General features: G+C 42.6%; 2 protein-coding genes across 2 annotated transcripts; both read left to right on the top strand.

Annotated features, from left to right (window-relative positions):
- Positions 1 to 33,100: 33,100 nt before the first annotated feature.
- Positions 33,101 to 36,311, top strand: LOC115642368 (the record flags this gene model as incomplete). Its single annotated transcript, XM_030545821.1, has 4 exons — positions 33,101 to 33,170; positions 33,319 to 34,574; positions 34,986 to 35,687; positions 35,823 to 36,311. Coding segments are annotated over exons 1-4 (2,517 nt in total), but the record flags the coding sequence as incomplete, so codon positions are not given.
- Positions 36,312 to 53,798: 17,487 nt separating this feature from the next.
- Positions 53,799 to 70,266, top strand: SLC10A2 (solute carrier family 10 member 2). Its single transcript, XM_030551583.1, has 6 exons — positions 53,799 to 54,193; positions 61,657 to 61,775; positions 63,462 to 63,550; positions 65,976 to 66,151; positions 68,447 to 68,604; positions 70,106 to 70,266. The coding sequence occupies exons 1-6, from the start codon at positions 53,799 to 53,801 to the stop codon at positions 70,264 to 70,266; spliced, it is 1,098 nt and encodes a 365-aa protein (XP_030407443.1).
- Positions 70,267 to 72,089: the final 1,823 nt, after the last annotated feature.

The following is a 72,089-nucleotide window of genomic DNA, read 5'->3' as shown; positions in this document are numbered from 1 at the left end:
TTTCCCTTTATTCCCATAGCTAGTTTGAGTTCATTTTGTGCCTTTGCCTTTCTAATCTTGCCTCTGCATTCCTGTGTTATTTGCCTATATTCATCCTTTGTAATCTGACCTAGTTTCCGTTTTTTATATGACGCCTTTTTATTTTGTAGGTCACGCAAGATCTCGTGCTTAAGCCAAGGTGGTCTTTTGCCACATTTTCTATCTTTCCTAACCATCGGAATAGCTTGCTTTTGGGCCCTTAATAGTGTCCCTTTGAAAAACTGCCAACTCTCCTCAGTTGTTTTTCCCCTCAGTCTTGATTCCCATGGGACCTTACCTATCAGCTCTCTGAGCTTACCAAAATCTGCCTTCCTGAAATCCATTGTCTCTATTCTGCTGTACTCCCTTCTACCCTTCCTTAGAATTGCAGACTCTATGATTTCATGATCACTTTCACCCAAGCTTCCTTCTACTTTCAAATTCTCAACAAGTTCCTCCCTATTTGTTAAAATCAAGTCTAGAACAGCTTCCCCCCAGTAGCTTTTTCAACTTTCTGAAATAAAAAGTTGTCTGCAATGCAGTCCAGGAACTTATTGGAGAGTCTGTGCCCCGCAGTGTTATTTTCCCAACATATATCTGGATAGTTGAAGTCCCCCATCACCACCAAATCTTGGGCTTTGGATGATTTTGTTAGTTGTTTGAAAAAAGCCTCATCCACCTCTTCCACCTGATTAGGTGGCCTGTAGTAGACTCCCAGCACGACATCACCCATGTTTTTTACCCCTTTTAGCCTAACCCAGAGACTCTCAACACTTCCGTCTCCTATGTCCATCTCCACCTCAGTCCAAGTGTGTACATTTTTAATATATAAGGCAACACCTCCTCCCTTTTTCCCCTGTCTATCCTTCCTGAGCAAACTATACCCATCCACACCAACATTCCAGTCATGTGTATTATCCCACCAAGTTTCAGTAATGCCAACAATGTCGTAGTTGTATTTATTTATTAGCACTTCCAGTTCTTCCTGCTTATTACCCATACTTCTTGCATTTGTATATAGGCATCTAAGATACTGGTTTGATCTTGCCTCCCAGGTTTGCCCTGACCCTCCTTCCTCACTGCCATTATAGCCCGTGCTCCCTCCTGTTTCCAACCCATCTCCCAGGTCTTGTTCCCCACTTACCTGTGGGGTTTGCTCACCTGTCCCCGTCGGACCTAGTTTAAAGCCCTCCTTACTAGGTTAGCCAGTCTGTGCGCAAATAAGGCCTTTCCCCTCTTCGAAAGGTGAACTCCATCTGTGCCTAGCAGTCCTTCCTCGAATAGCATCCCGTGGTCAAGGAAGCCAAAGCCCTCCTGGCGACAGCATCTTCGCAGCCAGGCATTCACCTCCACAATGCATCTGTCTCTGCCCGGGCCCCTACCTTCAACAGGAAGAATCGAAGAGAATACCACCTGCGCTCCAAACTCCTTAACCCATACTCCCAGAGCCCTGTAGTCACTCTTGATCTGCTCAGTGTCACACCTCGCAGTATCATTTGTGCCCACATGGATGAGTAGCATGGGGTAGTAGTCAGAAGGCCGGATAATCCTCAACAAAGCCTCTGTAACATCTCGGATATTGGCCCCTGGCAGGCAGCATACCTCCCGGGATGAACGGTCAGGGCGACAGATGGGTGTCTCCGTCCCCCTCAGCAGAGAGTCTCCAACCACCACTACCCTACGTTTCTTATCAGTGGTGGCAGCAGACCTCCCAGCCTTAGGGGTACGAGGCTTCCCCTCCTTAACTGTTGGAAGTGATTCCTTCTCTCCTGTATCAAGAAGAGCATAACGGTTATCTATTACCACAGCAGGAGGGTTCGCAGCAGGGGTGGAGCACTGCCTGCTGCCTGAAGTAACCAGCTGGCTGTGTCCACCCTGAGCCTCCTCCTCCACTGGTGTGTCAGATACACCCTGAGGCATCTCCTCCTCCACTGGTGTGTCAGTAGTCCTGTCAACTGGGACAGCTACGTCAGCTGTCTCCACATGGATACTGTCCAAGAATTGCTGATGGATATGGATGTTCCTCAGCCTAGCCACCTCCTCCTGTAGCTCTCCCACCTGCTGCCTGAGGGATTCCACCAATAGGCACCTTTCACATTGGATGCCAACCCTAGCCTGGATATCAGGAAGTGGAAATTGAAAATTACAGTCTTTGCAAGCCCACACCAGAATCTGGGTAAAAGCATCCATGCTTTGGTGCTCTGTCTGGCTACAGGCGCAGGTGGAGGAGACAGAAGCAGTGCTGGCACAGGTGTTGCGGGTCCTCCTCACCATTGTAAGCCTCCCTCTGTCAAACTCTCTCAAATTCCCGTCTGCAGCTCCCTGTCCTCTCTGCTCTGCCCACAGATGCTGTATGTGCTCCTCCTTCACCTGGAGAACTCCCTTGCAAAACTCCCTGTTAGCAGCTCCTGTTCATAAGTAATCCCATTGTAAAACCGAGCTCTGTTTTAAAAAAATGTCTGTAAAACACCATGACAGTTTATGCTCAGCCCTTATGAGTGTGCACAGCACAGAGGGAGATCAAAAGGATCCTTCCCACACCTATGTAACCCAGACAAAATCCAAGAAGAACTGAAGCTCCTGCAAAGGGACTGCTCTGGCTTTATACCATGGGCAACTTGCATGCCAAAAGAGGCAGGAGACAAGGCTGTGACGTACCTCTATGTTGCTTCAGCCACTGGAGCAGAACTGTGTGCAAATAAAAAGCAGGCTGCACATTACAAAAGGGAGGTAGCAGCTGGCATGAGCACCCCTGTGCACTGCAGAGTTAAGGGAAACATTCTCCCTAACATTCTCCCTTAGGCTAAATATGTTTTGTACTCTCTCTCTCTCTCTGTGGAGCATTCCAACTGCACAATGCCTCTTATCCTGGTTTGGGCCTGACTGGCACTGTCTTCCCCTGTCCGGGAAAGTAGGAATTCTACAAAGTGCTATGAAATCTATGTACACGATATAGTAGCATACTCTGAATTCTGTTACAATTGGCTTAATCGACAATCAATATACAACAGAGAGAACAAAAACAGTCATGGTAGTTAATGTGATTAATTACTATTAGTTCAGCAGATAACTACCAGTAATGCTCCCAGTAGTTCGGAAGTTATGGATCAGGTTGTTATCATCAGAAGGCCCTTTATAAATATGATTAATGACATAAGAGGATGACATACTGGGCCTTCACTTTTCTCTAACTTTAATAGCATTGAGCAGTTTTATCCATATCCTCAAAATGATAGATACACTTAATCAGTAAGTACTAGAAGTCTCATTAAGTTCTCATTAAACTCCTATACTCTATGTATAACCTTGAGAGGTAGTAGACACTAATGAGTATATTCTCCTCTCATTGTGCACGCTACTCTTATTGAAGCACTCGGATACCATGGCAGTGAGCATCATATAAACACCTAGATAGATAGAGATTAATGGGGTTTCCATATAAGCACCACTAGAAAATTTTCCTATCAATGATGAAAACAGTGGCAAAGTCAGTTTACATGCAGTACAAAAAATATCTGTCTGCACTTCTAAAGCACCTGTCACTATCATATTATTATTACTTATTATTTCCATTACAATAGTGCCAAGAGTAGTTGCCATGGACCAGGATCGCATTGTGCTAGGCACTGTACAAATACAGAACAAAGAGACAGCCCTTGCCCCCAAAGAACTTGCGGTCCAAGTAATAGTGATGTTATGCGATAACACCAGCTAACAGCCCTATTGTTGACTGGTTAACAAATTAAACATGAAGTTAAACAAATACAATCTACATGTGTGTTTTAAACTTTGCTTCCTAAAGTGGCTGTAATAAATTAACAACATTGTTAAGAGTAGGGTTGCCAACACTTCTGTATTATAAGGGACACCTCTTAAATAAAATATTGCCTGTCCCATACTAAATCAGTACAGGATGCCTTTTATCCTGTATTTCAACTAGAGGTATGCCCAGTCCTTGGGGGTGGCAAGGAGGGTGTTGGTGCCCAATTCCTGGCAGTGGGAGGGTGTCAGTGTCTAGAGAGTTGTCTCAGTGTCTTGCTGACTCAGCCAGTGTCCAGAGAGGGCAGATTTTCCTCAGCTCATGCTGCGCTCTTCCTAGCAGGGGCAACTCTTTTCTTCAGTCCCAAACTGGTCACACTTTGCAGACTGCCACACACTCTCTCCACAGCACTGTGCAGACTCCCTGCACCCAGGAGTGGGAGCTGGGGCTCTGGCTGCAGGAGTGGGAGATATCAGGACCCCCGCCAATGGGGAGGAGCCTGGACAAGACAGTGAGTGCCATCCTAGGAACTGACCCCACACTCTGCCACAGAGAGACCCTGCCTAGCTCACTCAGCCCTGCAGAGGAACCCCACCCCCAACATGAGAGACCAACACACATCCCTGGGTCCTGTCCTTCACCAGGAGAATTCAACATTCCACCTTCCGGTCACCTCCCCCAGCACCGATACCTCCCAGTCACCAATCCCTGTTCCTTGCCGGAAGAGACTGATACTCCCCTCCCAGTCAAACTGGGCATTGGCACCTGCTCCTCAGTGGGGAAGACCAATATCCTCCAATCTCTGGGCATCAACACCTGCCACTCACCAGGCCAACCTCCGACCTCATGCACTATCTGCTGCTCCTCACACATGAGAGACTGACCCCTCCGGACACCAAGACTGAGGATAGCTGAGCTCTGTCCCATATTTTTGAAATACAGTGTTGGCAAACCTAGTTAATGGAATAATTAGCTAAACAAAGAAATTGAACCTTTTATAAAAGTGACACAGCACATTCATTTCTATCCTGCTGTAGTGCCCTCTTCTCGACGAAATGTTAAACCAGCTCACTTGTGAGGTCACATCACTCCCTGGTGGCTAAATTCTCTTACACAAGCTGCAGTGCTGACATCTGTATGGTGTGTTTTGTTGCCCTCCAGTGCCTGTTGTCTTCAGCAGTTAGGTCCTAATAGACTACATAATTGTAATTCTACCTTTTGCAGAATGAACTAGAAGTTGGTGTTATCTAGCATATGGAAATATTTGAGAAAACAAAATGTTTGACTAAGTTATGAGGTGAAGGCTGGTAGTGCAATGATTTTTTTCAGAGCGCAGATGAATTGTATACTCAAAAGCTCAGACAACATTTTGGGGTATGTCTACACTTGCAAGTGTACACAGTTACTTTTTCATGTACTGCTAGAGTATTTACCCTGTACTTGCGCTGAGCATGTACATATGCTGTGCTGGGCATGGATATACACTGTACACAGGCATATATCCTCGTCAACACTGCTCCTTTTCAATATGCAACATTAGCACTACCATGTATGGGGAAGTATCCCAGAGTCCTGTGCAAAACAGGAGACACTCTAGGAACTACTTTACTGAATTTTGCTGGACCTGTACTCTACCTTCACACATTTGATGATGGCAGCTCCCTGTCATCTCTCTTTTCTGCCAAACAGCGTTGGAGACATGGAGCAAATCCATGAAGATGTAGTTCTGCTCCTGCTAATGTTTATGCAGTGCAGTACCTGATGCTGGACAGAACTGCTCCAGAGAGATTTCACTGATGACTGACCCAATGCGGGGGAATGGAAATCCACTTGAGTCCCATGGAATAGAGGCGATGAATGACATGATTGCAAAGGTATGCCCATGGGTGGACCACCACTTCTGATCCTGGACAATCAGCATGGTGTGGTAGGACCACATCACTAGGGAAATATGCTTGCAGAATTTCAGAACGAGGAAGCAGACCTTCACATTTGGCATCTTGTGCCAACCCTCCTCACCAGACCACTTGATTTTGAAAACTCATACCAGTGCACATGCAGGTGGCTATCGCCCTGTGGAAGGTGACAAAACCTGACAGCTACTGTCAGTTGCCAGCCAAGTCAACTCTTCGGGCAATGGTTATACAGGTTTGCCAGGCTATCAAGGCTGTGATCTGTCCATATGTGGTTGCTAAAACCCAAGTCCCTGAAATTATAGAGGATGGGTTTCCAAACTGTGAGGACCATCGACAAAATACACATGCCTATATTTGCCTACCAAAAGGGATCAGTGAATATGTGACCGCAAAGGTTACTATTCACTGGTTCTCCAAGGCTTAGTGGACCACGGGGTCAGCCGGACACAGAGGAAAAGTCCATGATGCCAGGAGATCAGGGATGTACTGCAGGTGGCAAGAAGGGACTTTATTCCCCTGAAATGACATGACTGTGTACGGTGTTTCTGTGATGACGTTTATTCTGGGGAACCTCACATACCCTCTTCTACCGTGGCTCAGGAAGCCTTATCCTGACATTGCTGACCCAGGGAAAAGGGAATTCAACTAGAGACTGAGAATTTGCAGACTGTTGGAGAAGTGCACCTTTGGGCAACTGATAGCCCTTTGGTGATGTCTCTGGACCTGTCCAGATGCCAATATGGCCAACTCAATTTGGATTATCATGGCATGCTGTGCTTTGCCTAAGGTATGGGAGGCAAAAAGGCATACTTCCACAGCAAGTGGGCACAGAATAGGTCTGTTTTTCAGAGCCTATTCAGACAGTTAGATCCCACACACATGCACACAGGTCCTGGTTCCTAGTGGACCAGGTAAATTCTTGATGTTGCGTGCTCATACATCATGGAACAACCGGAAGCCAGAAGCTGAATTGAATTAGGACTGTGCTGAGGGACACTACTGTGATGCTCTGGTGCTGCTTGAAAAGAAGCATTACCACATACTTCTATTGCAAGATACCTTGGTGGGTTTTGATCCCCTGCAGCTGACATTAATGTACTAACTGAAAGGAGACAATTGGCAGGAGGACCCTCAAGATTAACAACCTTGGCCATGGTTTTGTGCTGTGTTGACTGTTAACACACTTTAATGCCATCATTGAGCAGTGTTTTTGTTACATGTTTAACTGTTCTGTTTCACATTGGTTTATGGGGTGCACTTAAGGAATGTTAATGTAATTAAACAGTTCTATATGGTTTTGGGAGGGACTTCACACATATCTTCTTCACACTTATTTCTGACAGCACAGCTCACCGCACTTGTCAGGTGCTATGCATGGTTACTCCCAAGGCATGAGTACTCCCATGATGGTTGTGCCAGTGGTAACCGTTTGGTGGAGACAGGAGTCATTAAAGTACCACTCAGTGGCAGATATCTTCAGTGTTAGTTTAGTTTTGTTTTCTTTGTGTTGTCATTTAATTATTAACACAGACAACAACTTTTCACTAAATTCTGTTTTTCATTGTGGTGATTTGGACAGCAACAGTTAGTGCGCAGCTTACTTTATTGTCATGAACCATGAACCCTTTTTAACAAAAATAAGCAAATTCATGGCCAGGGGAGAGGTTTGGGAAAGGTTTTAGGGATGGATGGAATTGTTCACATTTCCACAGCACCAGATTTTTAAAGAAATCACATTCATAGGCTCTAAGTCCTGCTACCTCATTCCAACTTCTGGGAAGTATCACACTGATCATACTTGGAAAACAAGGTGCATACACAAGTGAAGTGAACAGTACATATATGGAATATAGAAGCAGACTTTTTTGTAAAAGGAATGAATGAACTAAAAATAAATAAATAAATAAATAAAAAGGCCAAATTCTCTCAGAAGTAGGCAAACATTACTTTCTGTGGACAAGTTTCCATGTCCTTCCCCTCCCTTGCGCCCTGATGGAGAGGGAATGGCTGTGGAATACTGTGCAGGGGAAAAACGTTAACTTGTCATGTGTGGGGTTTGGGGACTGAATACAGACCAGGTTATAGGGACTAGATCAGGCTCATCATTGCCCTCCTGAATGCTCTGGGGGGTTCCCTGAGAGGGGTTTCAGGTGACTTTGGAGAACGTGGTGCCCAACATCTTCTCCCCAGTAAGGGGGAATGTGGGATCCACCACTTCAGCAGCAGTCTGGAAAGGCACCTGGAGAAGGAGGAAGTGTTGCCTGTTCCCATAGAGAAATGGCCACAGCAGCAGGCAGACCCTGAAAGTGTTGTATCATGAATTGGACTAGGGATTGCATGAGTGCACGATACTGTTCCCTCTGTGCACGCTCTCATTGCTTCTGCTGTCTCTCCATTTCCAGAAACTCCTTATCCTGCCTAAGAGACTGCTCCTCCCTTGCTGTAAGTCCATCTGCTGCTGATTTCTTCTGTCTTTGCCAACAAACAGGTCCTCCAGAGTCCTCCAGGGTCTTCCTTTGCTATCTCTTTGGTGCTGCTCTTGCTCTCCCAGTGGAAAAGATTCCCTCTTGGTATCAGAATGTTCTGGCAAGTCAAACACAAGGGTAGCATTATATTTCATTTCCCTTGGAAAGTACCTAAATCCCCTCACATAATGCAATTGTGCTGCCAAAGGCCACAATAGTGGCACTTTTTCAAATCCTAGGAATGTAGCTGTTACAGTTTCCTTCCATCAAACTATTTTTGCAGCCCATGAGCAAGGAGCTGAGGCTCAAAATGGTAAGATACCTGCATTACTTATAATATCGCAATGTTTATAGTGCATGGATGGTTCACGGGGTGGGGTTCGGTTCCTTCAGGGGTAATGTTCTCTTGGAGAACATAGCAGTTTTGAAGGTACCAGAATGGAAAAAAGAAGTTACTTTCTAGTACTCTGCAGGAGACCCGGCCACCTATGCCACAGAGATGTTTCTGATAATGTTTCTGATGTTTCTACATATTGCTGAGTGGAGGGATTTGGTGAGCTATGAAGGTGGACCGAGCACATTTGCCCTGCCATTAAATCTGAAGAACCAACTTGAATTTCTGCTACACCAGAAATGTACTGAATTATATTTATAGGGCTAGACGGCAATTTGAGAAGAAATTTACTGTATTCTACACTAGCAGATGGAATTCCCAAAGAAGAGGAACAAAGAACCACAGAAAAATCCACTCACATCCTAACACCCTACTCTGCATTGCCAGAAAGTCCAGCCCCCGTGTCCAGCAAACAGCATTGAAAGGGTGAGGGAAACAGAGTAGCATTGAAAGTGTATTTTCTTCCCTGAATTTCTGGATTAACACTGCATCCCAGTCACCTCTACACTGCCAAGGGACACAGTGCTGTGTTTCTTGAACCATAAGAGTGGATCCTTTACCATCCTACCTGCCATGGGCAGTGGAGGACCCCCACAGCTCTGAGCACTGTGAGCAGACCCCAGAGCTCCCAGCCATGGGTCCTGCAGCTCCGAACCACTGCAGGCATTGGGGGTGGAAGGACTCCAGTTCTCTCAGCCACTGTGGGCAGCTGGGCAGGGGACCAGTCCCAGCAGCAGTGAGTGCTCGACCCTCCTCCCTCCCCATTTTATCACAGTTATTTTTCGTAAAAGTCAGGGATAGGTCATGGGCTTCCATTAATTTTTATTTATTGTCCGTGACCTGCCCGTGACTTTTACTAAAAATAACCATGACAAAGTCTTAGCCTTAATACCATCACACTGTCTTTGAGACTCAGTATGTATCAGGCTGTTAAGTGTCTAAAAACTACAGATTTTCTCATTACCTGACCCAAACGCATAACAACTTTATCATCTGGCCATCCATTAGTTGCAACAACCAGCTGTGGTTGGTTTGGAATCCTTGAGTCGTTATCTTCTTATTCTGCATCTGCCATGAACAGAGTTTGTTCTGTTGATTGTTCTTTCTGAGGAACAAACTGTAGAGGTCAACAGTTTCTGGTGAACTCTCCCCTGTTGGTCTCAGTTACATATGATTGGGGCACTGCATTCTTTTTCTTTATGATAGCTGGAGTTGTCCATCCTTTTTCTCCATCCAGTTTGACACAAATACAGTCACCAGGTTTTAGACCCGGCAGTTCTCTGAATAACATCTGTTGCAAAAGTATTTATAGGCTTTTTTTTGCCTGATGATCTGATTTGGCCACTCTATTCATGTCTGGCCACTTTAGAGATAGATTCTTTTCCATAGTGGGAACAGTAGTTCTGAGTTGTCTTTCCATCAGGAGTTGTGCTAGCCAGGGGTCGGCAACCTTTCAGAAGTGGTGTGCTGAGTCTTCATTTATTCACCCTAATTTAAGGTTTTGCATGCCAGTCATACATTTGAACGTTTTTAGAAGGTCTTTTTCTATAAGTCTATAATATATAACTAAACTATTGTTAAGTATCAGAGGGGTAGCCGTGTTAGTCTGGATCTGTAAAAAGCGAGAAAGAGTCCTGCGGCTCTATTGTTGTATGTAAAGTAAATAAGGTTTTTAAAATGTTTAAGAAGCTTCATTTAAAATTAAATTACAATTCAGAATCCCCTGGACTGGTGGCCAGGACCCGGGAAGTGTGAGTGCCACTGAAAATCAGCTCACATGCTGCCTTTGGCATGTGTGCCATAGGTTGCCTACCCCTGTTCTAGACTATATCCAGTAACTGCTATTGGTGTTAGTCCTAAACTCAGAAGAGCAAGGAATGGATCTTCTTGCTGTGGGATCTTCTTGGCTGTGTATACAGCTCTCTCAGCCTCTCCATTCACTTGTGGGTAATGTGGGCTGTTAGTAATATGATCAAAATCATATTTCACTTCAGCAGAATTTAAGTCATTCCAAACAAATTTTGGTCCATTGTCTGTCACTAATTGTTCTGGAATGCCAAAGTGAAGAAAAATACACTTCAGTTTCTTCAGTGCTGATCAATACTGTTCATGGGAGAACTGAAAGTGCTCAGCTCAGGTCTCAGCAACATGTTATGTCTTTCAAGTACATTATTTCTATATACCTGGAAAAATAGTCCCTAATGACTAGGTAATGATGTCCTTTGAATTCACTTAAATTGCAGCTAGCCTGTTCCAAGGTCTCTCTGGTAGGGATGTTTGCACACTGCATGATCTAGCATTCTCTTAAATTGATTTGTACTGGATCTCCTTTCAAAAGTCCAATATCATCAAATCGTCAATCCAGTTCATCCTCCTTTCTCACTAGGCTCATCATGGCTGCCATGCTGTAACTGAGAAGATTATTGGTCTTTGATCACACACACGCTGAATGCATAGCTTTAATTTTGGTAAGTTGTTTCTGTGATGAACTGGCCCTTGCAATTCAGAATACCTTCAGGGCTAGTCAAAGCTGTGTAAAGTGACTCAGCCCTAGGAGGGGTCAAAGGGGATTGTAAATCCATTCTAAGATGACTGTGATGTCAGCTCTTGAGTCAATTTTAAAATCAATAGTCTTGCCATGAATATTCCAGGCAAGCTCTATACATCACAAGTGATAGATCCCAGAAACAATGGTTCTTGATTGTTTGTAATAAGTCAATTCTCTGACTGATTTAGTGCAGCAAACAGCTGCAAAAATCTATTTCATGCATGTTTTACACCCTGGACATGCATCATCATATGATTCTTTCCACATCCTGTATGTAGGCTGGAATTTGTCCCTCATAGCCTGGGAGGTGTCTCTCCTTGCCTCGGGGGTTTATGGTAATGACTTTTATAAGATCGTTTATAAGATAGTTTCAGGTTTTTCAAGTTGCTTTTGCCTCTTGTTCTGTTGTTTGACTAATGTTGACTGTTTTGCTGTCTATATAGCCGTGACTAGGGTTAAATTTCTCCTCAGTTGTAGCTGCTGTGAAATGTTTTTATCTGTTAACACAATAATCAACTTGTCTGATATTTTCATGTTTTGCATTCTCAGATCACAGTTTTCAGCCAACATACGCAGAGTTCTTATAAAACATTCAACATTTCCCCCTGGTTTTTGAACTGCCTGGTGGAAACATGTTCTTTCATAAACGACATTTCCCTGAGATGTAAAGTATTCATCAAACACAGCCAGACCACTTTCATAGTCATCTTTGTCTTCAGTAAAGTCAAGGGATTTAAAGATATGGTCTGCTTGCTTCCCCATAGCATAAATTAAAAATGACACCTGTATATCTCCAGTTTCTTTGTGCAGCTTGGTAGCAATGCAAAATGTTGTTTTCAGCCTATCTATTCCGAAGGTTTGGAAAAGCTGAAGTTCTCTGGAGCACTGAAGAGTGGCATGTTGAAAAGATTCTGCAACCTTTTTTTGCTATGTTCCTTCTGTCATCAATCTTTGTTGTTGTTCCCTCTCTTTCTGTTCTTAGTTTACTCCTGACGCTATTTCATGCTCCTGTACCAGACATGGATTGGTCACAGATTTGCTTATATACACCAGATGTGTTCATCATAAGTAGGGCCCTACCAAATTCAAGAACATGAAAAACATTTTCACAGACTGTGAAATAAGCCCTCCCCCATGAAATCTAGCTATTGAAGGGGTGGGAAGAGGCAGGGCTGAGGGTGCCCCAGTCAGGAACTCCTAACATTCCCTGGGCTCCAGCTGCTAGTACCTGAGCTGGGGAGGGACAGGACTTGCTCTTCCCCTGCACTACATGGCTGGTCTTGGGGGAAGATCAGATCCACCTCCAGGTACCTCCCCCTACTGCAGGAAGCTCCAAGGCTGCTGCCGACCTGCAGAGCTTTCTGCAGCAGGGGGGGTATTCGGTGGTGGGTCTGATCTCCCACCTGAGATCAGGTGCTGCTTATAGGAAGAGCAAGTCCTTTCCCTCCCCAGCCTAGCCGGGACTAGCAGCTGGAGCCCCCAGCTGGGGTGCTCTTGGCAGCACAGGAGGGGACCAGATGCAGGAACCTCCTGCAGCTGCAGGAAGCTTCGTGGCTGCTGCCTTTAAAGCCCAGCTATGAAAGCAGCACAGAAGTTAGGGTGGCAATCCCATGACCCCTCTACAACAGCTTTGTGAAGCCCTCACCAACCTCTTTTTGGGTTGGGACCCCACAGTTACAGCACCCAGAAATTTCAGATGTAAACATCTGAAAATGTGAAATTGACTAATTTTCAAATCCTATGGCTGTAACATTGAACAGAAAGGACCGTGAATTTGGTAGGGCGCTAACCATAAGTTCCTTTACTGCTCTGCCAGATATGGCTGAGGTTTGTTTAAATAAGGTATTTTACACACAGTACCACCTAGTGGCTGGACAGTACAATGCAGTTTAACATTCCATTGCAAGAGGAGAAGCCACACACCAGGGACTGGGAATGGTAATAAATATTTCCAATTGTCACAGGGAGAACAGACAGCCCTGACTTTCCTCAGACAAACAAACAGTTCCCTTTCCCTTCCCAGACCCACATCCAAGCCCCCAACCATTCCCGCCGCTTTCCCACTCTGCTCCCATTTGCAAAGGGAAGAAAAGTGGGGGAAGAGAGTGATATGGGGTCTTTGTACAACTATACGTCATAAAACTATTCTTTCCCCACCTAGGCCCTTTCACAGCCTACCTCTCCCTTTCTTCCTTTCCACCTGGTTGGCCTGACTCAGGGACTATCTCTGTTCAGAGTGCTGACCAACAAATGAACAGACCCAGGGGCACAGGGGCTGCTCATTAATACTGGCTGGCTTCAGGCATGTAATTCCAGAGTCAGAGGGGATATTTCTGGGGAGTATGGGGATAAATTGTAACTTACCAGCCTCAGATTCTGGTTCTCGCTGCAGCTCGGGCTTCTCCTCAGGGTCCTCAGAGAGGGCAACCTCAATTTGGTTCTTTCAGGTCTCCAGGTGCTTCCTCCGGGACTTCCTCCCAGGATCCTCCTGCTTCCTTGCCCTGCCCCTCATCAGGATCCTGCTGTGCAATGAGGCCAGCAGGGTCAAGGAGGGGGTTATGAACTCAGTTTCAGTAGTGACAGCCTGCAGTGCACCCAATCCAGTTCATCATAGCAGGGGCAATTGCTAGGTCTCCTCCCAGATAAACTGTTAAGAGTCCTTCACACTCCAGTACAGGTGTCTGAGGTGCTTCGTAACCTCTCAGCACTGGGACAGAGTCCAGTGAATTCCCACCTCCTCTAGTCTCTGTGAAATCTTCTGGTACAGGTGTATGTTCCTGCCAGTACAGGCGAAGTCAGGGAGGATGGTGTACTCTGACCATACATTGGTGTGCTCCAGAGATCAGATGTACCTTTGGATACTAGAGTTAGTTTTATTGATTCATGGAGATGGAACACCCAAGTTGTTTCCCTACTTTATTCAGAAAGAGATGTAGAGTCTTTAACTTCCATGTAGATAGCCTGGACAGTACTATTCTTGCCTTTTTCTTAGAGATGTTTTTCCTAAAAGGAAACGGCATTGAATTATTAGCAACATTTGTTAACACTTCTTCATGAACTCTGCTCAACAAGATGTTAGTTATGTCACATAAAAGACTAATAGAAGGTACTCAGATTCTACAGTGATAAAGGCAGCACAAGAACCTGTATAAACTATAACAAAACAAGAAGACGGATATGTTGGAGAAGCTCCGGTTACCCCAAGTCCAGAGTTTGAACATAGGGACACAGAACAGCATCATATGGCTGCATATCCTCCTGTCACTGGAACATTTGTATATGTGAAATCCTAGATTTATCTCTTTCTAGACAAGAAAACTTTTGAGATAATTCATCTCCATTTACGTGCACTGAAGACAACTGTGTTACATCAAGGGATAAAAATGGCCTATTATCTTTTTGGAAATCATTGTGACCTTAATTATCTGATTATCGTAGACAATAAATATGTTTTGAAACTCAAGATTTCTGATAATAATTTTCCATGTAATTTATAGCTGCCAGATAAGATGACTCTGATTTGGCTAATCAGAAATTTTAGGCAATTGAAGTTTGGATATTTAAGGTTCCATTAAAATGCAAAATTGGTAGTTTTCATGTGTTGTTCTTTCCTTTTTGAAATGTTATGTTTCTAGAAGTTTGATGTAAGACTGAAAAGGTTTCGTACAATACCAGGTTGCATGTGATTTATTCTCATGTGACTCAGTTAAGCAGTTTTTTTACTTCCATTTGATATTTTCAGTATTGCTATAAGTTCCTGTTGATGGCTTCTCCTCTTTCTTTAGCATTATTAAACTAATATGTCTGCTAGGAATAATTAGCTATAGTTTATCACAGCACTGGTCTAATAATGTGCCTATGAAAGAAATAATTACTATAACCTGTTTTAAATAAGTCTCAACTTCATTTTGCACCAGTATTCTTGGCATCCCTAGCCAATCAGAATGAAGAACTGAGATCTATACATTTTATAGGAGCTAATTCAATCTGGAGCTAAAACCTTGACAAGCCATATCACGAATAATAAGAAGTTATGCAAGTAAATTATGTAAGTCCATTTACATAATTAAAAAAGCCCTAACACACACTCTGGATATGGGATATGATATTTATTAACCTTCTGAATTAGGTAGTGTTTTGTGGAGAAAAATGAGGATTCTTCTTTCCAAATAATACAAGGCATATGCCAATGGGCTACAGTGATTTACAAGTTTACCACATAATCATAAAAGACGTACTAAATTCCAAGAAGTAAGCCAAGTACAGGTAATAAGAGAACTTTCCAGAACCTTTTCAAGGACTTTTATAGCCAAAGACTTTTACCCAAATATACCCAATAAATAGAGAATGTGTACATAAGAACATAAGAATGGCCATACCGGGTCAGACCAAAGGTTCATCCAGCCCAGTATCCTGTCTACCAACAGTGGCCAATGCTAGGTGTCCCAGAGGGAGTGAACCTAACAGGCAATGATCAAGTGATCTCTCTCCTGCCATCCAGCTCCACCCTCTGACAAACAGAGGCTAGGGACACCATTCCTTACCCATCTTGGCTAATAGTCATTAATGGACCTAACCTCCATGAATTTATCTAGCTCTCTTTTAAACCTTCTTATAGTCCTAGCCTTCACAACCTCCTCAGGTAAGGAGTTCCACAAGTTGACTGTGTGCTGCGTGAAGAAGAACTTCCTTGTATTTGTTTTAAACTTGTGGCCTATTATGTCTCTCATAAAAAAATGTATTGTATGCTAATACCATACCCAAACCCCAGTCATAGATCAGGGCCCCATTATAAGTCACTGTACAAACATAAGACGACGACATCCCTGCCCCAAAGCTCTTACAATCTGAAGCCACAATTTTCTGCTGCTGTGTATGATCAGCATCCCAATTTGACACTTCTGCATTCATTTACCAATTTCACACACACACACACACACACACACACACACACACACACACACACACACACACACACACAATTTCTCACATAAGCATGCCTCCAAATGCAACATATTTTGCTTTCAATTATTTATCAAATGAACTGCTACTCTGTTCTGCTGGAAAATTATTACCCACAGCCCCAGATGAATGAAACATGAACAATATTAGTCTATATCAGTGTTTTAGCTCATCTATGCAAAACATCAGGCTTAGTTTAATAAAATTTAACCAAAGAAATAAAAGGATGTGAACAATATTGATTAATTGTGATTTGAGGTAGAAAATTAAAGTAAAATGGAATTCATTCAGGTAGGATGATTTCTTTGGTATTCATGTGCAGACTGAGCCATAGAAAAATGGAAATTGTTTAGGTCAGAAAAATAATTTTTGTAATAAAATTACAAAACCCCAAAACATTATTGTGTCAGTGGGATATTTGGATGCCTGAGGAATGTAGGGCCAGGCCTTTGGTTTGCTTCAATATAATCTTCTTTGCTATGATTGCCAGTCACATACTAATGTTTCAGCATTTTGTTTCCTCACAACACGAGGGGACTCTCTCTGGTGTTCTTTGTCATGAGATTCAAGCATAAGAACCATAATGGCCACCATTAGTTAAAAACTACTTGAATAGCTATCCACATAGGCTGCAGGTGCCATGGGTTAGAAGGTTCTCAGCCCCCTCAAATCTATCTTTGCCAGGCAGAGCCCCTTTCCTGCTGGCATGACAGCAGGGTGGCCAGGTCAAACAGAGTGTGTTGTGACCCAGTGCCTAGGTTCCTGCTACCATTCCTTGGTTCCTGCACATGGGCTCTGCTCCATTCCCCAGCGTCACAGGCTCCAGCTCCATCTCACACCACCCAGCTCTGGTTATTTCCTGCCCACAACCATTGCAGAGGTGGTGCACCCTGCACCAGCCCACTGCAGGTGGGTGCCTAGTCAGAACCTGATTGGCTCACAGCTCCCAAACAATCAGCCAATGGGGATGCAGTAACTGGAGCAGCGTGGTGCTGTGTGGAGTCAAAGCCTGTGTTAATGTGCAGCACAGGAGTATGAGGCAGGAGCAGCTTTACTAAGACTGCCCCCTTCAAAGGCTCAGCTCAATCTTTAAATATTTTTTTCTGGGACTGCAACTCCTCACCACCTGCCTCACTTAAAGCAGAATTTATAGCAGAGGTTGGCAACCTCTGGCATGTGGCTCACCAGGGTAAGCACCCTGGCGGGCTGGGCCAGTTTGTTTACCTGCCATGTCCACAGATTCAGCCAATCGTGGCTCCCACTGGCCCCAATTCACCACTCGAGGCCAATAGGGGCTGCGGGAAGCAGCGCAGAAGGAGGGATGTGCTGGCCACAGCTTCCCGCAGCCCCATTGGCCTGGAGCAACAAACCACAGCCAGTGGGAGCCGCAGTCCGCCAAACCTGCGGACACGGCAGGTATACAAACTGGCCCGACCCTCCAGGGTGTTTACTCTGGCGAACCGCATGCCAGAGGTTGCTGACTCCTGGTTTATCGTAATAAGGTCTTGATTTAGCAAAACAGTTAAGCACGTTCTTAAGCCCATACCTATATACTTTAGTTAAGTACTTTAGTACATGCTTAACTTCCTGGTAGAATGGTCTTCATGTGAGCCCCTCAGATCAGGATTTCACTCCCCTCCATGATACAAGAAAGCTGGAATTTCTTGACTTTGAGGGAAACCTATAAGGTTTGTATATTTTTTTAGGCATCAGGGAAGTGGGAAATGACTGAAGACTGGGGAGACCAAGGTATTCATAGATTATTTTTTGTTATTGTTGGATATGTCATGATATGGTGTGGGAATACACTGCTAAATTTCAGTATATGGTATTTCATGTACAATTTCCTAAAAGACACCTGGAGTGTGGGATAGGCACTTATTCATTATAGTTATTTATAAACTGAACTAAATAATAAATAGACAAAATGATTTCTGGAGAATCTGCAGTGCATGTTTGTACAAAAGGAAGGATTAGGTGTTGGCTGGGGACAAATTCTCAAACAGCATTTCAAAAGCATATTGTGTTCAGCACCAATCATTTGGCTGCTGTTCTTTCCTCCTTTTCTGATATTGTCTGATAGCCATCAAGTGAACATCCTGTGAAGTACCCTCATGTCACCGAGAATGGCCTGGGGCCATCATAAAGAAACCAGCAGTACAGCCAGGAACAAATCATGTGAAATAGTGCAAGATAGATGTTGGTTTTTAAATAATGCAATACAATTTAGGTTTTATTCTTCATAAATGAACTTCTGAAAACAGATGCAGGCCCTACAAACTGCACTGAGCACCCTTGATTATCATTAAAGCAGGGCTTGGGATGCTCAGCACTCTTGAAAATCAGGACACTTAACCAAGTAACTAATTTTAAGCACCCACATTCAAACATTTTAGGCATGGCTTTTAAAAGTGTATACCAGTGGTTTTCAAAGCCGGTCTGCCGCTTGTGCAGGGAAAGCCTCTGGCGGGCCAGGCCAGTTTGTTTACCTGCCGTATTCACAAGTTCGGGCAACTGTGGCTTCCACTAGCTGCAGTTCGCTGCTCCAGGCCAATTGGGGCTGTGGGAAGCGTCGCGGGCTGAGGGATATGCTGGCCGCTACTTCCCATAGCTCCCACTGGCCTGAAGCGGCAAACCATGGCCAGTGGGAGCCATGATCAGCTGAACTTGCTGTTGCAGCAGGTAAACAAATCGGCCCAGCCCACCAGGGGCTTTCTCTGAACAAGTGGCAGACCGGCTTTGAGAACCACTGGTGTAAACCTTCAGAGACAGCCAAGTTATTAGCTGTACTTCCACATACTGCTTGAAGGCGCACAGGTCCTCCACTTTCTCATCACTCAGCCTGGATTACTTAAACTTAACTCTGTGATGAGAAACCCAAAGATGAGTTTTCCTGGAAGGAGGATGGTCACTAACTGTACTCCCTGAATCTTCTACAACTTCACCATAATCACTGGCCACTTCACTCCAAACAGCTGCCAGTGCCACCAAACTGGCTGTCTTCTCCTTGATTTATGATGTCAAAGAAGTATAAAGAAATTCTTCCCACTAAAATAAAAAACTGTTCTTCCACAAATAAGGACTTTCAATAAGGAAATGTTTGAGCCAGCCTGTGTGTGCCCCCATTGCATAAATAGAATTGCAACAAAATCCAACCCTTTCCTTTATGTAATTTAACATTTTAAAGCTCATCTTCATGTTTCTTTTCTGCAGGCAGGTCATACAAGGCATTCATGTTGTCAAAGCCATCTCCTAAGATTTCGTGTGACGTGAACTGGACATCCAAAAGGTCTTGTCATAGAAATAGGATAGCATATATATTTCTTTTGTGGTGCTGGGAAAATGATCAGATTAAAACATTATCAGGTAATTCCATATCCAGTACAAATTCAAAACCATTCTGCCTTCCAGCATCTTGGTTTGTAAATGCAGGATGGAGAGATTACTGCAGCACACTTGCACTTAGCAAATGAGAAATGTCAAAACAAATAAACCATTAAATCCATATTGGAGCATGACAAATTGATTTTGAAATCATGTTTTCTGCAATCAGTTGCTGCTACAGTGACTGATTGTTTCAAAATTTCATATGGAGTTGAGGTCTTGGACTTATATTATTGAGACTGGAAAGGTGATTTAGCAATTCCAGGGAGCATTTGCCATAAACTCAGAATTTGTTTTTATTTTTGTCATCTTTTGGTATTTTAGGAAACCCCTATAGAATTGCTTATATGCCAAAAACTTTGGATACCAGATAAGCTTATTTTACATTTAATTTGCAAAACATTGCATTCTATTTCTCTATTGTATATATATTCTATTATAAACACCTATACACAAATGCAAGCTTCCTAATCTTTAATGAGAAATTATTTGTTTAGTATTCTTAATTATTTAATGTATCATTTTATATAGATTAATAGGCATATTAAAGAAAAATAGAAACAGCAGGGGAAAACAGTATTTCCTTTTAGGTTCCATAATATCAAGTAGCTCCTTTCCTCTATTTTCAATAATAGTCTCCAAAAAGAAAAAAAAATTACCATAAGAAGGGACTATTAAATGAGGTGTGTTGCACTATGAAATAAGTAATTAGAAAAATATATCAAGGGAAGAAAATGTAACTATAGCAGAATCTTAAGATCTGATCCTATAAACCTGTTAATGGGTCTATTGTAAGAGCCAGGTATCCAGTTTCATCCATATAGAAAACTAAATAACTGCTAAGAATCCTATAGTGCAATTTACAGTGTAACAAAAATTAAGATAGCTGTGTCTAATTACTTTACAGATCTCGCTACAATTATAAAACAATTAGCATATTCAAAATTCAAGATTAATAAAATCCATCAGTTAGTTAGCAAACTCAGACATGTTTTACTAATACATTTCCAGTAAGATATTTAATACAGGAGCCAGGGCCAGCTCTAGCAATTTCACCGTCCCAAGCACAGCAGCATGCCGCAGGGGGCGCTCTGCCCCCCCGCAGCATCCCGCCCCAAGCACGCGCTTGGCGCGCTGTGGCCTGGAGCCGGCCCTGACAGGAGCTATGAGGAATAAAAAAGTGTCAGGCGTCATCAAAACTGAAAAAGCTTATTTTCTGTCTGCTTTAAAATGTGTGTGCGTGTTTGCTGGAAATTAAACCGTGACTTTTATTCCTTAAGGGTCAAAATTTTGTCTTGATATCCAATGCTCTAAAGCTGTCACAGGAAGCTACGAAGAAAGATGAGGTAATACGTAGATGCAATACAAAGAAGCAGAGAGTGTGGTAGAGTAGCTTTAGGGGTAATATTTTTATTGCTTGGATTACAGTAGTGTTGTTTTTCTTTGTCTAATAAAGTTCCTTGTTCAGGATTAGAGGAAAGTAACCTTCTGTAATTCCTCACTATTTTAAATTACATTACATGAACTACGACCACAGGCCATGAACATGTGTGGCATGTGCCAAGTTTGAGAAAATCTGTTTACTCCTCCTGGAGTGGAAGGACCAGGGAGGTTTGGATGCTGCCCCGGAGGTGGGGGGGATAGAAAGATTGGAGCGGCGGGGGAATTGCAGAGCAAGCTTGCACCACATTAACTCGGGAGGGGGATGACCCATACCTGAAAGGCGCTGCAACTTCATGTGCCAAGTTGCAATGCCTCAAGTGGGAAGCCATGCCCAGCCAGCCCCACAGGAAGGGAGCCGCTTCCACCAGAACAGGGGGATTGTAGGTTGAAGCAGGGTAGTCACATGAAACCCAGGACTGTTGAGAGGTTTGCAATATGCTGGAAGTGTTGAGGGGGGTGGGGCAAGAAATTCCAAAATATTGATCTCACTGACTTTCCAGGAAATTGTCCTCTCTGGTAAGAGAGATTCTCCCAGTTCAGAGTGGGCAAGGGCTGCAGCCTCCAAGTCCCAGAAATCCTAGGGTTCTGCAAGCAAGGCCTTGGCAGGAGGCAGTCACATGGATGGCTGTTCTGCAGGCCCACAAGTCTGATAGCACAGCTCCACTACAAATCCTACTGCTATTGGCAAAGAATTCACAGCCTACATCCCCCCTCGCATGGGAGGTGAAATAGCAGCCACAGAGGAGACTGTGCAGGAGTTAATTTATTCAGCACCATCTCCTCCAAAAGAAACTGCGATGACAGTTTAATACACTGTACAGACGGGATATTTGCAGTGCGCAATTGACCAGGTGCTTTTATTTCATTATAGGAAAGTCATTTATGTTTGCCAAAGGTCCCTGCTGACCCTGGAAAGCACCACTTTACTGCTGCTACAGTGCAGCCCTGTAAAGACTCTTTAAAATTGTCTAATTGTGGCAGTTATCGTCAACATTCACTTTCCTATTCCACTTCCTGTGGAAAGATTTAGGTACGATAGACCTGAACATCCTCAGAGTCTAGGCTGCTGACACGCCCTGAACCTCCCAGGATGGCAAAGTACCTAAACCTGATGTGTGTTTAACTTTCCCATCTAGTAGGCTCCACGTGGGTTCACCAGTCTGCCCATGTGGATCATCGTATTATTATTATATAATTATTCTAACAGAAAAGCAAAAAAATCTAAATTCCTTGTGATCACAGAACACGCCTGTATAGATCTCAGCAAGGCAATGCTACTGACTCAGTTCTGTCAACAGGCAACGTGAGATGTAGCAGCATGCCTGAGATACAGTCCCCTTAATCCTTTCCTCCGCTATCTGTATAACTCACCGAGGCCTATAACATAATCTCTGAATTCTACCTGGCATGTACAAAGCCATTTAAAAAGTCCAGCCAATTTTTAATTTCATTTACTACCCCTACAAACTTAGTCTCTGCAACAAATAATAATCTTAAAGTACAGGAGTCATTTTTTCCCCAAGCATTTCTCATTGCTGTTTCTTAGTAGTTTTGTCATGTAATGGGTTCTTAGATTAAATCCAAATTAGTGATGGCAGGCAGCCTCTCATCCACAGGTGGAGGAAACTGTTGGCTCAGTGGGGATAAAAGCCCTATTTATATCTGGGCTTATTTCTCAAACAAGCTAATAGAAGTTATATAATCAATAACTCCTACGCACGCTCACTCCACCGCACTCCCATTATTTCTTGAGTTCATCCTTCCAATCAGTCTACAATAAGAGCCTCAGAAAGGCCAGAGCTGTTTTTTTGTTTTGGAGCTTGCGGGGGGGAGGGCAGTGTTGGCATCTACCAAGCTTACATGATACCGCCTGAATCAAAAGGCCCATCAGAGAAGGTCTCTCTGTCCTCACCAGCAGATGAGCCTTCTGCACAGGCCAACTGCATTTTAAGGACCTCGGACCACCGCATAGGGGAATCAGACCAGAACTGACCTCAGGGTCAAATTACACCACCTGCACAAGTGGGAGATGAATCAAGTCTCAATATACATGAAGCAGTTTGAGGTCCTTGAATGAAATTACTAAGTAGCAATATTACTTTACGACGAGCGTGTTAGGATTTTGTCAGTCATAACGAGTCCCCTTTCAAAGAGTGAAGTAAATTATGTCTATGGATTTACCCTCCCACTCTTTTACTGAAGCTACCCTGACTAGCTTCTGGAAGTAGAAAAACTTACTGTACGCACTTTCAGAGAGATAACTATCTAGGGATTCAGGGTATGATCCAATGCCCACTGATGTCAAAGAATCTTTACATTGACTTCAATGGGCATTGGATTGGGCCCTTATAGGGCTCTCATCATTATAATACCTGAGCACCAGCAGCTCATCACAATTTGCTTTTCATTCACCCTTTTTTTCCCAGTCTAGCCCAACTTGAAAACCAAAAGCTAAACAGTGGTAGGAGCCAACTACCCTTTTAGTTTTGACAGTACGGCATGCTGTCGCTACAGTTTATATCAAATCATGGAATCACAGACGTGTAGGACTGGAAGGGACTTCAATAGATCATCCAGTCCAGTCCTGCACTCCCATGCATGTGAAAGTCAACACTGGAGACAGAAACTGCATTGTCTATCTTTGCTGTTTTTTTCTCTTCCCTTTTGTGTGTGTTTGGCTGGGTTTGTGTTAAATGTTGCTTAGTGAACTGTATGTAGCTGAAGGACTACACTCGATGCCTGACTGTGTCCTCCATTCATGTCCTGGCATTGAGACTGTCTTACTGATATTATATTTTTAGGCTTACCATATGGTAAAAACAACAGGTTAGAACTTTTAAAAAACTGAGTTTACACCAGAAACGAACACCTGTAATTCACAGATCAGAGCAAAGACTACAGTTGAGCATTGAATGTCAAAAAGATACGGATGATTTGAGTTTAATGGGCAGATTTGCAGTCTGTCAAATTCCTTTAATAGACGTATAAATGACTCCCAGTGGTGACCTATTACTGAATAATGACATCATGAAGAGAGAGGCCTACCGCAATAATTGTGCCTACAAATTTACCCTAATTGTAAACTCAACTTGGGGAAAGTCGATAAAAGTGCATAAAGTGTCACAATAGCCTATAACAACAAATGTTGATGAGAAAAGGTTCAAAAGGGAGACAGAATGGCTGAAATAGTACAAACAAGAAAGCCTACTGCTTTAATTCAAGGACTTTATTAAGATCATGCCTGGTAAACAAAAGAAGTGGGCTGGAAATTAATAGACCCAAATTGTCAGAAATTAGGCCTAATTGTTAGACAAAATAATGAGGGGATTGGCTATTCCACCCATCACTCCTCTTTTTGGAGTCCTTCAAAGAAAAGGCTTTGCAGATAAAAATTAGAGGACAGATGCAGATGCTAGCTAGCTGAAAGATGGGAAAACAGGAAGGAATTAGCTTCACCAACGTGGTAGTCAGCTGCACAGTCTCCTGGTACTCAAGTATCGACTCGGACAGTGCTGGGCTTGAGAGATGTTGTGACCAGTCTGGACAGAGGAATCTAAATGGCATTGCCACCTCCACTGACTCCGGCTAAATCCTGACCACCAACTGGGATGTGAGACTTTGTCAATTCCTTCCCCACTCCCTTCCTCCACGTGTGTCCTCTCTCTTCCCCACCTTATTTTCTCTTTTTCCTGTCCTTGTCCTTTTGCCTTTTGTCTAATAAGAGTCTGACTTAGCTGGCCAGGATTACATTTTGCAACACTGCTTTAAGCCTGTGAGCAAAGTGCCTTATATAGATAGATAGATATAGATCAATGCTGGTACTAGTTTGCCAAGTCTCAAGATGGCTGATTAGACCACGAGCTGTGTCTGTGTTTTTCCAGCAGTGAGACTGCACAATACTAAAGTCAATACTAAAGACAGAAGTTGCATTTTCTATCTTTGCTCTTTTGTGTATTTGTCTTGTTTTGTGTTCTAGGACAGGGGTCGGTAACCTTCGGCAGGCAGCCCATCAGGGTAATCCACTGGCAGGCCACGAGGCATTTTGTTTACGTTAACCATCCACAGGCATGGCCCCCTGCAGCTCCTAGTGGCCACAGTTCACCATTCCCAGCCAATGGGAGCTGTGGGAAGTGGCAGCCAGCACGTCAGACTTTAACAACAGCAACAGCTCCAACCTATCTCAACTAGCTTTCTTCTCTTTTTGCCCCCCCAAAACAGTTACCATCTATGAGACTGTCAAATAGAGGCATTTTCCTTTTAAAAAACTCTCTCCAGCAAGAAGGAAAGAGAACAGGGAATGTTGCTAAAACGAAAGCCTTACTAAATACTTTATATTTCAAATGCTTTAACCTTTCTCCCTTCTTTTCTGTATCTTTAATCAGAAATTAAAAGGATTTTTATGGTGTGTTTGCCAGGGTACCAAGCAGGCTGAGGTCTCCCAACCTTTTTTAACACTGTTTAATGTTGGTCATGTTAACACCTTTGACTTTCTGGACCCCCATATTCCATCTCATTTAATATAATATGCCCAATTCAAATCAGTTCTAAAGCAGCAGCACACACTGTACAAACTAGCTCTTCAGACTGACAAGACTCTTGGTCTTTTTCTTTTCTTTTTTAAAACCACAAAAGCATGAGCTTGTAAATGCAGGCACCCAAAAAAGTTGGGATAACTGAGGCAACTTCTGTTTGTCAGGAAAAACATCTGAGTCACCGTGTTTGTATCTATATTTACATCAACAGTAATGACAAAAGATGATCCAGGTCATTGTGACTTATGTTAGCTTCAGAATGTATTTTGCAAGAAGAGTTCTATGGATTATTCCTTTTACCTCAGCGGGGAGGTTTCCTAGTCTTTCAAAACTCCCCTCTCCTGGATATTCTTACCTGAAACATTTTTCCAGTATTTTCTGAATCACAGCTCTCAGCAATCTGGGATCTGTTTTGGGTAAAGATCTTCCACTACAAACTGCAACATGTTACTGGTCTGCTGCCACCATCTTCTGCCTTAACCAGTAAGGATAGAATAGAAAAGAGCAGAACAGTTTTGTCTTTTCTGTGAGAGAAAGCCAGCAGAAAAGGGAAGATTTAAATTCCTCCTTTTCATAGTTTTTGATAAGCTCTATGGCCAGAAGGTCCAGCTCTCTACTCCCTCTATTAGTGCAAAGGGAGAAGTGTGGCCATAGGGTATGGCTACCCTTGAGAGTGGACACAGGTACATGTGCACACACTGCTAGTGTGGACACTCCATACTCATACAGTGGGTCCACACTTGCCATTCTGGGCATGGGTATATGCTGTGCACAAGTGTATACCCACATCCACATTGGCCCTTCATGCACACAACAGTAGTATTATGAATTCAGGGCCAAACTCCCAGAGTCCTTTGTGTCACAGAAGGCACTCTGGGAACCATCTTGTTGTGTATTGCTGGTGCTGTGAACCACCTGCACACATGTTGGCAATGACAGCTCCTACTCATCTTCCAAACTACTTTGGAGACATGGAGCACCTTCAAAAGGATTTGTTTCTGCTTCTACTCATTGGACAAGTGTTCATGAGGTCCAGTACCCGACACTGGAAGCTCTAGAGAATTTTCAGATGCTTAAGGCAGTTGACCGGGGGGAGGGAGAATGAAAGTCCACTGATAACCCACAAAATTGAGGTTAAGTGCCAGGAAACAGTATGCTCATGGTTGGACCACTGCTTCTGGTCCTGGGGAATCAGTGTAGTGTGATGGGACCACGTCACCTTGGAAAAACAGAATGATGACCAGTAGCTGCAGATTTCAGGATGAAAGAGCAGACCTTCCTCAAGTTGTGCAAGGAGCTTGCACCAACCCTCCAGTGCCAGATCACTCGATTTTGGAAATTCATACTAGTAGAGAAGCAAATGTACATGGCTTTGTAAGCTGGCACCACCTGATACTTACAGGTCAGTTGCAAAACAATTTGGGGTTGGGAAGTTAACTCTTGGGGTGATGGATGTATAAGTGTGCAAGGCTATCACTGCTGTGATTACCAGTGGTTGGTTGCCTTCACCACTGTCTGAGAAATTATAGCAGAATTTCAGAGGGTGGGTTTTCCAAAGTGCAAGGACCATCAATGGACCACACATTCCTATCCTTTGCCCACCAAAAGGGGCCAATGACTATGTGATCCAAAATGTTACAATTCACTGGTTCTCCAAGGCTTAGTGGACCACAGGGGTCAGTTCAGGAATATCCCAGGAATACTTGGGAAAGGTTCACGACACCAAGGTGCTTAAAGGTTGAGACTGTACTGCAGATGGCAAGAAGGGATTTTGTTCTCCAGGAACATTCTCATTAAGTGTGGTACTTCTGTGCTGACATTTATTTTGGGCAGCTCAATACACCAACTCCTACTGTAGCCAATGAAGCCATAGCCCAACATCCCTGACCCAAGGAAAAGGGAATTCAACTACAGACTGAGTAGCTGCAGAATGGTGGTGATGTGGACCTTGGGCATCCGAAAGCCTGTTGGCGATGCCTTGGCTGAATACTGAACGACAATGTGACCAACACAGTTTGAATTATAGCAGCATGCTCTACTTTTACTCTATGTCTATGAATGCAAAGAGGAATACTTCCACAGCGAGTGGGCACAGCAGTAAGAACTGCTTTCCAAAGCCTGTACAGGTAGCCTAACTCAACACATGTACACACTGTTCCTGGGTGTACAGCAGGCCAGGGAAATTCAGGATGCAGAGTGCTCCTCCGCCATGGACCACCAGGGAGCCAGAAGGTGACTTAGAACTGTGCTGAGGTAGATGTGTGATTTTATTGCTACAAAACCTCAATAAAGCATCCACATTTGTGTTGCATGACACTAACTACTAACTGAAAGCACACAATTATGGCAAGGACCGGCCAAGTTAACACAACTTTTGGCCTGAGGACACTGTTAATGCACTGCAATGCCACCATTCATCAGTGTTTCTGTTACACGTTAAATGCTTTGATTTGATTTGGTTTATGAGAAGCACTTAAGCACTGTTAAAAAAAAATTGGAAAAAAAATATGTTTTTGTTTTGGATGGGACTCACACATTCCTTCCTCACAATGTTGTAAGATACTGTGCTCATAGTTCTTATTAGGGGCTATACACGATTACTCTGCATGACTATTCCCATAGTTGACCATTACGACTGCTTGGGCGAAGAGGGGCTATACAAGCACAGTGTGACCTGTCTTCCATATCACTTTACTTTTGTTTTCTTTGTATTGTGAGTTAATTGAAAAGTCTTTATAAGTTTGTTAGTGATTTAACTTCTCTGTTGCTCATGTTGCTCCTTTTACAAGCAGCAGTTGTTTTACAGCTTACTTCATTGCCAATAACCCTTTTTATTTGTTTGTTTTAAACACAAATGAGCCCATGGTCAAGGGCTGGAGGGGTGGTAAGGGTTAGTGTGAAGGATATCATTATTTGCATTTCAGTGGCTCCAGGCTTATACAGATAACACAGTTACATGCTGTGGTTCCTGCTATCCCATCCCAAACCTCTATGTACTAATCACTTGATCATCTTTGGAAAACAAGGTGCATGCACATACATGTGAAGTGAACAAACTTTTCTTTACAAATGTACATCTAACTAACTGCAAAAATGCTTTGTAACAGGAACCAATCATACAAAACAAAAAACAAACAAACAAAAAACTCAGGCAAATTCCCTGACGGTACGCAAGCTTTACTGTCTTTAGGCACAACTACAAGCCCTTCCCTTCCCACTGTCCTTGACAAGGAGGGAATGCCCTGAGGAACACTGTGCAGGTGGACAATCCAGGAAGTCTCCTGCATAGGGAGAGTGCCAAACAGGCTTTGTTACAGGGTCAGGATTGGGTTCTTTGTTGTCCCTCTGAATGCACTGCCAAGTTTCCAGCTTGCTCATCCTTGTCAGGTTGGGGGATGGGATTCACTGGCTCTACAGCAGCCTAGGAGGTAGCTGGAGGAGATTGAGGGGGAGGAGAAGATGGAGGAGGTGCTTCTTGTTCTCAGACAGAAACATCAGATAGAGTGATAGGCAGTTCCCAGAACCATTTCACCTCCAGCTGAACTAGGGTCAATACCCTCCAGGTTGTGCTAATGAATAGCACTCAAGGCGAGAGAACTGAAAAATGCTCAGTGCAGGTCACTACTACCACCACCAACAGGGGGTTCGGGACCTTTATATCTTTTTTTGGTGTCAGACACCCAAAGGGAGTAATGTGGGAATGGCCTGGGAGGATTAAAGATACCTGTGACCAGGCCACTGCCCCCATCCACACTGCATTGTACAATGGGTACAGAGCCATGCTACAACACTGGTGTGTATAGATCCACCCCTTCCTGCATACCAGGGGTGCTGGAACAATTTGTATAGTAGGGTGCTGAGGGCCATTGAACCAAACTGTAAACTCTGTCTGTAATGGAAACCACTTCAAGCCAGTGGGTGCTGCAGCAGCCCCCTGCAACATCCCTAGTTCCAGCACCGATGCTCCATGCTAACTTTGGCACACTTCACTCTCCTTCAGGAACATGCTTCCTGGGTTCAGTTATCGACAGTAGGGCAGTTATTGCACAATTCCCATGTAACCATGTACAGTCAAAGTGTACATGGGGCCTGCAGAAGTGCGGATTCACTCCTGCAGCGCCTCCTCTGGTGACTCCTGGGAATTAGCTCCTTCCAGCTCCAGAACACCCTCTGCGGGCTGGTGAGCTGCCTGTCCTCTGGTCCCTGTGTCCCTCTCTGGACCCAGTGCCTCTTTAACTGGGGTGCTGCCCCCTGGCAGTAGCTCCTTTCTCTTAGGGTCTCCCCTCCCTGTGGAACCCCCAGCCCACTATCTCCACTTTGCCTCAGTTTTGGCTACTTCCCAGTCTCCATCTAGCCCCCATTCACTGGGGCAGACTGCAGTATCAGCCACTCATCAGAGGTAAAAGGGTTTGGACCTGCTGCCCTGGTCTACCCCTGGGCTGCCCTCTGCAACCCCCAGTACCTGATTGCCTTGTGGTAGGCCGCAGTCTGGGGCTTTCCAGGCTGGAGCTCCCTGGCTCCTCTACCTTTTCCCAGCCCTGCTCCACTCAGGTACCCTGTCTCTAGCTCTCTGCAGCCAGGCCCATCTCCCTCTACAGCTAGAGAGAGACTTCCTGGGCTTCTGGCTCACAGCCTCTTATAGGGGCCAGCTGGGCCTGACTGGGGCATGGCCATAGCTGAGCCTACTTTCCCCAGTCAGCCCAGGCTTCTTGCCCCAGCCACAGCCCTCTCCTAGGGTGTTTTAAGCCCCAAAGGGCAGGACTAGAGGACCACCCTGCTACAGGGCCATAAAAACATTCATTTGGATAGGCTACCTACACCCAATTCCATAACTATGTGTAAACCTGTATTTTTGGGAGTAGTGGTTTTCCAGAGAGCTTTGGAGCAAGGAGCTTATGTCCAATCAGGTAGGACTTTCCTCAATCATCCCAAGTGTTCTTGGTTTCTCTCCTGTGAGAGTTGACAGTGAGAAATGACTTAGAAGTCTTTATGGCAAGTGAGGACAGGATCTGACGCTCTGCTGTGAGTCACTGCAGAGGACAGAAATGGTGCTGCCTCTGTACCTCAAAGCAGCACCCTGGAACTCCCATATTCACCACTGTCATAATTATGATGTTTTGTACAAAGTATGCCTTGTGAAGTATCATTTTTAAAGTCTTGATCTGTTGAGCAGTACTATCCTGTTGGATTATATGTACTATCATTGTATGTGAAGTTATAAAGTTTTACTGTGTGTGTGCTACTGAAATATGTTGTGAGGTTGAGAACACCCACGATCAGCCTTTCAGGTACAACAATGGAGTGCTGATGGCACAGCTGTGCTGCTGGCCCACTAAAGGGAATCCATTCTCCCAGCAGAAAATGTATCAGAGCAAGCACATAGACAATGGAGACTGCTTGACCAACCGGGGTGAACCCTCACATCACAAGCATCCATCTTTCCAGCAAGCTGGAAGAAACTATAAAAGAGGAGAAGTGACATCATCATTTGACCTCTCCCCTGAACTCAACACCTGGAAGAAACATATGGAAGACAGAGACTTTGAATTGGGGAGAGTGGTCCCAGGCTAGAAAAAGAGTCCTAGCCTGTGTACTGAGGATCTGTAACCTTCTTTCCCATATGTCAGGGTGAGACACCCTGTTTAGTTTGTAAAACTCAGACTGCGAATTTATTTTTGTTTCATAAGTAACCAACTTTAATCTCTACATTTATGACTTACAATCATTTAAAAAACTAGCTTTCTGTAGTTAATAAATCTGTTTTATATTTTACCTAAAACAGTGTGTTTTGGTTGAAGTGTTTAGGAAATCTCAGCCATGGTTACAAAGACTAGTGTGTGTCCTCCCCACATCAAGGGAGGGGCAGACTGGGTAATGAATTTATACTGGTCAGGCTTCTGGGATGCAAGGCTGGGGAGCTGGGGGGAATTGGCTGGATCCTGTCTATTGTTGGCTCATGAATGGGTGGCAAGGCATTTGTGCAGCTCAATTGAGTGTGTCTCTACCTGTGGATGTCTGTATAAGTGTAGTGCAGAGGTTGGCAACCTTTGGCACGCGGCTCACCAGGGTAAGCCCCCTGGCGGCTGGGCAAGTTTGTTTACCTGCCGCATTGGCAGGTTTGGCCGACTGCGGCTCCCACTGGCCGCGGTTTGCCATCCCAGGCTAATGTGGGTGGCGGGAAGCTGCAACCAGTATGTCCCTCGGCTTGCTGCGCTTCCCGCTGCCCCCATTGACCTAGGAGGGTGACCCGCGGTGAGTGGGAGCCACGGTCCACCGAACCTGCCGATGCAGCAGGTAAACAAACTGGCCCAGCCCATCAGGGTGCTTACCCTGGTGAGCCACATGCCAGAGGTTGCCAACTCCTGGTGTAGTGCCTGTCAGAGATTTGTGGCTTGACATAGCATCACACTGTAAGGAATACCTCAGGTTGGTGGGCTCAGCAGTCCCACATTCCGGGTTGCACCCCAGGGACCCCATCGCAAGTGCTGAGTGAACTCTGCCAACCTAGCACTTCCATAAAGATGAACCACTATGCTGGGTTGGCAAGCTTCTTGGTGGCAAGCTATGCTCTGGAACTGGATAGACCTATAAAGGAACTCAGACTACTAATCCTTGCTGATCCAAACCATGAGTGGATAACTCAGTGGTTTGAGCATTGGCCTACTAAACACAGAGTTGTGACCCCAATTCTTGAGGCAGCCATTTAGGGATCTGAGGCAAAAATCTGTCTGGGGATTAGTCATCCTTTGAGCAGGGGTTTGAACTAGATAACCTCCTCAGGTCCCTTTCAATTCTATGAGTGGGATAGGGTGCATGGGATATATTTTTTTGTGGTGGAAAGCAAGTTAGATGGACTACTACCAAAGTTACTGTAAGGAGATATATTTTATTGTTTATTTGCATGTATAATCAGTTGCTATGTTTTCCTAATTTTATGACTGTGTTCTCTTTCTGCTAAGATTTTCTTGTTTGTATATAATCCTGGAATGCTTGTAACTGGGGCAGTTCTGCCTGTTAAGGCCACCAGAAGAGGGTAGGTTCAGTTTTCTCATATTTCTGGGTAGGGGTTCAAGCAGATCTTCTTTGTGAAGAGGCACCCTAGATGTATTGAACCCCACAGCTGTTGTTGCCATTAACCACCTGAGCTACAAACAAAAGTGATACTTCGACTGAATTCTTACTTATAACTTGACTAAGGCTATGGCCACACTACACTACAGAGCTTATAGGGGTGCAGTCAGTGGCACTGATGCTGCTGTAGCACTGCTAGTGCAGACATTCTAGGACAACGAGAGAAAGCTCTCTCATCAACTTAATTATTTCAGCTCCCGCCAGCACCGATAACTATGTCGGTGGGAGAAGCTCTTCTTCCAGCATAGCACTGTCCACACTGACCTTAGGTTGGTGTAATTTATGGTGCTCAAACGGTCAGGAATGCATTGACTGCAAGCGTTGTGGAACGCTCAAGAGCACGACAAGACACGTAGGCGTCCTGGTCATCCACTGCGCCCTGCCCTATCTCCAGCCGTCTCGACTCTTGTCCTGCTACTGGATACAGATAGGAACTAGGAAGAGAGAGTGAGGTTGACGTCGCACAACTCTCCTTCACTTTAATCCAAGTTACGCGCAAGTCTCGACATCATATCATATCACATCATGTCAAGTCCTGTGGCAATGGATGAGCGACGAAGCAGCAGGTGTGGATACTTTGGGAGCTGTAGCCACGGACCTGCACACAGGTGGCTCAGGTATAATGGTCGTTCCTCACTGACCGAAGCAGCAGTAGAGCTCGGCATCTTCCTGAGCAACTGAGCAGCCCTATTCAGGATTGCTCTGTTCACTTCTGTAGAATGAGGAGGGGGCTAGAAAACGTGCCCTAAACATTATCTGCTTCAGCTTACCCTGGCCAGCATACCGTGACTGGCTGGGATCCCACAAAAGCGGTCGAACAAAAACAAAACAGAGTGACAACGATCACCATTAGCACATGGAATGTGCGCAAGCTACTGGACAACATCAAGGCAGACAGACCGGAGAGAAGAACAGCACTTGTCGCCAGAGAGCTCACACGCTACAACATTGACATTGCAGCTGTTAGCGAAACTCGCCTTGCTAATGAAGGACGGCTGTCCGAGTCAGGTGGAGGCTATACATTCTTCTGGAATGGCCGCAGCAGTGATGAGCGTCGCGAATCTGCAGTTGGCTTCACCATGAAGAATCATCTTGTTCGGAAACTTACCAGTCCCCCCAAGGGTGTGAATGACCGACTCATGACAATGCAGCTTCCGCTTCAAAAAGGAAAACAAGCTACTTTGATCAGCGCATATGCTCCCACAATGACCAACCCAGAGGATGTGAAGGATAAATTCTACGAAGAACTAGATGCTCTGCTATCATCAGTGCACCGCACAGACAAGCTGATTCTGCTTGGCGATTTTAACACAAGAGTCGGATGCGATGCTGCAGTCTGGGAAGGAGTCATTGGGGAAAATGGAGTGGGAAAGTGTAACAGCAATGGCCTGTTACTACTGAAAACTTGTGCAGCACATGACCTTCTGATCATCAATACGGTCTTCCACCTCCTTACCCATAACAGGACTTCGTGGATACATCCCCGTTCCAAGCACTGGCATCTGATCGACTATGTCATCATCAGGAGAAGGGACAGACAAGATGTCAGGGTTACGAAACCTACGTGCGGCGCTGACTGTTGGACGGATCACAAGCTCATAGTATCCAAAATGAAGCTCTGTATCATGCCGAAGAGACGACCACAAGGCTGTAAGGCTCTCAAAAGGAACAACGTGTTGAAGCTGAAGAACAGCTGCATGACTGAAAATCTAGCGGAAGACCTAGAGAATGAGCTTGCTGATCTTCGTATTGAGGATGACGCAGGGAAAGACTGGGAGCGATTATGCAACACGGTCCATACAGCTGCATCGAAGGTATTGGGACCCTCCACACGCAGGTGGCAAGACTGGTTTGAAAAAAAGGATGCAGAAATCCAGGCCTTACTTGCTGAGAAGCACTGCCTGCATCATGCATATCAAAACGATCCATCCTCAGCGGCAAAGAAGACCGCCTTTATCAAAGCTTGCAGAACAGTACAGAACCGACTGCACAAAATGAGGGACTTGTGGCTGAGCGCCAAAGTAGATGAAATACAGGCGTATGCAGACAGGAAGGACTATAAGCAGTTCTATGAAGCCCTCAACACACTCTGTGGTCCACAGTCTTCTGGGAGCTTTCCCCTCCTGAACTCTGATGGCACTGTGCTTCTTACAGAGAAGACGCAGATTCTCCAGAGATGGGCTGAACATTCTGAAGCAGTTCTCAACTGCCCCTCAGTCATCAGTGATGTGGCCATTGACAAGATGCCTCAGGTTGCAGTCAATGACTCCATGTTTGCTTCACCAGAAGAGGATGAAGTGAAGAAAGCCATCAACCCGCTGTCAAGTGGCAAAGCCCCAGGGTCAGATGCCATACCAGCAGACGTGTACAAAGTCGGTGGACCCGTGCTGCTACAGAAACTCACTAAGCTGTTTCAGTCCTTCTGGAAGCAGGGATCCATTCCACAGGAATTTGGAGAAGAGTCCATAGTGCACCTCTATAAGAAGAAGGGCAATCGCCAAGTATGCGACAATCACCGTGGAATCTCGCTGCTCTCTACAGCGGAGAAAGTTCTTGCATGGGTTCTGTTGAATCCATTGATCACTCACCTGGAGCAGGGCTTACTGCCAGAATCATGGTGCGGCTTTCGCAAGGGATGTGGGACTATTGACATGATCTTCTCTGTGCGTCAGTTACAGGAGAAATGTCAAGAACAGAATCGTGAACTTTACATAACTTTTGTGGACCTCACGAAAGCATTTTACTCTGTCAGTCGCCAGGGCCTGTGGAGGATCATGTCAAAACTCGGCTGTCTAGACAGATTCATACGAACGGTATGTCAATTTCATCACGGTATGATGGCTCGTGTCCTTGATGACGGTGAAACATCTGAGGTCTTCCCAGTCACCAATGATGTCAAGCAAGGGTGTGTTTTAGCACCCACTTTGTTCAGCATGATATTCTCTGCCACTCTGACTGATGCCTTTCAACACTGCACTGAAGGAGTAGGCCTGAAGTACAGAACTGACGGGAAACTATTCAATCTGAGGCGACTGTGTGCCATCACCAAGGTGAAGGAAACTGTACTTCGAGACTTTCCCTTTGCCGATGATTGTGCTGTGAATGCTAGTGCAGAGCCAGAAATGCAAGCCAGTGTAGACAAGTTTTCATCTGCATGCAACAACTTCGGTCTCACCATTAACATCAAGAAGACCGAGGTCATGCACCAGCCAGCTCCCCACTCTCCGTACTCAGAACCGTCCATCACTGTAAATGGACAGAAACTTCAGGCAGTGGACCACTTCATGTACCTGGGCAGTACCCTTTCTCGAGCAGTGTCAATCGATGATGAAGTAAACTGCCGAATCGCTAAAGCCAGCTCTGCATTTGGCCAATTGCACTCCAATGTCTGGGAACGTCGAGGGATCAGCCTACCAATGAAGCTGAACGTCTACCGAGCAGCGGTGCTTCCAACTCTGCTTTACGCTTGCGAGACGTGGACTGTCTATCGGAGTCATGCACGAAGGCTCAATCACTTGCACATTTCCTGTCTGCGAAAACTTCTAAAAATCAGATGGCAGGACAAAGTGCCCGATACTGAAGTCCTTACCAGAGCCAGTCTGCCGTCAGTTCACACACTGCTGATGGGAGCCCAGATCAGATGGGCTGGACATGTCGTGAGAATGTCAGATGAGCGCATTCCTAAACAGTTCTTCTACGGAGAACTCACCCAGGGAAAGCGCTCCCATGGAGGACAAAAGAAGCGGTTTAAGGACATGCTGAAGACCTCTCTGAAGTCCCTCGAGATCTACACCACCACATGGGAAACCCTCACACTGAACCGTCCAGCATGGCGCAGCCTCATTCACACAGGCAGTAATATCTCTGAGGCGAGGCGTACTGCTGAGGCGGAAAGAAAGCGTGAGCTGCGCAAGTCCAAGGCTGCCTGCACATCATCGACAGTGCCATCACGTGTCTGCCTGACGTGTGACAGAAGGTTCCAAGCGCGAATCGGACTGATCAGTCATCTTTGGATGCACAGAGCCCGGTCATCGAATGAATGAGTTGTTGAGGTCTTCATTGACAATGATGGACAAATATCAAATGTTTTCATGTCAACAGATGCTATAGTCAGTGTTCAGCCACTATAGTGGAAGGTGCTATAGGAAACCTTTAAGATAGAAGAAAATCTCTTTCCAATGTCAAGTGCAGCATCGGAGCACATTTTACAGCTATATGTAGTACTAGTAGTGTGGGCTTAGAAATAAACAGCAAAATTAACCAAAAGCACTCAATTTTATTGTCTTTAAATTCATGGGTTCTTGATAGTAGGATCATAAGGGATCATAGGTTGGACTGCACTCATCCCGCTGCAGGATGTGAGCCCAGAGTTGCTTTCACAGCTCTATATTTGAGCATTCAGATTTATATTACATTATTCAGCTCATGTATTTGCATGACTAATACCGGATCTGCATATACAGATATGGATTTTTCCACATGCTAATTTTGAAAATTTGGCCCTGAATACCTATTAAAACAAGAGGTCATTTCTTATTTTATCCCATTACTGGAGCCCAGCAATGCAGATGTTACACAACAAAATATGCCAGACTAGAGATTACATAGAGGAGGACCTGTGTTACAAAGACAGTATCAAATCCTAGTGTGATTATTTGCAGGATGAAATTCAGTTCACACTCTAGAAGGCTTGGAGCTGTGAGGCCTTTCCATTGCCGCACTCCTGGCGATCTCTTTATTAGTGTGCCTTTTCACTGTAAAGTGCTGCAGCCTGCTTCCCATTTCCACTGCAGCATGGAATATGTATGAAATATTTCACAAATGAGTGGCCTAAGGTATATGCCGGGGGGATCTCCAAGGAATACACACATGTGATTAACAAACTGGCCACCTGACACAACTGTTGCTCCACATAAATGCTGCTGAAACAGCAGCTCTTTTGCAGTGGGAAAAACAGTAGAAGGAAGCAGTGCCTGAATTTGAACTAAATCTGAGCTAGAGAAAAAAAGCTTCTCTCTCTGATATTCTAAGGAAGCCTAGAATATAGCTCTCTGGACTTTGAGTTCTAGCTTTCTCATATTTTAGGAAAAAGATGACATATTTTACAATGTAAAATGACTTCTCTAGAGTCTGTCTCTGAACCAGAGCTGATTTCTACTCCGTGCATTCATTAAGGGTCTTTTCATAGTCTCTGCAGGCCTACCTTGCGTATTATAACTGGCCTTTTGGCTAACTCTGGATTACCTTTTAAAATATTTCCAGCAATACAATGTGAAGGTAAAATCTTTATAAGAAATATTTTTCTTAGTACTGTGTGAGCAACATTTTGCGGTGTACATAGAATGGCACAAATGGTGCCTTCGAAACTTTTTATTATACTTTGTTAAAAAAGAGATTTCAGCCAATGGGTGCTGTCAAATCTTCATTGCCTACCAAGCCCCACTCTCACAGAAGAGAGAGCACAAGGCCCTTTTTGACCACCACCATTGTCAGACACAGAATAAAAATACTTTGCCTCTCCCAAAGACTAAACCTTACTTAAATTTTTCCTTACTACCCCTATCCCCAACCAAATGTGTAGCATCACGGCCAATACTGGTCTACCCTCAAGGGCATGATCCTGCCTCCTTGTAACTCTTACAACCATATTGCTGCCTGGCAACATTTTCAGATGTAGGTGACTAAAGTTAAGCTCCTAAATCCATATTTAGACACCTACATAAATGGCCCAATTTTCCAAAATGATCACAACCTAGCAGCTCCCACACAGGGATTTGCATACATTTAAACTTTTGAAACAATGGCTTTAATAGCCACAAAACCACAACTTTAAAACTTTTATTTCAAGAATTCTTCCTTAACAGCTGCCGTGACTACAGTCTTTCAGACACAATAAAATTATCTGAACAACCAATCCATCACTGGAATGATGGATTGATCCCTACTGAAGGCTGCAGGGATCTAGATACTGTTGCGCAGTCCTGACAGAAGTTTCCCATTGTAATGAAAGAAGACATGGCAGTCATGTTAAAGTTAAACTAAGATGACAGGTTTGGGGTAAAAGCCTATTCTCCACAATGGCAAGAGGCAAGAATTTTTTAACTTGATTTTCCAAAAAATAAGATGCACATGCCATTGCTGCTGTTGTGTATGCAAAGTGGATATTTGTGCAAGCTCCAGTGACCATAAAAGAGCGCACACACACACACACACACACACACACACACACACACACACACACACACACACACACACACACACACAAAAGGTACATAGGGAATTGCAGAAGATGTAAAGCAGCTTCAGGCTTCAGGAACTCTGCTGGGTTTCATACAGGGCCTGAAGCAACAAAGTGTACCTCCACCCACCTGAGCTATGACACTTACTCAAGGCTTCACCTACGGAGTCATAGATCTAGAGTCCAAGGGTTGAACTTCATCAGGTCCCAAGCAGAGAGAGGATAGTGCTAACCTTCCTTATGAAGGAAAGGAGATAGCTATGTGGGAAGAGGGACGTGCTATGTCCGCACTACTGGCCTAGTCATCTGGCTGCAAGTGTCCATATTGGATTTACATAATTCACTTGAGCCAACGTTCAGGAAATTATATAGGAGCTAAAAATTTTACAATAGTTCATAATTGCCTGGATTCAGAAAGGCATCTGTGAATACGAAAAGGTAATTGGATTCACTAAGCCCAGTCAACATCTGTGAGAGCTACTTCTGGATAAACACCCAAGGACAAGGAACAGAGAGACGGGGATGACTGACAGAAATGGAGCTTATCTCATTGTTCTTGCTTTCTTCCCTTTTTCTGTATATCATTTTTTCCCATTCCTTTTTTATGTTGTTTGTCTGGGAGGGGCTGAAAGGGTGGAGAAGTTTGCTTTGGAATGAAATGGTGTGATTGTGGTAAAGCATCAGAATGAAGGAGGGTTACTCTAATTGAATTGTGAAAGATTACACACTTTCAATCTTTCTTACAAAGCAATAGAGTTGAGGTCTTAACAACAAATTACACTGTGTTCAGAGTACATGAAAAGCCACAATACAAACTCATTTATCTGGTAAATTATGGCCAATCAATGAGGTATAATAGGTGCTGTTGATTCAGATTAATTGGCTATGTTGCCTTGGAGCTGCAGCTATAGACTGATTTTAATCAGGGAGATTTAAACAATTAGGGCTTGGCCACACTAGAGAGTTGCAGCGCTGGTGAGGGGGTTACAATGCTGCAACTTAGGATGTGGCCACACTTGCAAAGCACGGCCAGCACTGCAACTCCCTGGTTGCAGCGCTGGCTGTACACCCGGTCGAGCCTCGGGTGTAGGGATTCCAGCGCTGGTGATCCAGCACTGGTCAGCAAGTGTGGACACCCACCAGCGCTTTTATTGACCTCCGGGGTATAAGGAGGTATCTCCGAATTCCTGTCCACAACAAACCGGAAGAAAGGGAGAGCTCGGAGTTCAGCCAAACTGCTTATTTAAAAAACAAACACAGCTCCTGTTTGCTGAGCGAGCGGAGGCAGGCAGGGGAATTACTTCGGAATGTTCACAGCTGTTTGCTTGAAGAGAGAAACAGCACGCTCACACGGCAGAGGGGGAGGGGGAAGTCCGTGTTCAGCAGTTGCTGATCTGGTCTGACGGGTATTTAGCTGTGCATAATTTGCAATTAGTGAATGAGAGAGGAGTGGGGGAAGGGAGTTAGAACTTTTAAAATGATTGAAGGTAGACACAAGTCCTTAGAACTTGCAAGGCAGGGAGCTGAGAACAGTGTCAACTCCAAAAATCCATTCTTTCTTTCTCCTCCACGCTCCCTGTCACATTCCACCCCACCCCCCTCTTTTGAAAAGCACGTTGCAGCCACTTGAATGCTGGGATAGCTGCCCACAATGCACCACTCCCAACAGCGCTGCAAGTGCTGCAAATGTGGCCACACTGCAGCGCTGGTAGCTGTCAGTGTGGCCACACTGCAGCGCTGGCCCTACACAGCTGTACGAACACAGCTGTAACTACCAGCGCTGCAAAACTGTAAGTGTAGCCATACCCTTAGTAACTTTGCATGTGCATATGTTTTGCATTACATGTTATAGTAGAGATGTAACACCTGGACAAAACCAAGTTGTAAGTATATGTATGTATTCCTATGAGCACTCATGTGCTAAACTATAAAAAAGTAACAATTTTTCTGACCTTATTTATAGAGCTTTTGGTACAATACATTTTTGCAAATGTATGACCCAATTCTGCAAACATTACTTATGTGGAGTAGTATTTACTTACACAAAGTAGTTCCTCTGAAGTCAGTATGACTATTCTAGATCAAGAGGCAGAATTGGGCCCAAAATAATTGAATTATAAAGAGAGATGCTTGAAAGGATAAGATTTTCAGAGGTTCCTACAGGATTTAGAAGTATAAATTCCACTGGCTTATGGAAACCATTCCCAGAAATCAGTGCATTTTTAAGAAAAACAACAGGTGACACTGTAAATTTTGAAAACACTAGGATAGAAACATGATTTTTTTTTCTTTGAGGAAGGGAAGGGGGTTTTAAGGTTGATAATACAACAGACAAAAGTGTCATGGTCAGATGGAATTGTGAGAGATGAAGAGCCACACCTGTTGCTTGTGATAGAATATTGTGCTTTAACCATAAAAGAGTATGGAAGAAAGAAATTAGAATGCAGTTAGATTTTAGCAATCAGTGTATTCTGTTCTCAGTGAAGCTCCCATTTTATGTGCCCTTAAAATGAGAACTTTGTATTTATTTTTAAGGTAATCCAAAAATGCAGGAGTACATTGAGATCTCTGGGTTGTAGAAGGTAGTTTGCAAAATATAGAAAATTATTGTATAGATAGAGTTCTGTGTTTATAGATTTTGATGCTATTCTGTTTGGCTGATTGATACAATGTTAAGGGAAAGGGTGGCCAAGAACTGAATTAGTCAAACAATGGAAACCCTTCCATGGACTTTGATTAATGAAGATCTCATTGGCACGTTCATTTCTGTGAACTGCCAATGAATACGGCTTTTATTTCCTGTAAACTGAACTAGGCGTTGACAATGATATTTGGGGCTGGCTATTTGCTGGTTTACTCCATTGGAATGAAGATGAGAGGGAAAGTGAACATGACTGGGATGTTTCATTTACCAGGTCAAAGGACACAGATCACCTTCAAATCTGGCTGCCTATATTTTTGTTTAAAGTTTAAAACAAAATAATTACAATAGTCATTTGCTTTCAATGCCAACTCTCAAAGCAAACTTTCAACGTTCTCAAACTCCTTACAGTTTTCTTGTTTAAAAAAAAATAGACAAAGCATTATATTGTCCTTTTGCTGCCAATGTTTTCACCACAGTGGTTTATTGCATTGATTTTCTGTGGGTGTAATTAAGTTATTGCAGTGAAATTACACTAAAGTAATTCAAGCTGAATCCTAGGGACAAAATCCTAGCACTGAGTTCTACTGGACTGTAGACTAGTCCCCATCACTTGAAAGATAAAGTGGGTGAGGTAATGTCTTTTATTGGAGCAACTTCTCTTGGTGAGAGAGAGAAGATTTCAAGCTTAATAGTTCTCTCTAAGCTCAAAACTTTGTCTCTCACCAACAGAAGTTGGTCCAATAAATGACATTACTTCACCCAGCTTGTCTCTCTAATATCCTGGGACAGACATGGCTCAACAACCCCAGCACTTAAGACATTTAAAACCAGAATGGGTCCTATGCATGGTGCACCCTTCCTGAGATCATCTGCCCACCTTTTTCACATTTGAATCCAGTTCAAAACCTCTTGAAGATCGATTTCTTCCATGCTTGAAGCGTGACTCACACTGACAAAAAATCTTAATTAGAAAAAAAAAGTTATTTCCCATTCCCCCCTAATCTTGGTCTACTTGTCTATCTATCCTTACTTTGCAAGCTCCTAGGGACAATGACTGTTTTGTTCTCAGTATGGAGAGCACATAACAGGAGCTACAATAAACAATTTACAGACTGCATTGAATATAGTTAAATATGCTATAAGGAAAAGCTCTGTCCTTGCAAAAGGGTGAACTAAATTCACTGGATTTAAGGTTGCATCGATACTATTGATCTCATACTTGTCTATGAGCAGGAATAAACATTGACTTGGACAAGATGGTATGTGAAACTACAGTTGTTCCAAACATTTTCCTTCCACCAGATGCCACAGTTGCATGATTTAGATGTTCTAGGACTGGAGTGGGGATTATTAGAGGGGAAGAGGGTCCACAAATTGGCACAAGAAGAGGAAACTGGCACAAAATAAATTTATGAAAAGGAACCTAGAATTAAAAGAAAAGAGGATTTGGAAAGAAAGTAATTGGCCTAGTAAAACCAGGTTTATGAAGTACTGCATGTATTAAAAATTAAAAAGATGTTACTCAAAATCCGTTAAATTGGCAAATATGTAGCTAACTAGAAACCAGGTGCAGGAAAATATAAGACAAATTGCTGGATATGTTTGAAGGATGTAAAGTTGATTAATTTGTTTAATAGGCATAAGTAGCATTTTATCACTTAATTAATCCCCACCACTTGGTAATTTATAAGGAAATTAGTTCCTCATTACAAAAATATTTTGATATTTCTTTGTAAGGAAGGGTGCATATTGGAAGCATTCCATTTCTAGAAGACTCTGAACTGAGAAATTGTATGGGCATTAAACTCTGCAGAGTAATTCTTCCTTTTGGCTCTTCTTTGATAACCCTCATTCTTTTGTACTCTAGGGTGGTAGTTTGTTTTTATATTGATGCTGTTAGCATGTTCTCAAAATGCTCAAAAACTAAGCGCCTCACAAAACCAAGTGAAGACACAATCCTTCCCCAAAGATTGTACGCAAATATGAAGGGACACAATAAGGGAGAACCATAGGCCAAAAAAAGGAGGGGAGGGGAGGGAGAGGAAATACAAAGCTGACACTATTCATAGTGATCACTTCTTGGTGATCCTCTTTCTGGTATGAGGAAGAATGGTCGTGTTTAAAGGACTCAGGAGATCTGGGTTTAATTCTGAGATCCACCATAGACTATGTCCTTGTTTACTTGGATAAGTCACTTACTCTGTACCTTTAGTTCCTCAGCTGTGAGCTGGGGAGAATGACATTTCCTTTTTCCCCACTTCTTCTCTGTCCTATCAGTGTGGCTCCTTCTTTGTGCCTAGTCACGGGAGTAAGGGAGTAAGTCCCTTGGGGTAAATCCACAATCAAGTCCTTAGATTGTAAGCCTTTCCAGGCAGGAACCACTGTTTATTACTTATGTGTACAGCGGCTACCACAAAGGAAGAGGGCACTGATTTCAGCAGGGAGTCAGCTCTAGATACTACAATGATGAAAGTGTTAATCTGGTTCATAATTCCAATACAAACCAGATCCCACAAGAAAGTTTCTCCAAAGATATTCTAAGTTGCTGAAATCTATATTAGTTTTACATCAGATTTGATTAAGGTTAATTTCTGATAAAAATGACATTTCTAACTTTGTACACACATATACAAGAATATCATCTGGATCACGTGGTTACTCAAAAAAGCAAACTGTTTCTTGATGATTTTGTTACCTTTCCTCTACCCTTTACTTCTCAATTTGGAACAATTTTATTTTTAGCCTGTCTATTAGAATGTTTTCTCAGCATAACGTGGCATACTGTAAACTATCATCTATTTGTTAAACTGTTAATGATATTGACAGATGTGATACAGCATGGCCAGAGGGCAGCAGGAGAGTGCTAGCAGGGAGCATTATTCCCTGCAAGGGGAGGAAGGTTTGCTATAGATTAACTAGAGCACCTGAAGCCAATTAGAGCACCAGTAGTCAATCATGTGATAAAAAACCCCTGCTTCAGTCAGATAGTGTGGGAGTTGGAGCAGGAAGGTTTGGTTGGAGCAGAGAGCAGTTTGAAGGAGTTAGAGCAGAGAACAGTTTTGAAGAGAGACCAAAAGGAAAGTTTGGAGGAGTGCTGAGGTGGGCTGAGAAATCCAAAAAAACCCTAGGTAAGGGGCACCTGGCTTATGTAGAAGGAGAGCAAGAAGCCCCTTCAGAAGCTAAAGGGCAGGAGAGGGAAGCAGCGCAGGGGAAGGAACCGCTAGTTCAAGTGGTTCACCACAAACCTCAGGGCCCCTGGGTTGGGACCTGGAGAAGAGGGTGGGCCCAGGTCCCTCCCTCTCCACTCCCCTCCTCAAGGACAATAGTGGTGTAATTAAAATACCGATTCAGAGGCAAGCAACGATGCCCTGAACTTTCCCCAAAGAAGAGAAAGCGCGAGACCCAGCATAACAGTACAGGCAATTTGCCACACAGAGAATACAACTTTGTGTAAAGAGGCAAAAGGTCATCCTACGTTTTGGATGGTGGCATTCCGGACTGCCAAGAGCTCAAAGGACTGCAGCAGGATCTCACTCTTGGGTTATGTAATGTTTAAATAAAAATTATAGAATTAAATATAAACTCTCTGTACCTTAATAAATCCAAAACTACATGGGTTTATGAATAAGTACATCCAGATCCATTTTATTTCAAGAGGTTCTCATTTACTCTACGCGTGTTTGGAGTCACACCTCCAAATTCGTCTGCTTATGCTAAACATTTGTTGGGCCCCAACTCATTTGCATATTGAGAAATGAGGGCAGAATTTGACCTGGAAGGTTTACTTTTTTTCAGTTTTCAAAGGGGTTTCTAATAATTGCAATGGCTACATTGAGCTTCCCCAAAAGGCAGATGCAAATCACGTACAAACAACTAACAAGAAGAAACATCTAGCAGATCCAATATCCAAATCTTTTCTGTTGGCAGGGTTTTATGTTGCTTACTGAAATTTACTCATCTTCATTGGTTCTCTAATGATTTACATTCATAATTTTATCATAAACTGTGCTCTGGATGTGTTTTTAAGGTGAAAAGTTTCCTTATCTTATAATTGTGCATAATAATGTATCACACCCCCTCTCACCTAGTGACTAATTGGATACTACAGGACTAGGCAATTATATGCAAAGTTAGAGGAGTTAATTTTTTATTCTGAAAAGAGATTAAAAGATTCAATAAGCTGTTGAACTGGGGAGGGAACCACCACACTAGAGTTTGGTCCAATAAGCCCAACTTAAATGTTTCCTACAAAGTAAAACTGTAACTTCTAAAGCTAAAGTAGAGACATTGGGCTAATTTGCATTATATTGTCTGTCAAAGTCCAAGGTCGATACTTGCTAAGGAAAATGAAATACATGCTTGTATTAACAGATTCCAATCCAATAAAATCATTTGAAAACTTTTACGTGTACAGTTATGGGATGACTCATTTCTCTGACTTCAATAATATGGAATTATTTACCTTTCAGCTGTCTAGGCAATGACATTTTAGATCACCCTTACAGTTCAATGACCAAAAGGCCAAAAATTACATTCTTGGCAAATCTTTGGTATTTGTCTTACACTGTGCAGTAAGGATTGCATCTTATAAAAGTGTATCTCTCATCAGGCATTCTCATAAATGTAGTAAAAAAAGGAAGAGCCCTTTGGAAGCTAGGGCATTTGCACTCTGTTGCTCTGTGTTAGATAGGTAATCACATGCTTCTGAGATGCAATATTATGTTCTAGTCAAAATGCTGGAGTTTGGCTACAACAGACAGATACATTGGATTAGATTTTCTATCAGGATTTCAGTATGCTAGCATGAAATGTATCACAGAAAGCAAATGTATTGCTGCATTTCTTAATGTGTAGACAGGATTTAAAAAACACTTTAGCAGAAAAATACTCCTCCAGTTGACTGACTGCACAGACGTAGCCACAGATTGAAAAACCACTTCTCAAGGATAGTGCCCCAGAAAATTGACTCTACACATGATGCAAGCATATGCAAGCACCTAATGCTTTTTCCTAGCTGGGCTTGTCTGCTTCATGTTTATCTGCAAGAAGAGTTGCCTGAGCAAGAAAGCATGTGTCCTGGAGATGTCTTTTTAGTCTGCATAGAAGCATGGAGCAGAAAGGCAGAATGTAGAATAGAATTCCATGCATGTATGCACACACCTCAGAACTAGCCTGTTAGCTTGTTGATTTAAAAAATTACACTGAAAAACTTAAAGGGATTTACACTTGACAAAAATAAACTGAGTTATTTAATTCTGCAATGATGAAGTTAGAGATTGAAAAGACATTTGATCATGCAGACCATCTCCCTGAAAATGCGAAATTGTGCTCTACAGCCTCTTTCCTGTATTTTGTCCAAGCTAGTTTTAGCAGTCCCAGGTGACAGGGATTTTCCACCATCCTTTGGAAGAAATTTATGTAGCTAAACGTATTTTAACATCAAGAAATTTTTTCTACTGTTAGCATAGATTTTCCTTTTCTTAATTTCTTCCATTACTCTCAGTTATACAGTACCGCTGTCTCCAAACTAAGCAATTATCCTCCTTGTCAATAATATCTAGGGTTGAAATTATTAACAGTTAAACAAAATATGAGAGAGGAGACACACAGTAACAGGTTATGGTTTAGTGTGCACTTACTGTTCATGTATTTTTGAACTACTGGATAAATAACTACGCTAACACTGAGCACATGTATTTAAAAATACATAGGGCCAAATCCCCTTCTGGTGTTAATCAGACTAGATTTATTTGCTTCAGTGGAACTACCACAATTCACCCCAGAGAAAATCTATCCTATTGCTCCTGAAAATTCAACAGAGCAGTATTCATTATCTAAAGTCACAAATATTGATGTCAAGTATCAGATGGGTAGCAGCGTTAGTCTGGATCTGTAAAAAGCAACAAAGAATCCTGTAAAAGCAGCAAAGAGTCCTGTGGCACCTTATAGACTAACAGACGTTTTACAACCGCATCTGCTCTAACCCCTCAGATAGAGACCAACACCTACAAAATCTCCACCAAGCATTCTCAAAACTACAGTACCCGCATGAGGAAATAGGGAAACAGATCAACAGAGCCAGACATGTACCCAGAAGCCTTCTACTGCAAGACAAACCCAAGAAAGAAACCAACAGGACTCCACTGGCCATCACGTACAGTCCCCAGCTAAAAGCTCTCCAATGCATCATCAGGGGCCTACAACCCATCCTGGACAATGATCCCACACTTTCACAGGCCTTGGGTGGCAGGTCAGTCCTCGCCCACAGGCAACCCGCCAACCTGAAACATATTCTCACCAGTAACTGCACACCGCACCATAGTAACTCTAGCTCAGGAACTAATCCATGCAACAAACCTCGATGCCAACTCTGCCCACATATCTACACCAGTGACACCATCACAGGACCTAACCAGATCAGCCACACCATCACCGGTTCATTCACCTGCACGTCCACCAATGTAATATACACCATCATATGCCAGCAATGCCTCTCTGCTATGTACATTGGCCAAACTGGACAGTCGCTACGGAAAAGGATAAACGGACACAAATCAGATATGAGGAATGGCAATATACAAAAACCTGTAGGAGAACACTTCAACCTCCCTGGCCACACTACAGCAGACCTTAAGGTGGCCATCCTGCAGCAAAAAAACTTCAGGACCAGACTTCAAAGAGAAACTGCTGAGCTTCAGTTCATCTGCAAATTTGACAACATCAGCTCAGGATTAAACAAAGACTGTGAATGGCTTGCCAATTACAGAACCAGTTTCTCCTCCCTTGGTTTTCACACCTCAACTGCTAGAACAGGGCCTCATCCTCCCTAATTGAACTACCTCATTGTCTCTAGCTTGCCTGCATATATATACCTGCCCCTGGAAATTTCCATTACATGCATCTGACGAAGTGGGTATTCACCCATGAAAGCTCATGCTCCAAAACGTCTGTTAATCTATAAGGTGCCACAGGATTCTTTTATCAGAGGGGTAGCCGTGTTAGTCTGGATCTGTAAAAGCAGAGTCCACATGGCAAATATTGATGTGACACTGTAGTTATGCTAGCATTAATACCATGAAGTATTGATAGTTAGGACTTTCCAGAGCTGTTCTGGAGGTTGGATAACAGCTTTCGTGTGCAGAAGAGTTTGCAGGACCAGGCCATAGGGATCATCCACCACTGAAATTCAAATTCACAATTTGTGGCAGCTAAAGTCAATTATGACTTTCTGAACACAGGAGGGTTACAGTGTGCAATAGAAATAACAGAGTACACATCCCACAAAAGCTCCCTTAGGAATTATGCTCCAGTCAGTTCTCCACTGGTATCTAGCTTCACCATAACCTGTGTAGAGGGGGAGCTATGTAAGAAAATGGAGGCAGCATAGTTCAATGGCCAGCAGACTGAATCAGGAGAGCTCAGTTTAGTTCCCAGAAATCCCCAACTGAGTAGGTGACATACAGTAAAATAACATTTCCTAAAACAGGAATACTACTTACCATTAGATTGACAGTGTCATAGGTTATTGGGATCTGTGCTATTTATTTCCCCACAGAATCACATTTCTGTTATACCTAGATATTTTGCAAAAAATGCAAAAGCCCACTAGTGATTTTTACTGAAATGGATTTAAAAAAAAAACTAGCATGCTAAAAGAGCTACAGTATTGACCACTATGGAAAAAGTTCTGTTGTCATTCCCAGATTTCATCCATTACTCTTGGTCTTCTCATTTCTCATTCTGTCCTGCTGTTACTATAACCTACATTCAGCCTAGTAGGTAGAACTGGAACAAATGTGTTGCATGTCTGAGTTAATGACTCAAGAGTGTCAAATAACTGGCTCAACTGGAATGATTTAATCAAAGATTATCAATCAGATTAGTGCAGCACTAGAAGAAAGAAAGAAAGAAAGACATTGTCAACCCTTTTTGTCAGACCAAGAGTTGGTTCTGTCTTTCTCCTTGACTGTTTGTGGAGGGACCCGCAGTTTTCATTTCCCCCAGCTAAGTTCCCATACCAATATCATTATATAGAGTTTTAGACAAATAAACCCTCTTTGCCAAGAATATTCTCCCAGCAACATATGTTCTGAGGTCATTTCTATATATTCTCACTTTACCTGACTTATGTGTGAAGGCATGATTGACAGCTGAGAGAACTAACAATTCCTCAAGATAATCTCTCAGTGGGTCCTTCTTACCCCACAATCATTCTTTCCTATTGATTCCACAACAGAAAACATCTGCTGTAACAATCGTCCCTTATTAGTTTCCCAAGTCTATATATACTTACGTAAGCATTACGGACAGACAGGTTTCCAAGAATATTTGGAGTTGTATAGACACGAAGGCACCGAAGATTGTTAAAGTACAGCATAATGGAGAAAATTCCTGACTAGAATTACTTATCATTCAAGGACCAGTGTTCTGGGCCTTAGAATTCAGACACACTCTTTGCTGAAGATAAAGATTCTTAGGATTAGTTGCTATATAAATGAATGAAAATATACAAAGAGAAAGAACTAAAAGGGTTAATATTTATTAACGGATACTAACAAACCGTAGCCTTTTACCTCATTATCCCCAGAAGTAAAACTATTGTGTCTAAATGGGACAATGACAAAAAATTCATTAAAAAGCCATGTAACTGATCTAATCAGTAGTTCAAATTGTTGCCTCAATAGGTGTATGAATGAAATAGAGGCACAATCTGCCACCCACAAAGATCCCTAGCAATTATGGGGAAGGGTATACAGAATCCTGTGGAGGAGGATAGATCTTTGGTCACTCTTAAAGCAGCAGGATCCTTTAGGAGGCATCCGGATAATTCCATTTCAGTCACAGCCCAGGTAACAACATGGATAGCCATTGCCTAGAAATGAGAGAGTAGCATAGAGAGAGGTTCCTAGTCTGTAAACTTCACAGAGCTTAATCTCACACAAAGAAGTCTCTACTGGCTGGGACTGTAGAGCTGATAAACCCCCTTTATGTGGAAACCTAATTGAGGCCTACCAGATCAAAATCCCCTCCACCCACAGGAATACAGGGAAGTTATCTAGTTCTTAGTGTCTCCAAAATGCAAGAAAAAATGCAAAGAAAAGCATCACTTATTCCCAAATGCTGTTTTTGCCTATTCATTTTGATTACGCATCATATCCAATACACAGCTGGTTTCTTACCTTGGCCCTATGTGAGTAATATGTCCATCCCGAACTCATCCAAATAAAGCCTGACCATTATGTGTGCACTTCCTTGGTTTTATACTTGTGTATCATAGAACTGGAAGGGACCTCGAGAGATCATCTAGTCCGGTCGCCCACACTTAATATTATCTAGACCATCCCTAACAGGTGTTTGTCCAACCTGCTCTTAAAATCTCCAATGATGGAGATTCCACAACCTCTCTAGGCAATTTATTCCAGTGCTTAACCACTTTGACAGTTAGGAAGCTTTTCCTAATGTCCAACCTAAGCTGACTTAGCTGAAATTTAAGCTGATTGCGTTTTCTCCTAGCCTCCAAGGTTAAGAACAACAATTTTTCTCCCTCCTCCTTGTAACAACCTTTTATGCACTTGATGTATACTTATGAGCATATACACCCATTAGACATTCAAGAAGAAAAAGTAGAGGGAAACAGCAGCAAATATACTTCCCAGCTTCTTGGGAAGACTGTGCTGCCTGCAATAATCAGTAGCAAACTGGCCACTTTAGAGCTGCAGTTGTTCATCTGCTCCAAATTTAAAGAATCTGCTACCAGCAGAGCATACTGGGCCAGACTTTTCAGAGGGCAGGCACAGACTGGACCTCAGTGCTAAACAATCCATCAACTAGAAAGATGAGAAGGCATCTTAAAAGCCTGTGTTTGAGGTAGTTATGACATGGTTTCCTCTGGCATGAAGTGTTTCTATACTGAATAATAAAATATTTTTTGGACTTCAACCACTCCTTATACTTCAAATGTACCACCTCCCTAGCAAATGTACGTACACACACACATATACACTCACACAGAAACTTTAAGATAAAAAAACAGCTCTTGGACTGGGATATCAATTCAGATTAGTTAGCACAATTAACCACTAGGCTAAAAATTATAAGGGATGCTGCTTCTTGTGGTTATTTTGCAATAGCACCTAAGTCCACCAAAAAATTATTTTGGCCAAAACAATTCAGCAAATTCATGAATAGTTTTGGCTGACCACAAGTGCATTTTGAAGCACATGAGCTGTTTGTCCAAAAAAATCACCCAGCTCTTCTTGTGGGCATTAGAAATGAGCTTAGAACATAGTACTGGTTGTCAGGGACCAGCATGCTATTTCAAGCTTTTCTATTGACTTCTTGCGTGGGGAAGTCACTTAACCGCTCCATGTTTCCCCATCTACAACATAGGATAACACTAGCCACTTCAAAGAGATATTGGGACATTTAATACATTAAAGTTTGTGAGGCTAAGTATCATACAAATATCTATCCATAAATAAAATTAAAAATAGTAGCTCCACAGAGAGGTAAAGATAGGAGAGGGAAGCAGATTCCAGGCAGGGAGGCTGGGGATAAGGAGAGATGACATGCCATAGGTGTCTAGGGAGCCAGGAACCATGTGAAACTCTTTAAAAAAGTGTTCTATATTTTTGCCACACTCTGCAGTGATAGAAACCAGGGCTCAATCCTGTAGCTCCTTCTTATTCATGCAAGCAAACCAACTAAAGTAACTACTCACATGAGTAAGACATGCAAATTTTGATCTTAAAAGCTAGCATTTATCTATCTTAGAATTTATTTTTATAGATTTTAGTCATTAAAAGCCCTACTGTGGGCTCTCACACTCTTTGACATCACATGAGAAACACAGTGACTAATGAGGCAAACTTTTCTATTGTGCAATGCAAGTCAATTACAATGAGCCATACAATGTGATAAATGCTTACTGCCTACCTCCAGCAAAGCACTTAGGTAGAATCACCCCAATGGCTTCAGTTAAACTACTCATGTGAACGAAATTATTATTAAAATTTATTATCTGTATTATAGCACCGAGGAGTCCTAGTCATGGACTAGGGTTCCATTACACTGGGCATTGTGCAGAGTAAAAAGATGTTTCTACCCCAAAGAGCATATAATCTAAGTAAAAGGGGGCTGGAGGAAGATCCCTGCAAATGAGAGGATGGAGTGACAGGAGTGGAAGCGAAGGGCAGTACTGAGACTAGGTGTAGGGGAGCAGTCTCCAGGCTGGGAAGGTGTCAGGGTTTCCTACCTGGTCCATTCCAGCCTCTACAGGTCCAACTCCCTGGCTTAATCTTGGGCCCCGAGGCACTCCAGCCTTTCTGGGTCCCACGGTCACTTTGCCTCCATACTGACTGCCCAGGTGTGCACAAATGTATACCATGTCAGAGCCCCCACAATATTTCCATTGTGGGAATGCTATCCCATCCCCAACTCCCCAGTTGCGCTGCCCCAATCTAAATATAAGACAAGAGACTACAGATGAAGACAGATGGGGGAGTACAAGGAACCAATGAGTATTTGCATCATCAGGGCCTTCATTTCTAATTTTTATTTGAGCAAAATGTTTAGTCCCTAATTCTGCCCAGAATCAGCCTCACTGATTTTGTTTGCACTTAGTGCAGAGCCCTTCCCACAACATTCTCAGTGCCGGGTAAGGGCCTTAGTTTGTTCTGATTTCATTTCTGGATAACTGCTACAGAACCAATTGAAACAATGGTATTTTGTATGCCATTTTCCAGTGATGATAGCTGTACACATACACACAAAAAGTACCTGTTATTGTTAAAGCAACACCCCTAGCTCCCCTAAAATGTAGTTTTGTGCATATTGTGTAGTAAATTCAATCCATGGGCTTTAAACCTGCAGTTTCTCATACTTAAGAGGATTGCTCATCATTCCCGAACCCCATTGACTTCAAAGGGGTTCTGTGCAGGGGGAGCAGCCCAACCTCACACAAGAAATGGAAAGACTGACGTGATCACTCCTGTGGATCTCACTTTGTGTTAAAGCTATTTAACAAACCTAGCTCACGCTTTTAAATATTAACACGATTGCTCTTCTGGTGTGGAACTGAACATTATGGCATGAATAAATGATTAATTAAAAGTTTGCCACTTCAATAAGATAGCACCAATTATATATACCTTTGTGACTCAGCACAATACTAGACCCTAAACTGGTAGAAACTGAGTTCAAGTATTTATTGCTCTTTATTGCCTCTCATGACATTTAAAAAGAGCTACCAAGAGAAGAGCATTTGCAGAGGGCTTAAAAGTTTGACCTGGATGAACTGCGAATTTCTTTATTTTAAAACATAGCAATAGTGACTTTGAGAAGTTTAATTTTGGCAACTTCAAGATGACGACAGCAAACTCAACCACAAATATTTCATACTGTTCTGCAAATGCCACCATTTGCAATGGCAATTCGTGTGTTACACCTGATGACAATTTTAACCAAATTTTGAATGTAGTTTTAAGTACTGTCCTAACAATCTTGTTGGCATTGGTGATGTTCTCCATGGGCTGCAATGTGAACATACACAAATTCTGGGGACACATAAAAAGGCCATGGGGCATATTTGTGGGCTTCCTCTGTCAGTTTGGAATTATGCCTTTGACAGGATTTGTTCTGTCACTCATCTTTAATGTGCTTCCTGCTCAAGCTGTTGCTGTGCTGATCATGGGATGCTGTCCAGGTGGAACATCTTCCAACATTCTAGCATATTGGATAGATGGGGACATGGATCTAAGGTAAGAGCATCACTTCTCTAAAGGAATTACTTTCTTTTTTAAAATTACCCATTAATCTCTTTGGAGCAGAAATGAAGGATGGGTCAGTGTTTAGTGCAGTAGCATAGGATTTGGGACAGCCAGATTAAGTTTTCTTTTCTGTCAGATTTTCTGTGTGATCTTGAGCAAATCACTTAGCCTCTCTGAATCTTAGTTCCTCATCTGTAAAAACTGGGATAATAGTACCTCCCTAACTGACAGAGGTGTTGTGAGGATAAATATCTTAACAATTGTGAAATACTTTGAGATCTACTGATGAAAAGTGCTGTATAAGAGTGAAGTATTATTATTTAGTACACTATGTATCTGTTCAGTTCCATGCACAATGGGGCTCTGACCTGGTTGAGGCTTCTAGAGACTACTGCAAGATAGATTTCATAACAATTAACTTTATAAAGAGAGGTCTATAATCAATTGTTGTTCTAATGTCTCGTTAAATAAATCACCAGTGGAAATATATTTATCCATCTATGTGTTCTTCACAATGGCTAGATTTGCAAAGTTTTTATCCAAGATCCAAATTCATCTGTAACAATTCTGTATGCATCTGGCACGCATGCAAAGTTTTCAAAGAGTGTTTTGTAGCATATAAGCCATAGCCTACTTACTGGTTGCAATCAAAACGCTTCTTTGTGAGTGTGATGATCTCAGTGGCAGGTCATTTGGCTGCAATTTCAAGCTGCTGTAAAGTCAGAAATTGTGATGTGTCAGGCAGCTGACATGTTTGCGGACATCAAATATGTACTCAAGGTGAACGCTGCTCTTGATGCAAATCCCAAGACACTTATTTTTTCCATCATTTAGCTCTAACAGCCTCTAAAAAAGAGCAATATTTTTTTTAAAAAACTGATTAGCTTGTTCTAAAATAAACAAAAAAGTTTCTCTACTTCCCACAGAGTAACATAAATTACAGCATGTGTCTACTTCATCATATGCCAGTCTGAAATAGCAATGGAAAAACTAATAGAAGTAAGAAAGATGGAGAGCTAAGGTGCATAGATGAAGAATTTTAATGTTTGTGGTTTTAATAAGGCATTTTACCACACTGCAAACAGTGTATTTCTTTGTAACATACAGGTGTTAATGTAATATGTGGTTTTTAATACAGTGTAATCAACTGTGCTAATCACCAGCTTTCTTGCTCTGGAGAGAAGATCTTGAAATATTATAAATTGCCAAGTACTTTATTTCAGTAAAGCATTGATCAGGCAAAACCACAAAGGGAAGGAAATTCAGCAAAAAAGGCTGAAATTCTATTTTGATCTTGACCCATTTTATCAGGGTAGAACAGTGTATGTAGGGCCAAATCTTGCTTTCACTGATATCAGTGTAAATTCAGAAGAACTCCATTGAAGTCACGGGCGTTAATCTGGATTGACACTGATGTAAATAAGCACAGGATCTGGCCTTTTATTTGAGAGAGGAAACTTCTATGACCCTTACAAAGGGAAAGATAAATGCCTACAAAGGGAATATTCCCCAGGTAGAAACTTTAACCCTGAGACTTCAATGGGCTTTCAATCAGACCCTTAGGGTATATCTACACTGCAAAAAACAAACCATAATCGTGGCACTGAGTCCAAGTTTTTAGCCCTGGAGCCCAAGATCCCACAAGCCCAAGTCCTCTGACCCAGGCCAGCTGTGGGCCTTTCATTGCAGTGTAGACATACCCACAGCGACCATTATTCAGGGCCCTGAGGATGAGGGTTGTGTAAAGTAGGGAACAATGTAGGAATCCTCATGCCTGGTAGAAGAATGACCACATGAAGGAAAATATTGCAGCCAGCACTGCAATGCAAAAACCGTGCATGTCATACCACATGAGTGGCTGGTCATTAAATAGATGATATTTTATTTGTTTACACAACAAACCACCCCAAGTGTGAAAGGGCCATTGCATTCTAAGTCTTACTTCAGGGTGCAAGCTGATCACCAGCTGAGGGCAGAAATAAATTTCTGTCCATGACATACTCAGAATGAGTATACACCTTCCTCAGAAGATCACCCTTAGTATAGAATTATGATTATTTATTTGTATTACCATAATGCTTAGGAGCCCCAGTCATGGACCAGGGCCCCACTGTGCTAGGTGCTGTACAAACACAGAACAAAAAGATGGTCCCAGCTCCAAAGAGCTAACAATCTAAGTACAAGGCAAGAGACAACAGATGAATAGAGACAAGGGTGTACAAAGAAACAATGAAACAAAGTTGGTCAGCACAATAGAAAGTAGTCAACACACCACTGAAAACTCAGCAGCTTGTCAAGGGTTTTTTAGGCATCATAAAAAAGGAGAGTTTTAAGGGGGCTTTGACAGGGGATAATGAGGTAGTTTGTGGATGTTAACGGGGAACACTTCCCAAACACGATGGAAAAGGCATGACAGTGCTTGTTTGAAAATGGGCAATGGATACTGGCATCATAGGCCAATCACAGGCTGGAGTGAATGTGAGATACGTAGAAGGGAAATAGGCTGCAAAGGGTCTTGAAAGTGAAGACAAGCAGCTTATGTCTGATGTGGGTGGATACAAAGAGAGGTGTGCCATGGTCAAAGCTACAGGCTAGGAAAATAATCTTTGCAGGAGCATTCCAAATGGATGTGAACAGGGGAAGATTGCATTTGTCAAGGCCAGAGAGAAGGATGTTGCAGTAATTGATACATGAGATGATGAAAGTTTAGATAAGAGTTTTAGCAGCCTGGATGGGTAAGAAAGGCCATATCTTAGAGATGCGGTGAAGAAAGAATCTGCAAGATTTAGATATAGTCTGAATGGGAGGACCTTTAGAGAGTGCAAAGATGATACAGAGGTTACAGGTTTGAATGACAGACAGGATAGTGGCATTGTCTGCACTGATTGAGAAAGGAGGTGATGGGAGGATTTGAAAGGGAAGAAGAGCTCTGTTTTAGCCATATTTATCTTGAGATGATGTCTAGAAATCCACAAGATGTCGTAAAAGAGACATGCTACAATAGAAGTTCAGACAGCACAAGACAGATCTGGGGTAGAGATGTAAGTTGTCAGCATAAAGATATTAGGTGAATTTGTGTTTGCGGATGAGATTACTCAGAGCCAATATGCAGAGGGAGAAGAGAAGACGACCAAGGACAGAGCCCTGTGGAGTCCCAACAGAAAGGTGGAGAGAGGATGAGGCGACTCCTCCGAAGGATATGCCAAAGAAACGATTAAAGAGCGAGGAGAACCAAGAGAAGACAGTCACGGAAGCCAAAGGAGGGCAAGATTTCAAGAAGAGCATGGCTGACTGTGTCAAAAGCAGCTGACACAGCAAGGAATGAGGCTGGAATACTTGTTCTGAGCTTTAGCTAGGAAAAGGATATTAGAAACTTTCGCGAGAATAGTTTCCATTGAGTGCCAGGGGCAGAAGCAGGTCTGGAAAGGGTTGAGGAAGTAAGTGGAGAAGAACAGCTCCAAACAATGATCACAAACAGTTTCCATGAGCTTAAAGAGGAAGAGTGAGAGGAGATGGTAGTTGGAGAGGCCTGGGTAGGTTTTTTAAGATGGGAAAGATGAAAGCATGCTTGTATTGTGAGGAGAAAGAACCAGAGAAGGGAGGTTAGGGAGAAAGGCAAAGCAGGAGGTGAGAATGGGCATGAGGGAGGTCAGGAGATGGGCCAGTGATCTCACCGACTCAACTATATACAAAGAATCCCCTCTTGCTGCAGACATCCCTCCTCCTCTATTGGAGCGAGGGGCTTGAGGCAGAGAAGGGACAGACTTTGAGGAAGAGTAGGTTGGCCAACAGAGAGGTAAACCCATATCATCCCCTGTAACAAAGCCCAAGGCCTAACTCTGTCTTTTACATGGAGCCCTCCAACTGGAGCCTCTGGGCAGCCATAGCCAAAGGGCTAAAGTGAAGGGCCAGAATCAATGTGAAAACACAGGGCTTCCACATGGATGGTCCTGACCTCTCATGGATCCCTCACATTTGGAGGAAAGTCCCCATGGCCTACTCTGTTGGCACAGTCAAGGATGCATTCAGATTTCTGTTGTAGAATTATCTTCCAATGGGGTTACCACAGGAGACGGAATTTAGGGCCAGGCCTTTATCTACATTGCCCATGTGCCTGAGATTCTCTTTGTTACACACCTACCTTTTCCCTCTACCTTTTCACCCCAATGGTAATCACATCTCTTTGACAAAGCCTATCAACCCACACTGCAGTGCTGATTAATCAAATGACTGAATGCCTTAAACAGAAAGAACAACTTCTAAAGCCTTCACATTTAAAAACAGAAAGATCCATGAACAAATAAGGAAGCAATAAGTCTCATGCAAAGCTTCACTATTCAACTGCACTGCTTTTCACTGAACCCATCCTCCATCCTTTGGCCTCAACCCTCCAATGTGATGAACATGGAGAGACCCCTGACACCTGTGTGGTGCCCCAATAACTTCAGTGGGGCCCCCCGAGGACACAGGGTTCCACCCTTACACATCAAGTTGCAGAATATGGCCTTTGTTGGCTATTTAGGGCCTGATCCAAAGCCCACCGAAGTCAAAGAGAGCTTTAGATCAAGTCCCCAGATTAGAAGCTTTTGGGGACAAAGACTTCAGGCTGACTTCTGTCTTGCAAAGAACCCAAGGTACTATATATAAAAATAAATAATATTCTGGAAATTCCTATGAGTACCCCACGGACAGTATATTTTTAAACTGGTCTATGTATCTTTTTACCAGAAGCAGTGTTGTCATGATGTACCAAGTAACAAGGTACCAAGTAACAAGGTAGTGTCGATTTTAATAATTAAAGACAGTACACCACTATAAGCTGAGGTGTGTCTCTCAGCTCCTGCTGATTCTATGGGAGATCCTTCTGATTTGTTTTCATATTTCTAGTATTTAAAGAAAGGAAATTATAAAATAATACCTTACATTAATATTAACAAAAAAAACTGCTTATTTACCATTGAGCCTACCCTTTGGGCTGACATTTCCCCCTTTAATTTCTCTCTTTGCATCTAAGTACCAAAGGGGCCAAGTTACAGGATCTGAAATATCATATGGTATTAGATAGTATATCCTATGATATACTGTACATCACCTGGGCAGGCAGTGTGGTTCTGTGGTGAAGGCACTGATGCTGATCTAACTGGCTAACCTAATTGCCTTCACATGCCTAACTAATCTAATTGCCTTCTATGACGAGATAACGGGCTCTGTGGATGAGGGGAAAGCAGTGGATATGTTATTCCTTGACTTTAGCAAAGCTTTTAACACAGTCTCCCACAGTATTCTTGCCAGCAAGTTAAAAAAGTATGGGCTGGATGAATGGACTATAAGATTGATAGAAAGATGGTTAGATCGTCGGGCTCAATGGGTAGTGATCAATGGCTCCATGTAGTTGGCAGCCAGTATCAAGCAGAGTGCTCCAAGGGTTGGTCCTGGGGCCAGTTTGTTCAATATCTTCATTAATGATCTGGAGGATGGCGTAGACTGCATCCTCAGCAAGTTTGCTGATGATACTAAACTGGGAGGAGTGGTAGATACGCTGGAGGGTAGAGATAGCGTAAAGAGGGACCTAGACAAATTAGAGGATTGGGCCAAAAGAAATCTGATGAGGTTCAACAAGGAAAAGTGCAGAGTCCTGCACTTAGGATGCAAGAATCCCATGCACTGCTACAGACTAGGGACTGAATGACTAGGCAGCAGTTCTGCAGAAAAGGATTTATGGATTACAGTGGACGAGAAGCTGGATATGAGTCAATAGTGTGCCCTTGTTGCCAAGAAGGCTAATGGCATTTTGGGCTGTATAAGTAGAGGCATTGCCAGCAGATCAAGGGACGTGATCATTCCCCCCATTTGACATTGGTGGGGCCTCATCTGGGGTGCTCTGTCCAGTTTTGGGCCCTACACTACAAGAAGGTTGTGAAAAAATTGGAAAGAGTCCAGCAGAGGGCAACAAAAATGATTAGCAGTTTGGAGCACATGACTTATGAGGAGAGGCTGAGGGAACTGGGATTGTTTAGTCTGCAGAAGAGAAGAATGAGGGGAGATTTGATAGCTACTTTCAACTACCTGAAAGGGGGTTCCGAAGAGGATGGATCTAGACTGTTCTCAGTAGTACCAGATGACAGAACAAGGAGTATTGGTCTCAAGTTGCAGTGGGGGAGCTTTAGGTTGGATATTAAGAAAAACTCTTTCACTAGGAGGGTGGTGAAGCACTGGAATGGGTTACCTAGGGAGGTGGTGGAATCTCCTTCCTTAGAAGTTTTTAAGATCAGGCTTGAGAAAGCCCTGGCTGGGATGATTTAGTTGGGGATTGATCCTGCTTTGGGCAGGGGGTTGGACTAGATGACCTCCTGAGGTCCCTTTTAACCATGATATTCTATGATTCTATGATTTCAGAGTCCTTGGTTCTATTCCCAGTTCCATAGCCTGCAGTTTGACCTTGGGGAAAAAAATCACTTCACTTCTCTTATGTCCCCTTTCAGTAAAATTGGACTAATACTATTTACCTCCTTTATAAAGGAATTTGGGAGCTACTGATGAACAGCCGTCTATTATTACTAATGGTAAACAGCTGCAATAGCATGCATGGGTAAGGAGCCAAATCAAGGTTTCCCAGATAAAAATAATTGGACATAAGGTTTATTCTAGTTAGAAACTTACATAGAGCCAGTTCCAGGACAGTGCTCCAGCAATTAAGAGCGAGTTTCTCTAATACTTTACACCATGAGTAGTCTTATTGATTTAGTGAGCCTAATGTGAATAAAACTGGCAGAATCTGGACAGAAGATGGGAGTACATAAAGCTTACCAGATCTCTCTGCTCCCATCACCTCCACATGATTAATTCAGCGTGAATCCCCATCAGATAATCTCCCAGTCAGTTAACCATACCCTTTAGCTCGCCTAGGTTACATCTGCATTAGGGATATGGGTCAAGTCAAATACTTGCACTCACTTGAGGAGAGCCAGCACAAATATAAATAGCAGTGTAGCTGCAGCAACATCACAACTTAGCCACACCACGTACGTGCCCACAGGATTCAGGCAGGTTTGTACTCAGCACAGCTAAGCTGTGCCTCCAGTGCCTGTACTACTGCAGCGACACTATGATTTATACTCCTACTATCTCAATGAGAACTGGCACAAGTGTGCATACATGAGCTGGAAATCACATCCCTAGCTTGTAGTGTAGATGTAGCCCTAGGCACAACAGAATGGTTTAAGGTGAAGATTCCATCTTAACTGGAAATAGTTCACTTTTTTTTTTCAGGATAACATGGCACTCTAACATTTCTTCAATTTAGTTTTTTTGTGAATTAATATGCAGGATAAATTGACTGCAGCCAGTAGCATTTCCTTCACCACTTTTCATAAATTATTAAATTGCAATAAGAAAATGGGAGACTCTGTTGGAGAGTATGAAATGAACTATAACTTTTGCCAATTTCCTTGCAGTATCAGTATGACAACATGTTCAACGTTGCTTGCATTGGGGATGATGCCACTTTGTCTTTTTGTCTATACCAAAATGTGGACAGACACTGAGTCCATCGTAATCCCCTATGACAGTATAGGTGAGTCAAATCAATGTTTTCTTTCTCTCTTTCTCTCTCTCATATCTTTCTCCTTTAGGAAGCAACTATCTTTGTACCAGCAGCCTACAGTATCCATTCTGACAGAGACTAGGGCACTCCGCACCTTACAGGATGGAGCCTTACAGCCATTACTATCTGTACTATTTATAAAAAGAGTACAGATATTTACCGTAGGGTAACAAATTTCCTTTGTATCACTCATTTCCTGCCTCACTCATTTCCTGTCATTGACATCTACAGTTTCATTATGCTGCTGTTTTGACAGACTTTATTCGAGATATTCACTAGGAATTCGGAACTTTTCAACTGGCCTCTAACTGATGGCCAATGCCTTCATTTCCTTTTTCTGCAAAGATGTACTGTATTTATTCTTCAGTCCAAACTGGACAGTCGCTACGGAAAAGGATAAACGGACACAAATCAGACATTAGGAATGGCAATATACAAAAACCTGTAGGAGAACACTTCAACCTCCCTGGCCACACTACAGCAGACCTTAAGGTGGCCATCCTGCAGCAAAAAAACTTCAGGACCAGACTTCCAAGAGAAACTGCTGAGCTTCAGTTCATCTGCAAATTTGACACCATCAGCTCAGGATTAAACAAAGACTGTGAATGGCTTGCCAACTACAAAACCAGTTTTTCCTCCCTTGGTTTTCACACCTCAACTGCTAGAACAGGGCCTCATCCTCCCTGGTTGAACTAACCTCATTATCTCTAGCTTGCCTACATATATATACCTGCCCCTGGAAATTTCCACTACATGCATCTGACGAAGTGGGTATTAACCCACGAAAGCTCATGCTCCAAAATGTCTGTTAGTCTATAAGCTGCCACAGGATTCTTTGCTGCTATATCCTTTGTGGAGATGTTGTAAGGATATAGAAAAAAACAGGTATAGAGATTTGCCCCACTTTTGGATAAATATCTGTGCCATTTTTGTAATGGCTGCAGGGCATGGGACTGCAAGGTGCTGAGTGCTGTGGCCCTGATCCAGCAATGCACTTAAGCACATGCTCAGATTTAAGTTAGGTTGCAAATCTGAAACCTAAAAGTAGACAATGGGCACCACCAGCAATGGAACTTAATTTGATTCAACAGATGAAACCTCACCTGGCCAGAGAAAAAAGGACAACTGAATGCTTGAGGTCAGTAGGGCTACTCGTGTGTTTAGGATTCAGCACTTAATGTCCACTGGTTTAGGTCCCGGAATCTGTTCCCTACACAACAGTGAAGTCACTTTCATATACTTAAATTTCAGCTCCAAAAGAGAGTCATGTAAATCATTTGTGTTCCTAATATCAGCATTGGGAAAAATGCCCACAACATAAGAAGCTCTAATATGAGTGCTGCTATGGCACAGTAGTAACACCTGCAGGCAAAATGCACGTTTAATACCACAGTAAACAAATGGTACACCACACTAAAATAGCTGTATGCTTTTTTACCCTGATGAATATATGTCACTACAAATACCTCACAAGGTTTCTGAAGATAGTGCAATTCATATTCTTATGCTTTACATTACTCTCTGTGTGTGGATCTCCATGGGTATAACCAGAAACTTACCTACAGCAACCTGCTATTTAAACATATTCTCATTGTTCAGTGTCTGTTTTCTTATTATGACTGTTCTCTGTTAAATGTTGTTTGTTCTTATTTTCAGGTATTTCACTGGTAGCCCTTGTAATTCCTGTTTCAGTTGGAATATTTGTTAATCACAAATGGCCCCAGAAAGCTAAAATTATACTTAAGGTAAGATATGAAACTTTCATATACTGATCTGAACCATTGCTCATTGTGGGTCAGGTTATGGCTTCAATGGGACTACTCAAAAAATATGTTTCTACTCACAACAAATAAGAAAATCAGTAACTAGCTTCATGATAGCAATGAAATTCGCCATCTAGCAACATGTTGCTCCAATCCTGAACAATGCGTGCGAGTTGCATACACCATTATAAATCAGCATTGTTCAGTGATTTCACATGTGATTTGGTGTTAATTGAAATAGATTATGGACCCTATCCTACAAGGTTCTCATTGCTTCTGAGAGATGCTGAGTACCCTCAACTCCTACTGATCATCATTAATTAATATACATATTTTCTCATTAAAATAATCCTTTTTGATGAATAGTTATTCCCCTTAATATTTGTCATCCTTTCAGTGATATCAGAGCTCAATATAATGTTTCTCTTTATGTCAAATTCCTTTTCTTAACATATTCATTTACTGTGCTATATTTCAAAATCTACTCATAGCTATTTATAAACTTGGACATGGTATATTTTTGGACCCCAAAGACTTGACAATTGCGTATTAAAACTGGTAGTTTTCTTTTTAAAAAAATACCTTGGTAGCAATAAATGGAAGTTTCAACTTTCAGACATGTTTACATCCTACACATAAACAGAAGATGCATAATAAATAGTATACATGCACACTTTGCTTTGTGTAGGCCAATGAAGGGTCAAGAATAAGTCAAGGGCAATATGAAGGAGACAAAGCTGACAAGGTTTGGTTCAAATAGGGGGAATGGGTACAACTAGAATTTACTAGAATGAAATCAAACCAGATTTGCACAGCCGGACGCTTTTCTCTTCACTGGAATAATCTGGCTATTAGCTCATCCCAAACCAAAGCAAGAATAGTCACATCAACTCACTTTTCTTGCAGGCCTGGGCCAAAGACCATTGAAATCAGTCTTTCCATTGAATTCAATCAGAGCTGGGTCAGCCCCATAGTCTCTATGGTTGAATAATTCACTCCATCTGAGTCCAGCTACATAACCCCAAGTGTTCTCTGACAGTGTATGCCATCAGGGCAGAATTTCTCCTCAGGAAGAGATTTAGCCTTTTTGCTGCCAAACACAGGATGGGATCTCCACACATCCCATCACAAGGACCTAAATTAAGTTTTCAGTATTACAAAAAATAAGTAAAGAAAAAATTGTAAATATAAGTTGTGAAAAGACTATCATTCCTTTGGAGACTATTGCAGTAAGAATTTAAAGTGGTGTTAAAATTTTGACTCAAAGGATTTCCTGGTGTCCCCACACATTGCTTTTATTGTTAACTGCATATCTTACAATTACATGTCCTAATACCTTGTTTCAGCATATCTTGCTGTAATGGGGTTCACAAACCTCGTACTGAGCATAGCCAGAAAGGAGAACAGAGTATTCCCCATTTCAGAATACTAGGCTAACAATATGCAGTACAACTGACAGAACTACTTGTCATGGAGGCAAGCACCCACAGCTGGGAAAACAAACCCATCTATAAAGGCAGCAGAACAGAGGGTGGGGAGAAGGCAGAAAGGCCTGGTATGGTAGAAGGGTATCAGCCCAACACTAGGATGCGTCTAAGGACAAGTCTACACTACATCGGCATAGCTGTGCTGCTGTAGCACGTCTGTTAAAGATATGCTATGCGGACAGGAGAGCTCTCCCATCGGCATAATTACTCCACCTCCACAGGAGATGGAAGTGATGTCAGCAGTAGTGTCTCCCGCCAACATAGTGTGGTGTAAACAGCACCTCAGTAGATGTAATTTATGTCACTTGGGGTCGGGGGAGGTCTTTTTCACACCCCTGAGAGATGTGTTACATCAACTTAAGTGGTATTGTAGACCAGCAGTAAGAAACTGACAGGGAGACAAAGGAAGACTGAAAGCACTAGAGATTTGTGGCAGGAAGTGGTGGCCAGCACATCCCTCAGCCTGCGCCGCTTCCCACAGGCCCCATTGGCCTGGGACAGCGAACCATGGCCAGTGGGAGCAGCAATCAGCTGAACCTGCGGACGCAGCAGGTAAATAAACCGGCCTGGCCCGACAGGGTGCTTACCTTGTTGGGCCACATGCCGATCCCTGGTAGGTTAAGTTGATGGACCAGGCTAATTTGAAATGAATAGAGGTAGACCAGTTAGAAGAATACTGGGACCTCCAGAGACACTGCCCCTAGAGCAATGAATATTTGGCCTTTGGAGTATAGGCAGCTAGCTTTCATACTATCTACTGCAGCTTTTGTGAACCATTAACGTAAACCCTTTCTTTTTAAATGTAAAACTTACTTCAATGTGATTAAAAGAAAGATATGTTTGTGCATGATTAAATCATGGTGATCTACTTGATTTAGCCAAGGTTTATTGTAAAAGACAATCCTTTTTAATCCCTTCAGGCAGGTTCCATTACTGGACTAGCTCTCATATTGATCGTTGCCGTGGTTGGAGGAATATTGTACAAGGGATCCTGGATTATCAGCCCTCAACTGTGGATCGTTGGAACCATATTTCCAGCTGCTGGCTACTCTTTAGGTTTTCTTCTGGCTCGCATCGCTGGTCAGTCTTGGCAAAGGTAGAGATTGCTCTGTTATGTAGTGTGTGTAATCTTATTTCAGTCATAAAAGAAAATTGGCCCATATGATGCTTATATTTAGTGATTAACCACTAACTCACTCTTAAGAGCTAGTTATGTTACGGAGTCACAACCCACAACTTGGTGTATACATCAAGTTGTAACTTTTGTTCTGAACACTTTTTGTTATGGTTTCTGGCTATTCTTTAGTTCCACAAAGCCTTCCTGAAAGTGGTTGGGTGTCCAGTAGAGTTCCCTAGGAAACCCAGATGTCTGTGCGCCCGATGTTTTAGTTTGCAACCACCTTTTTCCTTCACAATAGAGGTCTTGCTGTGACTGACTTTCAGCTGGAAGAGCAGCCTGTCACCCAAATGTTGACAAATCAGGAGCCATCACTGCATATCGACCCCCTACACACCTGCATACATATATTTGTCCACATCTTTCTGAAACTAGAACTCAGAACTGGACACAATACTCTAGCTGAGGCCTCACCAGTGCACAGTTGAGTGGGACAGTTACCTTGCAAGAATGATTACCCTTTTTCATATTGTTGACCCCTACTCATTTTGTGATCTACTATGCACATGCATACATAGGCTTACATACCTTTCAGCAGTGCTATCCCCTACCCAGTTATTTCCAACTTTGTAGTTGTGCTTTTGATTTTTTTCTTCCTAAGTGTAATGCTTTGCACTTGTCTTAGCTGAACTTCATCTTGTTGATGTAAGACCATTTCTCCAATTTGTCCCAGTAATTTTTAATTCTAATCCTGTCCTCTTAAGTGCCAGCCTGGTGTCATCTGCAGATTTTATAAGCACACTCTCCACTGCACTATCCAAGTCATTAATGAAACTATTGACTACTGAACCCAGGACTGACCCCACTGAATTTTACTATGTAAATTCTCTCAGTTTGACAGCAAACCATAACTATCCTTTGAATCTGGTCAACCAACTAGGTTTTCATTCACCTTGTCATTAATTTTTTCTGAGCCACATTTCCATAGATTGCTTATGAGAAAGTCATGTGAGACTGCATCAAAACCTTACTAAACATCAGGATATTACATCTACAGTTTCCCTGCACTCCTAAGTCAGTACCCTTGTCAAAGAAGAAAATTGGGTTTGTTTGACATGATTTGTTCTTGACAAATCCATGCTGGCTATTCCTTATAATCCTATTATCCTCTAAGTTCTTACAAAGAGATCATTTAATAATTTCTTTAGTATCTTTCAGGTATCCAACTTGGGCCAACTGGTCTATAATTACCTGCATCCTCTTTGTTCCCCTTTTTAAAGATAGGTGCTATGTTTGTCTTTCTTCAGCCCTCTGAGAACTCATGGAAGACAGGTGAGGTCCCAAAGATCATTGTTAATGGTTCTGAAATGGCTTCAGCTAGATCCTTAGGTACCTTAGGATGAATTTCATCAGGCTCTGCTGATTTGAATACATTTAACTTATTTAAATATTCCTTAACTTGTTCTTGGGCTTCCATTCCTTTCCCCTTGATGTTAATATTAATTGTATTAAGCATCTGGACAGAATTAACCTTTTTAGTGACGACTGAAGCAAAGTAGATATTAAACACCATAGCTGCCTTGATATCATCAGTTATTAGCTTTTTGCTGCTAAGTAGAGGATCTACACTTCTTCTTCCTCTTGCTCCTCATGTATTTATACAACCTCTTCTTATTGCCTTTTATGTCCCTTGCTAGATGTAACTCGTTTTGTGCCTTAGCTTTTTTGATTAGCACAAGCATGTAGAGACATTCTTTCGTATGCATCCTTCGACATTTATCCGTTTCCACTTTTTGTATGTTATACCTATACTAGGCAGTATGTAAATTCCCCTCATCCCACTCTTGTGGCTATGTCCTACAATCTTCCTTTACTTGATCAATCTATGCTATGTCATTTGCAAATAGTTGGATATGTCATATGCTGTGAGTCACTAATAACGCCCATGAAATCCATAGACTCCTGCTGACTTCAAGGGGTATACCTTAAATTCCCTGGACAATTCTCTAAGTGTGGGGAATGAGATCTCACCACATGAAAGATGTTGAGAAGAAAATCCTGCATTGCCACAGTGGTCTCTGTACATTTGTGAAATGGGTCCTTTCCAATTCTCACATTTGATTGAGTTCTGTGACTGGATTATGTAAACTAGATGGTTCTTTTCTGCCCTGATATCTGTGATTGTATGTCTCTTACATTCCTTTGTATTCTTTCAAAGTTACATTGGCACAATAGAGTACCATATGAAATTTTTCTTTTTATCATTCTTTTTAGATGTCGTACAGTAGCTCTAGAAACAGGTATGCAGAACACTCAACTGTGTACAACTATAGTCCAGCTCTCCTTCACCTCTGAACAGCTTGCACTGATGTTTACTTTTCCACTCATCTACAGTATTTTCCAGATAGTGTTTGCTTTAATATTTGTAGGAGGTAAGTCACAGATATCTTCTACTATACTAATAGCTTTATTATTAGTATTTATTCCTTGGGGTCCAGAGATAATGAGACAATTAGGAATACAAAAATACAATATTAAATGATAATTCAAATAATGTGTCCCCATTGTGCTAGGCACTGTACAAAAGATAGGAGATATGGGCTTCAATTCTGCATTCTGGCTGGGCCATTTACTCCAGCACAAAAGGGCTCTAAACATCTAGAATTAGCTATCTGGGAATGTCCCCAATTCAGAAGCATCCCCTGGAAGGCATGCCAAGGGTATGACTAGGGTAGGAAGGAGGTACACTAGCACAGAACAGATGTGATTGGACCTAGTGCACTCCAACTATTCTGAGAAGTTGCAACAGCCCATACAGGACCAGGACAGTATAAACTATACCTGCCCCTGCTGCTACTCTTTTCTACTTCCTGTATGAAAGATGTTTTACTGTATAGGGCACTGAACTGGAACTCGAGTGACCTGCATTCAGTTTCTGGCTTGGCCACAGACTTTGTGTGACCTTGGGCAAGTCACCTAGTCTACTCTGTGCCTCAGTTTCCCATCTGTGAAATGGGAATAATACTTCACAGGGATATTGTAAAGGTAAAATCCACTAATGAATGTAAGATGCAGACATACTGTGATAATGGCCATAGATAGATATGCTGGAAGTGTAGCTAAAGTAAGAGCTTCATCCCTCTTCCTCTCTTTTTACACCATATAAATGGGTCAGAGCAACATAAGGGGGGGGCTAAAAAGGGAAGGCAGTGTGATCTCATGGATAGTGCACTAGCTTGGGAGTCAGGAGCCCTGGGTTCTAGTTCTCAATCCGCCAGTGGTCAGCAGCTCTTAAGTCACTTCACAGCTAAGTGCCTGGATTTCCTCATTTGTAAAATGGGAATAATGATACTACTCTCCTTTTAAAGCAACTTGAAAGATAATGATGTTATAAACTAGCTAGATGGTGGTGGTGGTATTTTAAGTTTCAGGTCTATCCAGGGGAAGATACTTCCAACCCAGACATTATGAAAGACAGCCATCAGGCTGCCTCCTCATTAACTCCTGCCCCCAGAATCCAAGAAGTACAAAAGTGTCACTTAACTATTCTTCCCCCGCTCCTTCAGCTCCTGCACCAAGTACAGTCCAGTCAGAACTGAGAATTGGTACCATGGGAATTGCCTGAAGAAGCCAACATTCTAAATTAAATAAATAAATTAAAGCCTATAATCCACTGGATGATCAGAAGACAGTCAAATTCCCAATGCAGTGCAAATATTTATCTTTATTTCAAATATACTTTTTTCCGGGATGGGTTACTGTTGACAGACTTTTGTTTAAATAGCTATGTTAAACATTAAAGAGTAGCTGGATCTACCTTTTATTAATATTAGGAAAGTAAAAGCCTTATAGCACCTTATAGCACTAGCTTCTGTGTCTTATTATAAATTTCTGCCTTTATTGTAACATATATATATATATATTGATTCCTAGTCTATTACTTGCACAAAAGATTCTGTAGCACACCAAAGACAGACTTCACAGAACCAACAAGTGAAATTGAATCGACACCAGAAACATATACCCAGATGAATGGAGGATTTACATCAAATGAAAAAAGTACAAGAAACACGAACGACACTATCATCTCCTGACATTGTATAAAAGAGTTTCGCAACGATTGACTGGTGAACAGTTTCTTTGTGGTTTTGTTTTTTAATTTTTGAATGAAGCTTGCACCACCAGGATACAAATCTAGGTTTGACACTAATTTGCTACAATATTTAGTGTTCCATAATTGCCCATTTGATCAAGGAAGGACAGAGTAAACCTAGAGGAAAGCTGAGCAAAATTTCAGGCATGTGTCCTTCCCCCCCGCCCCAACGTAAAAATGAAATGACAATCCAAAGAGCAAATAATTAGACAAAATTTCATTTTGGTCAGCATGAGCAGCTAAAAACATTGTATTGAAATAATTGAGTGCCATTATCAAGGTATGCAATTTTTTGTTTTTAATCTGACATATTTGCTGTTTATCACAATAGGCAGATCAGATCAGGACTCTCAAATTCCCTGTGTTTCCCACAGACATAGGGCTTAAAGCGAGTTTATTTCTCATAGTCTTGGGCGAGGGGGGGGCAATGGAAACCACACAATTTCAAGCCATCTCTTACAAGAGGTAACAAAAGGATTAAATTTATACTAAAGCTATTATTTTAATAAGTAAAAAATGTTTCAGTTTGTGCCTATATTCACTACAGTAAAAATTTTCATGTCTTCAGTTTAGGTCAATCAGATATGAAGGTGCCTGGTATTCTGGTGAAATCAGGAACTTAAAGATTTATATTATCTAAACTATGGACAGTAATTGTGAATAAAAATGCACCTATTTATTCCCGAAGATTGGAGGCTACTGTTTGAAAATCTGCCCCTGAATGCCTGAATGATCCGAGTTCAATTCCAAGAAAGCACAGTAACTCTGTAAACTCCAAACATATTCAATAGTCCAAATTCAACAGTCCTTATGCAAGGAAAACTTACATTTTAAAGCCAGTTAAAGGTTAGTTGAATAAGGACCTCAAGAATGAGCCAAATATCAACACATGGAAACAATCACTCTTTTTCAGAGATTGGTTAACTCAAGGAAACATATCTATGTGTTGTAAGTTCCCCACCATACACATTAAAACACTTTATATTTTCTATCCAAAATATACATTTTGCAAATACAATTTAGGTAAGGAATTTAAGCTCCAGCCATACAGTTTTTCACCATTTCAGAAACATGCTCAGTATCAGAGTGAATTACTTTAATGTATTAGATGTGGAGGAAAGGGTCTTAAAAATCATTCATCACTTAGCAAAGTGCTGGGAAGCCTTAAGTTGTATTGATTTGGGAGTTGAGTGCTCCTAACCTTCTAGGAAGTGCTCAGCATTGGCGTGAGCTGGCCCATACCACCACCTTCACTTTTATTTAAACAGGCAGGTGCTCCGCAGCCTAATATGGAGAGATCATAAAACTGAAAAGAAACTCAGTAAGCAAAAGATAAGCATTTAACTCCAACAGCTGTGGGAAATGTCTTTGGACCAGATTGTGTTCCCCTTGGGTCAATGGAAGTTCTACTGTTAACCTCACATGGGTTAGGGAGCGGTCTTCATGTTTGTTCCTGTTTAAACTGCGGAAGCAAGGCAGAATTCAGCTTTGCTCATATAATATTCCTTTCTGCTTTGTTAAAGATAGAACCACCTCTGAGCTTTTGAAATGAAAATTTTCTGTACATTCTTTTAATGTATTTTAAAAATATATTAAGTTTCATAATTTGTCTTGCTTTATCACATTAAAGCATGCTTTACACAGGGTACACTCACTGCTGAGATAGCCTCCTCCTGGTTGCTCTGGGAATTAGAGCACTCCAGGTCCGACACTCACTTCTGTCATCTCACCCTCACCACAGCCCGCTTGGACTTCACATATTTC

The sequence above is a fragment of the Gopherus evgoodei genome, chromosome 1 (genome assembly GCF_007399415.2).
Source record: "Gopherus evgoodei ecotype Sinaloan lineage chromosome 1, rGopEvg1_v1.p, whole genome shotgun sequence".
Taxonomy (NCBI): domain Eukaryota; kingdom Metazoa; phylum Chordata; order Testudines; family Testudinidae; genus Gopherus; species Gopherus evgoodei.
Note: the sequence above shows the minus strand (reverse complement) of the source record. Positions and strands in the feature narration are given on the sequence as shown.

Coding starts and splice junctions, on each gene's coding strand:
- SLC10A2 (XM_030551583.1), top strand. CDS start 53,799: ATGACGACAGCAAACTCAACCACAAATATTTCATACTGTTCTGCAAAT. Junction 54,194..61,656: donor GATGGGGACATGGATCTAAG/GTAAGAGCATCA, acceptor ATTTCCTTGCAG/TATCAGTATGACAACATGTT. Junction 66,152..68,446: donor GCTGGTCAGTCTTGGCAAAG/GTAGAGATTGCT, acceptor CATTCTTTTTAG/ATGTCGTACAGTAGCTCTAG.